Source organism: Acomys russatus, chromosome 7 (genome assembly GCF_903995435.1).
Source record: "Acomys russatus chromosome 7, mAcoRus1.1, whole genome shotgun sequence".
NCBI lineage: Eukaryota > Metazoa > Chordata > Mammalia > Rodentia > Muridae > Acomys > Acomys russatus.
The window spans coordinates 18,335,142-18,407,230 of NC_067143.1; the positions used below are offsets into that span (position 1 = coordinate 18,335,142).

The 72,089-nt window shown below is 39.0% G+C and overlaps 1 pseudogene; it reads left to right on the top strand.

The window, feature by feature from the left end:
- The first annotated feature begins 39,015 nt into the window (after positions 1 to 39,015).
- LOC127192446 (40S ribosomal protein S18-like) lies at positions 39,016 to 51,729 on the top strand (annotated as a pseudogene).
- Positions 51,730 to 72,089: the final 20,360 nt, after the last annotated feature.

Here is a 72,089-nt window from a genome sequence, read left to right on the forward strand (position 1 = left end):
ATGTACAGAAAGGTAAATATATACTCTTTTTCCTCTGTGGAACGTTAACAGTTAGTTTTATAGAAACAAAGAGAACTGTGGTTAGTGTAGACTGAAGAGAGTAGAAGAAAAGGGGAAGGGGGAGCTGGTACTGTGCTACATTCTGATGGCAGCCAGAGGAATCATCATGCTTTCACACGGAGCACTTGTTCTGCAGGGCATAGTAGGCTGGGTGGCTCCCTATGAATGAAATAAAAGAAATATAAAAAGGGGAGAACATGAAGAGTCCTTGGTATGTTGTAGGAGAAAGTTTACTGTGGGTAAAAGGGGCTGCGTAGTTAGAGGCAATGACATCTGGTGTAATGCCCATGTTGTGAAACCCCCAAAGACCACCAGGAATCATCTGGATGTAAATTACACAGGGTCTCGGGGAGGATCCAAGATGGCAGCAAGCACTGTGGACTGTGTTTAGAAGCTCCGGTAAACAATTCAGGGAATTGCACAGAATTCTGAACCAGGAACACCGAGGCCCCCACTCCACTGCAACAGGAGTGCTCCATGGTTTGAAGGGATCAGGGTGCAGAGGACCTGCGTGCCCCTGCACACAGGAGGAGCGCGGATTTTCTCGGACCAGAGCAGCAGTGACGGCAGCAGCACCAGTGGCAGCAGCGGTGGCAGAGGCTGTGGTGGTGGCTGAGGTTTGCAGTTCGGAGCCCTCCGGTGGAGGCAATTGGTATGGTGGCCAGTGGGAGTTTCTGCAGGAAAGGGGACTCTGGGCAGGATTTGGGCTGTGCTGCATGATTTGGGCTCCATGACCCAAGCTCAACTTGACTCATGGCTTGTGACCTGAGACCCAAACGGGACTCAGTGCACAGTTCAGCTACTGTGATCCAAGCTCAGCTCAGGGTGCACTTATGCCATGGAGACGCTAGCTGAGCTCAGTGAACAGTTCCATCAGAGATGCTAGCTCAGCTCAGGGCACAGTTCTGCCAGAGATGCTAGCTCAGCTCAGCGCCCAGTTACGCCAAAGACACAGGCTGAGTTCAGCTTGCAGTTTCAGCCCAGAGTCCCTAGCTGGACTTGGCAGACAGGTTGTGCCCAGAGATTCTAGCTGAACTTTGCACACAATCGCGCCACTAAGACTCTGGCTGGACTCTACGCACAGTTTAGGCCCAGAGTCTCTGGCTGAATTTAGTGCACAGTGTGGGTCTAGAGCCCCTGGCTGAGCTCGGTGCACAATTCTGCCCCTGAGACACCGGCAGAACTCAGCTTGTGGTTTGGGGCCAGAGTCCTTAACTGCACTTGGCGGGCAGGTTGGACCCAGAGACTCTAGCCGAGCTTTTGGAGCAGTCCGGGCTCGGAGACTCTGGTTGGACCCTGTGTTCAGTGTGGGTACAGAATTCATAGCTGAGCTTGGCAAAAGGTTCAGGTCCTGTGACTATAACTGAACAGGGCATGCACTTTGGGCACAAAGACCCTAGCTGAGCTTGGCGTGTCGCCCAACCTGGAAACTCTAGCTGGACTCTGCGTGTATTTTGGACCCAGAGTCCCTAGCTGAGCTCGGCATATGGTTCGGGCCATGACAATCTCGCGGAGCTTGGCACATGTTTCAGGCCCAGTGTCCCTAGCTTGTCTTTGTAGGGGACTCAGAAGGCTGTGAACACGTTGCCCTGGCCCAAAACACATTCAAAGACCCAGAATGATTGCAAAACCCACAGTACAGGTGAGCTGAGGATCACTGGCTGGGGGAGTCCAAAACCAAGGGCTAGCCTCCTGCCATCCACACCAGTGAAGCATCAGAGCTTTCGGCCTAGGGAAATCATGAGAAAACAGGAGAATCTATCATTGGACTGCCCCCATCCAACTCTGGAAGCTACTCAACAAAAACAGAGATGGCAAGATGTCTAAAGGACAGAGTAAATGCATACACACACACAAAAAACAAAAAACAAAATAATATGTCATCTCCAGATCCCAGATATCCCAAAGAAAACATCCCAGAGAACTCAAACACAACAGAAATACAAGAAAATGACCTCAAATCCTTAGTAATGAGTATGATAATGGAGAAAACAAATATAATTCATAATCAAATGCAGGAAGACACAGCCAAACAGGTGAGAGACATAAAAGAAGCCCATAGAGCAGAACTGGAAAAATTTCAGGAAAAAACAAAGAACCAGATGAAAGAAATCAATAAAATGGTTCAAGCTCTGAAGACCTATAAAGAGGCAATGGAAGAAACTCAGGAATATACAAAAAATCAGATGAAAGAAATCAAAAAATCAGTTCAAGATCTGAAAATGAAAATGGATTCAATGATAAACACACAGACAGAAGAAAAACGAGAACGTGAGACCTCAGAGAAGAAGGCGAGCAACACAGAGGTGAGCTTTTCTAACAGAATCCAAGAGATGGAAGAACGAATCTCAGGGCTAGAAGATACAATCACAGATATTGAATCAACCATTAAAGAAAACGCCAAATCTGGAAAACTCCTGACACAAAACATCCAAGAAATTAAGGACACAATGAAAAGAAGAAATCTGAGGATAATAGGCATTGAAGAAAGAGAAGACATCAGACTCCAGGGCCCAGAAACTATTCTCAACAAAATCATAGAAGAAAATTTCCCCAATCTAAAGAAAGAAATGCCTATAAACATACAAAAGGCCTACAGAACAGCAAATAGAATTGACCAGAAAAGAAAAGCTGCCTGCCACATAATAATCAAAACACAAAACATGCAGAACAAAGGAGAAATATTAAAAGCTGCAAGGGAAAAGGGCCAAATAACATTTAATGGTAAACCTATCAGAATTACACCCGACTTCTCAGCAGAGACCATAAAAGCCAGAAGGGCCTGGACAGAGATCCTGCAAACCCTAAGAGACCACAGATGCCAGGCCAGACTACTTTACCCAGCAAAATTATCAATAACCATTGATGGAGAAAACAAAATATTCCATGACAAAAACAAATTCAAACAGTACCTATCCACAAATCCAGCTTTACAGAAGGTACTAGAAGGAAAACTCCATCCCAAAGGGTCAAGCTACAACCAAAACTACCCAGGAAATAGATAACTATCCCATGGCAAAAACACAACTACACAAACGCTCGACTGGAAACAACATCAAAATTAAGACTCTTAAAAGTCACTGGTCATTAATATCTCTCAACATCAATTGTTTCAATTCTCCAATAAAAAGACACAGACTAACTGAATGGGTACATAAACAAGATCCAACATTCTTCTGCATCCAAGAAACACATCTCACCCAAAGTGATAGGAATTACCTCAGGGTAAAAGGTTGGAAAAAAAATTCCAAGCAAATGGTCACAAGAAGCAAGCAGGCGTAGCCATTTTAGTATCGAACAAAATAGACTTTCAACCAAAATTAATCAAAAGGGATGAGGAAGGACATTTCATACTCATCAAAGGTAAAGTCAACCAAGATGACATCACAATTCTGAACATCTATGCTCCCAATACAAGGGCACCCACATTTGTAAAAGATCTGCTAATGAAGCTTAAACCACACATTGATCCCCACACAATACTAGTGGGAGACTTCAACACCCTACTCTCACTGAAGGATAGGTCATTGAAGCAGAAACAAAGCCAAGAAATAACATCATTAACCAATGCCATGAATCAAATGGATCTAACAGATATCTATAGAACCTTTCACCCAAACAAGAAAGAATACACCTTCTTCTCTGCACCCCACGGAACCTTCTCCAAAATTGATCACATCGTAGGTCACAAAGCAAGCCTCAACAGATACAAGGGGATTGAAATACTACCTTGTATCCTATCAGATCACCATGGTCCTGGGCTGCAATTCAACAACAACAGAAACAACAAAAAGCCTACACATACATGGAAACTAAACAACTTCCCTGGATCAGGGAAAAAATAAAGAAAGAAATCAAGGAGTTCCTGAAATTCAATGAAACTGAAGAAACAACATACCCAAATTTGTGGGATACATTGAAAGCAGTGCTAAGAGGAAAATTCATAGCACTAAGTACCTTTAAAAGAAATTGGAAATATCACACATAAGCATCTTAATGACACTAGAAACAAAAGAAGCTGAAACACCCAAAAGGAGTAGACATCTGGAAATAATCAAACTCAGGGCTGAAATTAATAAATTAGAAACTAAGAAAACAGTCCAAAGAATCAATAAAACCAAGAGCTGGTTCTATGAGAAAATCAACAAGATAGACAAACCATTAGCCAAACTAACTAAAAGGCAGAGAGACAGTATCCAAATCAACAAAATCAGAAATGAAAAGGGAGACATAACAAACACTGAAGAAATTCAAAGAATCATAAGATCCTACTTTGAAGGCATATATGCCACAAAATTTGAAAATCTAAGGGAAATGGACGATTTTCTTGATCAATTTCACTTGCCAAAGTTGAGAACAGATAAACAAGCTAAATAGTCCCATTTCCCCTACAGAAATAGAAGCAATCATTGACAGTCTCCCCCCCCCCCCAACAAAAAGCCCTGGGCCAGATGGTCTCAGTGCAGAATTCTACCAGACCTTCAAGGGGGCACTAATACCAATACTCTTCAAGCTACTCCATGAGATAGAACTGGATGGAACATTACCAAATTCATTCTATGAGGCCATAGTCATATTGATACCTAAAGCTCAGAAAGACCCAACAAAAAAAGAGAATTTCAGACCAATTTCTCTTATGAACATAGATGCAAAAATACTAAATAAAATACTTGCAAAACGAATACAAGAACACATCAAAGATATCATTCATCATGACCAAGTAGGCTTCATTCCAGGCATGCAGGGATGGTTTAACACATGGAAATCCATCAATGTAATCCACCATATAAACAAACTGAAAATAAAAAAAACCACATGATCATCTCCTTAGAGGCATAGAAAGCATTTGATAAAATCCAACACCCATTCATGTTTAATGTTTTGGAGAGATCGGGGATACAAGGCACTTTCCTCAATATAATAAAGGCTATATACAGCAAGCCAATAGCCAAAATCAAAGTAAATGGAGAGATACTCAAGGAAATTCCTCTAAAATCAGGAACAAGGCAAGGCTGCCCACTTTCTCCATATCTCTTCAATATAGTACTCGAAGTTCTAGCCAGAGCAATAAGACAACAAAAGGAGATCAAGGGTATCCAAATGGGAAAGGAGGAAGTCAAATTATCCCTATTTGCAGATGATATGATAGTGTACATAAGTGACCCTCAAAATTCCACCAGAGAACTCCTACAGCTGATAAACACCTTCAGCAGATTGGCTGGATAAAAAATTAACTCAAAAAAGTCTGTAGCTTTCCTATACACCAATGACAAGCTTGCAGAGGAAGAAATTAGGAAAACCACACCCTTCACATTAGCCACAAGCAATATAAAATATTTAGGAGTTACTCTACCCAAGGAAGTTAAGGACTTGTTTGAAAAATATTTCAAAACTCTAAAGAAAGAGATTGAAGAAGACATGAGAAGATGGAATGATCTTCCTTGCTCATGGATCGAGAGAATTAACATAGTAAAAATGGCCATCTTACCAAAAGCAATCTACAGATTCAATGCAATCCCGATTAAAATACCTACACAATTTTTTAAAGACATTGAAAGTTCAATTCTGAACTTCATATGGAAGTATAAAAAACCCAGAATAGCTAAAACAATCTTGTACAATAAAAGATCCTCTGGAGGAATCTCCATACCTGATCTCAAACTGTACTATAAAGCAATAGTAATTAAAACAGCATGGTACTGGCACAGCAACAGGCTGGTTGATCAGTGGAATCGAATCAAAGACCCAGATATGAATCCACACACATATGGTCACTTGATGTTTGACAAAGAAGCCAAATCCATTCAATGGAAAAAGAATAGCATCTTCAAAAAATGGTGCTGGTCTAACTGGATATCTATGTTTAAAAAAATGCAACTGGACCCATATTTGTCACCTTGCACAAAACTTAAATCCAAGTGGATCAAAGACCTCAACATAAACCTAGATACACTTAGTCAGACAGAAGAAAAAGTGGGAAAGGGCCTGGAACACATTGGCACAGGAGACAACTTCCTGTAAAGAACACCAACAGTCCACGCCTTGAGGTCAACAATTAATAAATGTGACCTCATGAGGCTGAGAAGCTTTTGTAAGGCAGGAGACACTGTCAAGAGAACAAAGCGACAGCCTACAGACTGGGAAAAGATCTTCACCAACCCTATATCTGACAAAGGTCTAATATCTAAAATATATAAAGAACTCAAGAAATTAAGCACCACCAAAACAAATCACCTAATTGAGAAATGGGACTTGGAACTAAACAGAGAATTCTCAACAGAGGAATATCAAATGGCTGAGAAATACTTAAAGAAATGCTCAACCAGAGGATTCTAAGATGGCGCTGACCAGAATGCACCATAGGTGATCTACTCTGAGGAGACCAGGGACATGAATGGAGCCCCAGACTGCTGGATTTTGAGAACTGTGGGTGAGTGGGGCCCCAAACTCTGCAGACCACCAGTGAATCTAACCCCGGGACAAGCAACAGCCTGGAGGTGCTAAACATATTCCCCAAACCTTGAAACAGAATCCACAACCAAGCTGCAGCTCGCCATTTGCGGAGGGGATTTTCCAGAGCCCCCAACCTGAGAAGTCTCAGCAAATAGGGTGAAACTACCATTGAACCTCTCCATCCACACCACGCCAAACTGCAGAGGTCACCTGCCTAGCCTGAATGGAAACACAGGTGGTGGGACTCACCGAAAACAGCTAGAGCTGGCATGTAGCTCACAGTTCACATCCTGGGCCCAATCTGAACCCAGACACAAAGGATTGACCGGGTAAACAGGGGCAGTTAGAAACCAGTGTGGACTGCTCTCACAGCCTAGTGGGATAGCCCACGTATTCAGGAGAAAAGGGTCTTGCTTGCGGCGTCTAACTGCAGACGTAAAGCGAGCTGGGAGCATTCTGGCTTTCACTGGCAGAAAGAGAAGATACAGTGGATTCCCGCCAACAGTATGAATCCTCATTATCGCCAGCCACCCACCTGGGCTGCCGGCACTCCCGAAGCAACAGAACCTAGCTGGGCCCATTCTTGAGGGCGCGACAGGACCTCCCACAATATAGGGAGCCATGGGTAGTGCTTGCAGGGCCCTAACTGCTGACCTACAGCCAGCGGGGAGTATCCTGGCTCTCACTGGCAGGAAGAGAAGATACAGGGGATTCCTGCCAGCGGTCTGAATCCCCATTGTCGGCAGCTGCCCACCCAGGCTGCCGGTAGTGACCCGGCACTCTGCAAACAACAGAACCTAGCTGGGTTTATTCTTGCGGGTGTGACAGGACCTCCCATGATACAGGGAGCTGTAGGTCATGCTTGCAGGGCCTAACTGCTGATCTAAAGCAATCTGGGAGTGTCCTGGCTTACAGGGGCATGGAAATTGCTGCCTCCTTGGATACTGCCAGTGGCCTGAAACCATATTGTCTCAGGCCCACCAGACACTGATCCTGTAATCTCTAACAGGCAGATCCCAGCTGGGTCAGCTCCTGCAGACCCAGCAAGAACTCCCAAATTCATGGGAGAGGCTGCACGCTTCTACAGAGTATAGGGCAGAGCTAAAAGACAGCTGCAGCCCAGAAGATCTGATCCACCTGGGGTCATGGCTACAAAGCAACAGGAAGGACAGGCAGCTGGGATCAACCTACACAACCAGAGAGCTTGTGTGCTGACCTTCTTCTAGAGCCCAAAACTGCTGTTCTGAATTACAGCACTAAGGTTAAAAGGCCCAAACAGAAACCTACTTTGCATGACTCAGCCTGGAGCCTAAGGTGTTGAGAAAAATCTCCAGGAGTAGGACCTGAATCAACTGGCTGGTCCAGGGAAATACTCCCTGATCCCCACAGGCAAGGGCACCCTACCTTTAATCAGGCATCAACTATCCACTCTCAAACAGGGAAGGTCACTACAAACCACCTCCCAACACCAGAGTCATCAAAATGACAAGAGGACAGTGAAAGAATGCTAATTAAAACCAAACAGGTTGGTATCTCAGGATCCCAGCAATCCCAATGAAAACAACCTGGAGAACACAACAATTGATATACAAGAAAATGACTTTAAATCCTTAGTAAGTAAGATGATAAGGGAAGAAACAAATAAAATCTGTAAACAAATGCAGGAGGAGGCAAACAAGAGGGCTGAGGATTTAAAAGAGTCATATAAAGAGGCATTTGAAGAATTTCAGAAAAATACAAATAACCAGATGAAGGACATCATTAAAACAGTTCAGGCCCTGAAGATAAAGATGGAAGCTATCATAAAGGAACACATGGAAGAAAAACATGATCGAGAAGCATCAGAAAAGAAAGCAAGCATCTCAGAGGTGGCCTTAACTAACAGATTGCAAGAAATGGAAGAACGAATATTGGGACTTGAAGATAAAATTGCAGAACTGGAAACAACCACTCAGGGAAATGCTAAATCGGAAAAGTTCCTGACACAAAGCATTCAAGAATTAAAAGACAACATGAAAAGATGAAACTTGAGGATAACAGGGATAGAGGAAAAAGAAGGCAACTGACTCCACAGCCCAGAAAATATCTTTAATTGAATAATAGAAGAAAATTTCCCCAATTTGAAGAAGGAGATGCATACGAGCATACAAGAGGCCTACAGAACACCAAGTAGAATAGACCTGAAAAGAAAATCTTCCTGCCTTGTAATAATAACAACACAAAATATACAGAACAAGGAAAAAATGTTAAAAGCGGCAAGAGAAAAAGGCCGAGTAACATATGAAGGCAAACCTATCAGAATTACTCCTGACTTCTCAGCAGAGACCATGAAAGCCAGAAGGGCCTGGACAGAGGTTCTGCAAACGCTAAGAGAACACAGATACCAGGCAAGACTACTATATCCAGCAAAATTATCAATAATCATTGATGGAGAAGAGAAGATATTCAATGACAAAAACAAATTCAAATAGTACCTAGCCACAAATCCAGATTTACAGAAGTTACTGGAAGAAAAACTCCACCCCAACTGGTCAAACTACAACCAAAACTACGTAGGAAATAGGTAACTATACCATTGCAAAATCAGAACATCACAAAATGGAGACTGTTACAAATACCAAAAATGAATGGACCTACCAATCACTGGTCATTAATATCTCTCAACGTCAATGGTCTCAATTCTCCAATAAAAAGACACAGACTAACGGAGTGGATGCATAAACATGACCCAACATTCTTCTGCATTCAAGAAACACATCTCAACCACAAGGACAGACATTGCCTCAGAGTCAAAGGTTGGGGAAAAATATTCCAAGCAAATGGTCACAAGACACAAGCTGAGGTAGCCATTCTAATACCTAATAAAATAAACTTTCAACCAAAATTAATCAAAAGAGATGAGGATGACACTTCGTACTCGTCAAAGGTAAAGTCAACCAAGAAGAAATCATGATTTTGAACATCTATGCTCTGAATACAAGGGCTCCCACATTGGTAAAAGAGTTATTAACAAAGCTTGCCCCATTCAATGATACCCACACATTATAGTGGGAGACTTCAACACCCCACTTTCACTCAAGGATAGTGCTTTGATTCAAAAACTAAGCCGGGAAATAACCTCATTAACCAATGTCATGAATCAAATGGATCTAACAGATATCTACAGAACTTTCCACCCTAACACTAAGGTGAATATCTTTTTCTCAGCACCACATGGAATGCTCTCTACAATTGATCACATAGTTGGTCACGAAGCAACCTCAACAGATACAAGAAGATTTAAATAATACCATGTATCTTGTCAGATCACCATGGTCTAAGGCTGGACTTCAATAGCAACAGAAGTAACAAAAGGCATACTAACACGTGGAAACTAAACAACTTTCTACTTAATGACATATGGGTCATGGAAGAAATAAGGGAAGAAATGAAAGACTTCCTCAAATTCAATGAAAATGATGGAACAACATACCCAAATTTGTGGGATACATTGAAAGCAGTGCTAAGAGGAAAATCCATAGCACTAAGTGCCTTTAAAAAGAAAATGAAATCATCCCACAAAAACAACCAAACAACACATCTGGAAACTCTAGGAAAAAAAAAAAAAGAAGCAGAAACACCCAAGAGAAGTAGACACCTAGAAATAATCAAACTCAGGACTGAAATCAATAAATTAGAAACAAAGAGAACAATCCAAAGAATCAACAAAACCAAGAGCTGGTTCTTTGAGAAAATTAACAAGATAGACAAACTAAAAGACAGAGAAACACTATCCAAATTAACAAAATCAGAAATGAAAAGGGAGGCATAACAACAGACACCGAAGAAATAAAAAGATTCGTAATAACCTACTTTAAGGGCATTTATGCCACAAAATTCGAAAATTTAAGGGAAATGGACAAATTTCTCAACCGATTCCATTTGCCAAAATTGAACCAAGACCACATAAACAAATTAAATAGCCCTATTTCACCTATAGAAATAGAAGCAACCACTGAAAGACTCCCAACCAAAAAAAGCCCTGGGCCAGATGGTTTCAGCACAGAATTCTACCAGTCCTTCAAAGAGGAGCTAATACCGATACTATTCAAGCTATTCTGAAAGATAGAAATGGACGGAATATTACCAAATTCCTTCTATGAGGCCACAGTCACATTGATACCTAAACCTCACAAAGATGCAACAAAAAAGAATTTCAGACCAATTTCTCTTATGAACATTGATGCAAAAATACTCAACAAAATATTCGCAAAGCGAATACAACAGCATATCAAAGACATCATTCACCCTGACCAGGTAGGATTCATTCCAGGCATGCACGGATGGTTTAACATATGGAAATCCATCATTGTAATCCATCATATAAACAAACTGAAAGAGAAAAAACACATGATCATCTCTTTAGATGCAGAAAAAACATTTGACAAAATCCAACACCCATTTATGTTTAAAGTTCTGGAGAGATCAGGAATGCAAGGCACTTATCTAAACATAATAAAGGCTATATACAGCAAACCAACAGCCAACATTAAATTAAATGGAGAGATACTCAAGGAAATCCTTTTAAAATCGGGAACCAGACAAGGCTGCCCTCTGTCCCCACATCTCTTCAATATAGTACTTGAAGTTCTAGCCAGAGCAATAAGGCATCAAAAGGAGATCAAGGGGATCCAGATGGGAAAGGAAGAAGTCAAATTATTCCTATTTGCAGATGATATGATAGTGTATATAAGTGACCCCCAAAATTCCACCAGAGAACTTCTACAGCTGATAAACACCTTCAGCAAATTGGCAGGATACAAAATTAACTCAAAAAAGTCAGTAGCTTCCCTGTATACAAATGACAAACAGAGGAAGAAATTAGGAAAAATACTCCCTTCACGATAGCCACAAACAGTATAAATTATCTAGGGGTAACTCTAACCAAGCAAGTGAAGGACTTATTTGAAAAAAACTTCAAACCTCTGAAGAAAGAGATTGAAGATGACATCAAAAGATAGAGGGATTTACCTTGTTCGTAGATTGGGAGAATCAACAGAATAAAATTGGCCATCTTACCAAAAGGAATTTACAGATTCAATGCAATCCCTATCAAAATACCTACAAAATATTTTGAAGATATTGAAAGAGCAATTCGCAAATTCATATGAAGAAATAAAAAACCCAGAATAGCAAAAACAATCCTATACAATAAAAGATCCTCTGGAGGAATCTCCATACCTGATCTCAAGCTATACTACAGAGCAACAGTAATTTAAACAGCATGGTACTGGCAAAGCAATAGGCTGGTGGATCAATGGAATCAAATTGAAGTCCCAGAGATGAATCTACACACATTTGCTCACCTGATTTTTGTCAAAGAAGCCAAATCTATTCAATGGAAAAATGATAGCATCTTCAACAAATGGTGCTGGTCTAACTGGATGTCTACATGTAGAAAAATGCAATTAGACCCTTATTTGTCACCATGCACAAAACTCAAGTCCAAGTGGATTAAAGACCTCAACTTAAAACCAGAGACATTAATTCAGTTAGAGGAAAAAGTAGGGAAGAGCCTGAGACACATAGGCACAGGAAACAACTTCCTGAACGGTACACCAAGAGCCCAGGCCTTAATGTCAACAATTAATAAATGGGACCTCATGAGGCTGAGAAGCTTCTGTAAGGCATGAGACACTGTCAGTAGAACAAAGAGACAGCCTACAGACTGGGAAAAGATCTTCACCAACCCTTCATCTGACAAAGGTCTAATATCCAAAATATATAAAGAACTCAAGAAATTAAACACCACAAAACCAAACAACCCAATTGTGAAATGGGGCTTGGAACTTAACAGAGAATTTTCAACAGAGGAATATCAAATGGCCGAGAAACACTTAAAGAAATGCTCATCCTCGTTAGTCATCAGAGAAATGCAAATCAAAATGACACTGAGATTCCATCTTACACCCATCAGAATGGCTAAGATCAAAAACTCAAATGACACCACATGTTGGCGAGGCTGTAGAGAGAGAGGAACACTCCTTCATTGCTGATGGAAATGCAAACTAGTACAACCACTTTGGAAAGCTATCTGGCACTTTCTCAGGAAAATGGGAATAGGGCTTCCGCAAGACCCAGCTATCCCACTCCTTGGAATATACTCAGAAAATGCCCTACCACACAACAGGGACATATGCTTAACCATGTTCTTAGCTGCTTTATACATAATAGCCAGAACATGGAACCAGCCTAAGGGTCCCTCAGTAGAAGAATGGGCTAAGAAACTGTGGTACATTTACACTATGGAATACTACTCAGCTATTAAAAGCAAGGAATTCCCGAAATTTGTGGACAAATGGATTGATCTAGATATTATCATAATGAGTGAGTTCACCCAGAAGCAAAAAGAGACAAATGGTATATACTCACTTATATCAAAACACTAGTCCAAGGGATACGTACCGTGAAAAACTTTACTTACCAAAAAAGTGGGTCAGAAGAGAGGACATCCTATTGAGACTCTAGGCAAGAGTAGCATGGAAGAATGGGGAAATAGTAGGACCCACAGGGTCCTGGAAACCTACAAGAAGAACTTTATAACAGGCAGATCTGTGTCCTGGGGTCCTCCTCAAACTAAGGCACCAGGCAAGGAGAATATAGGCAGTAAGCTTCGAACCCCTACCAGGACCTAGCCGACGAACATGATATTCTCCACCGTTGAGTGGAGGGTGAGATCTGACTCTCACACGAACTCTGGTGCCCCTTTTTTGACCACGTCCCCTGGATGGGGAGGCCTGGCGGCACTCAGAGGAAGGATAGCAAGTTACCAAGAAGAGACTCAATATTCTAAGAGCATATATAGGGGGAGGAGGTCTCCCTCAATCACAGGCATAGGGGAGGGGAGAAGGGGGAAGTGGGAGGGAGGAAAGACTGGGAGGAAACAGGGGAAGGGATAGCAATCGAGATGTAATATGAATAAATTAATAAAATTTAAAAAAACAAAATGCTCAGCCTCCTTTGTCATCAGAGAAATGCAAATCAAAACAACTCTGAGATTCCATCTCACACTCATCAGAATGGCTAAGATCTAAAATTCAATCGACACCACATGCTGGTGAGGATGTGGAGAGAGAGGAACACTCCTTCATTGATGGTGGTAATACAAACTAGTACAGCCACTTTGGAAATCTATCTGGTGCTATCTCAGAAAAATGGGAATAGGGCTTGCGCAAGACCCAGCTATTCCACTCCTTGTAATATACCCGGGAGATGCTCCAGCACACAACAAGAAAATTTGCTCAACCATGTTCATAGCAGCCTTATTCATAATAGCCAGAACATGGAAACAGCCTAAGTGTCCATCAGTAGAAGAATGGATAAAGAAACTGTGGTACATTTACACTATGGAATACTACTCAGCTATTAAAAACAAGGAATTCCCGAAATTTGTGGAAAAATGGATTGAACTAGAAATGATTATAATGGGTGAGTTAACCCAGAAACAGAAAGAGTCAAATGGTATATACTCACTTATATCTGCATAGTAGCCCAAGGGGCATGTCCCATGAAAGTCTTCATTAACCAGGAAACTGGGACAGAGGGGAGGACATCCTATTGGGACTCTAGATGAGAGAAGCATGGGAGAATGGCAAAGTTGAAGGATCCAGAGGATCCTAGAAACCTACAAGAAGAACATTATGATAGGCAGATTTGGGCCCAGGGGTCTGGCTCAAATTATGGCACCAGCCAAGGACAATACAGGCAATAAACTTCAAACCCCTACCCCGATCTAGCCAATGGACAGGACATTCTCCACAGTTGAGTGGAGAGTGGGGTCTGACTTTCACACGTACTCTGGTGCCCTATAGTTGACCAAGTCCCTGAATGGGGAGACCTGGTGGCACTCAGAGGAAGGATAGCAGGCTACTAAGAAGAGACTTGATATCCTATGAGCATATAAAGGGGGAGGAATTCCCCCTCAGTCACAGTCATAGGGGAGGGGAGTAAGGGGAAAATGGGAGGGAGGGAGGAATGGGAGGATACAAGGGATGGGATAACCATTGAGATGTAATATGAATAAATTAATAAAAATAATAAAAAAAACGAATTACACAGGGTCCCATTTATTAGTCAAGCTCAGAGCCTTGGCCACTAGCCCCATGGTGAGGAGGGAAGATGGTTTCCCCTGGTGCTAGAGGAACAGGGCTTTTAAAGGCAAAATCTGTAGGTCAAGATTTCCAAGCCTTGCTAATACATGGTAGATTACAGGGGTACAGGAAAGTTGCCCTTTAAGCTGATTGGCTGGGGGACCAGGGCTAAGCAAGGGGACCAGGGCCAGACTGCAGGAGGGAATTTTTCATTTGTTCTGGTCACTGTGACCTGTAGTTCTGATTGGTTGGTCGCGGGTGCAAGCTCCTAGGAATGGTTGATAGCTGTATGTTTGTGGCTCTTCCTGGAAACTCGGGGGTCAGGGGGTCAAGTTCTCAGATCCTTAACACAAAATGGCACTCGTTTGGTCTCTACACTGGTAGAGTCCAGAATGAACATGACAAGACTGAGCTGTGTCATGTTGGGAGAAAGGGAGAGGAGGGGATGCAGGAGAGCAGGGGACCAAGTGCATCATCCAGGAGGCCCAAATGTACAAAGAGAGTGGATAACCAAAATGGTTGGATTATATATGGAAGAACAGTCAGGCCCCCTGAACTGGAAGGTTTATGGTAGGGGTGGGATGGAGTATGCCAACAAGGAAAGCCCTGTAACAGGTAAGGACTTGGAAAATTCAGGAAGAGCCTAGCCTCCAGATCTTCTGTCATATGTTAAATAGGCTCCTCAGCCATTTGCTGGGTTTGAAACCTAACACTAGATCTAGCCAAGGTCATTCTCTACAGATGAGTGAAGAGTGCAGACAGACTTTCACATGAATTCTGGTGCCCCATATTTGACCACGTCCCCTTGATGGGGAGGCCTGGTGGCACTCAGGGGAAGCATAGCAGGCTACCAAGAAGAGACTTTATACCCTGTGATCATATACAGGGGGAAGAGGTCCCCCTCAGTCACAGTCATAGGGGAGGGGAATAGGGTGAAAGCGGGAGGGAGGGAGGAATGGGAGGATACAAGAGATGGGATAACAATTGAGATGTAATATGAATTAATTAATTAATTAAAATAAAGAAACCTAACACCATAGATGTTTCTGGGTAAGGGAGTGCTCAGCATAATTATCTAAGAAGGATCTGGCTCCCAGATCCATTTAGAGACTGATGGAGTTCAGAAATAAGGAGTGCCTTCATCTCCTGGCCCCCATATGTGTCTGTGCCTTGTTACAAAAGTTCATGCCTGAAAAACTCAGAAGTAGCCTGTGACACAGCTTATCACGCTCTGAGTTTTATTTTTGTTTTTAATTACTCTCCAATGTTTATTATAAATACATAACTAGTGATAAAGCGATCCTTAATTAATAATAGTCATCATTGTGATAAAGAATACTATATAAATTATGGATAAGGTTAATGTATTTTAGTGTATAAAACATAGTCTTCACTGTTCACTGAAATTCCATGTGTTTTTTAAAGTACAGTAATTCTAATTTCAGTTGCTTTTGTCTACCTTTTTCATTTTTGTTGCATTAGTTTTTAATTATTTCTTTTATTTTTCAGATTATAATTTTATTTGCCTCTTCCCTTTCCTCCCTCAAAACCCTTCCATATGCCTGTCCTTGCTCTTTTTTACTATAGCCTCTTTTTCTAATATTTGTTGTGAGATATAGATATGGAGATAGAGATAGATAGATATAGATGCAGAAATACTTGATTCATTTATATAACAGTTAGTTGTATGTGTGGTCTCTGGAGTATTTTTTTTGCATTGAAATTTTTTATTAATTTATTTGTATTACATCTCAATTGTTGTCTCATCCCTTCTATCCTCCAGTTCCTCCCTCCCTCCCACTTTCACCCTATTCCCCTCCCCTATGCCTGTGGCTGAGGGGGACCTCCTCCTCCTCTATATGATCAAGTCTCTTGGTAGGCTGCCATTCTTCCTCTGAGTGCCACTAAGCCTCCCTATCAAGGGGACATGGCCAAATATGGGGTACTAGAATTCGTGTGAAAGTCAATCCCCACTCTCCACTCAACTGTGGAGAATGTCCTGTCCATTGGCTACATCTGGATAGGGGTTGGATGTTTACTGAAGGTATTGTCCCTGCTTGGTTCCATAGTTTGACCAGAACCCCTGGGCCCAGATCTGCCTGTCATAATGTTCTTCTTTTAGGTTTCTAGAACCCTCTGGATCCTTCTATTTCTCCATTCTCCCATACTTCTCTCACTTAGAGTCCCAATAGGATGTCTTCACATCTGTCCCAATGTCCCATGGAAGTCTTCACTTACCAGGTCTCTGGAGTTTTTTGTTTTGTTTTGTTTGTTGTTTGCTTTAAGACAGGGTTTCTCTGTGTAGCCTTAGCTGTCCTGGACTCGCTTTGTTGACCAGGCTGGCCTCGAACTCACAGTCATCCGCCTGCCTCTGCCTCCTGAGTGCTGGGATTAAAGGCGTGCACCACCACGCCCAGCTTTTACTTTTTCTTTCTTTCTTTTTTTTCCTTTTTCTTTTTTCTTTTTTCTTTTTTGTTTCTGGTGGGTTTGTTGTTGTTGTTGTTGTTGTTGTTGTTTGTTCTTTTGTTTGTTTTGTTGTTGTTTTTTCGAGACAGGGTTTCTCTGTGTAGCCTTGACTATCCTGGACTCGCTTTGTAGACCAGGCTGGCGTCGAAGTCACAGCGATCCACCTACCACTGCCTCCCAAGTGCTGGGATTAAAGGCGTGTGCCACCACTGCCAGATCTCTGGAATATTAACACAGTTTTGAACACCTTTAAAGGCAACCTAAAAAAAATCAGTACTGTTGAACTTTGTAAACTTGCAGATGCTGGAGGATCCAAGATGGCGGCGAGCAGTGTGGACCGCGTTTGGAGGCTCCAGTGAACAATTCAGGGAATAGCACAGATTTCTGAGCCAGGAACACCGAGGTCCAAACATCACGGCAGCGGGAGTGCTCCACGGTTCGGAGAGACCAGGGTGTGGAGGACCTGCATGCCCCTGCACACGGGAGGAGCATGGATTTTCTCTGATCGGAGCAGCAGCCACAGAGGCAGCAGCACCAGCGGCACCAGCAACAGTGGCTGAGGTTTGCAGCTCATAGCCTTCTGGTGGAGGCAATTGGTGTGGTGGCTGGTGGGAGTTGCTGCGGGAGAGGGGACTCGGGGCAGGATTTGGGTTGCGTGCAGCCTTCGGACCCAGACTAGACTCGGCGGACAGTTCGGCCCCAGAGTCCCAGGTACTGGCCCAGCCCAGCAAGCCAATACTGCCCGAGGCACTAACTCAGCTTCGGCCACAGCTCCTCTGCTGTGGCGCAGGCTTAGTTGAGTGTGCAGCTCCACACTAGGCACCACCTCAGCTCAGAGGCAGCTCCCCTGCGGTGACACAGTCTGGGCGGAGCACTTGGTTCCACCAATGGCGCTAACACAGAGCAGCCGCAGTTCTCCTGCTATGGTGCTGGCTGGACAGAGTGCTCGGTTCCACCAGCTCTAAGACTCTGGTTGGACACAGTGTGCAGTTTGAATCCAGAATTCCTGGCTGAGATTGGTGGTCAGTTCAGGCCCTGAGTCAATAACTGAACACAGCACGCACTTGGGGGCAAAAGACCCTAGCGGAGCTTGGTGCGTAGCCCCAGCCCAAAAATTCTGGCTGGACCCTGTGTGCATTTTGGGCCCAGAATCCCTAGCTGAGCTTGGCAGATGGTTCAGGCCCTGAGAATCTAGCTGAGTTCAGCCCGTGGTTCAGTCCCAGTGTTCCTGGCTGGACTTGGCAGGGAACACAGAAGCCTGACCCAACGCTCATTGAGAGACCCAGAACAATTGCAGGATCCACAGCACAGGGGGGCTGAAGATCACTGGCTGTGAGAGACCAGAACAACAGGGCTAACCTCCTAACATCCACACCAGTGAAACTTTGAGCTCGCTGCCTAGCGAAATCGTGAGAAAACAAGTGAATCTATCGTCAGACACCCTCCATCCAACTCTGGAAGCTACGCAACAAAAACAAAGACGGAAAGATGTCTAAAGAACAACGAAAAAGCATACGCAAAAAACCCCAAAACAACATGGCGTCTCCAGTTTCCAGCTATCCCAAAGAAAACAACCCAGAGAACTCAAATACAACGGAAATACAAGAAAATGACCTCAAATCCTTAGTAATGAGGATGATAATGGAGGAAACAAATAAAATTTGTAATCAAATGCCGGAAGACGCAGACAAACAGGTGAGAGACATAAAAGAAGCACATAGAGTGGAATTGGAAAAATTGCAGCAAAATGCAAACAACCAGATGAAAGAAATAAATAAGACAGTTCAAGCTCTGAAGACTTATAAAGAGGCAATGAAAGAAACTCAGGAATATACAAAAAATCAGATGAAAGAAATCAAAAAATCAGTTCAAGATCTGAAAATAAAAATGGATTCAATGATAAACACACAGACAGAAGAAAAACGAGAACGTGAGACTCAGAGAAGAAGGCAAGCAACACAGAGGTGAGCTTTTCTAACAGAATCCAAGAGATGGAAGAACGAATCTCAGGGCTAGAAGATACAATCACAAATATTGAATCAACCATTAAAGAAAATGCCAAATCTGAAAAACTCCTGACACAAAACATCCAAGAAATTAAGGACACAATGAAAAGAAGAAATCTGAGGATAATAGGCATTGAAGATAGAGAAGACATCAGACTCCAGGGCCCAGAAAATATTCTCAACAAAATCATAGAAGAAAATTTCCCCAATCTAAAGAAAGAAATGCCTATAAACATACAAGAGGCCTACAGAACACCAAATAGAATTGACAGGAAAGGAAAACTGCCCGCCACATAATAATCAAAACACAAAACATGCAGAACAAAGAAAAAATATTAAAAGCTGCAAGGGAAAAGGGCCAAATAACATTTAATGGTAAACCTATCAGAATTACACCCGACTTCTCAGCAGAGACCATAAAAGCCAGAAGGGCCTGGACAGAGATCCTGCAAACCCTAAGAGACCACAGATGCCAGGCCAGACTACTTTACCCAGCAAAATTATCAATAACCATTGATGAAGAAAACAAAATATTCCATGACAAAAACAAATTCAAACAGTACCTATCCACAAATCCAGCTTTACAGAAGGTACTAGAAGGAAAACTCCATCCCAAAGGGTCAAGCTACAACCAAAACTACCCAGGAAATAGATAACTATCCCATGGCAAAACACAACTACACAAACGTTCGACTGGAAACAACATCAAAATTAAGACTCTTAACAGTCACTGGTCATTAATATCTCTCAACATCAATGGCCTCAATTCTCCAATAAAAAGACACAGACTAACTGAATGGGTAATAAACAAGATCCAACATTCTTCTGCATTCAAGAAACACATCTCACCCATAATGAAAGGCATTACCTCAGGGTAAAAGGTTGGAAAAAAATATTCCAAGCAAATGGTCACAAGAAGCAAGCAGGCGTAGCCATTTTAGTATCGGACAAAATAGACTTTCAACCAAAATTAATCAAAAGGGATGAGGAAGGATACTTCATACTCATCAAATGTAAAGTCAACCAAGATGACATCACAATTCTGAACATCTATGCTCCCAATAAAAGGGCACCCACATTTGTTAAAGATCTCCTAAAAAAGCTTAAACCACAAATCGATCCCCACACAATAATAGTGGGAGACTTCAACACCCCACTCTCACTGAAGGATAAGTCATTGAAACAGAAACTAAGCCGAGAAATAACATCATTAACCAATGCCATGGGTCTAATGGATCTAACAGATATCTATAGAACCTTTCACCCAAACAAGAAAGAATACACCTTCTTCTCTGCACCCCATGGAACCTTCTCCAAAATTGATCACATCGTAGGTCACAAAGCAAGCCTCAATAGATACAAGAGGATTGAAATAATACCTTGTATCCTATCAGATCACCATGCTCTTAGGCTGCAAGTCAACAACAGAAATAACAAAAAGCCTACACGTACATGGAAACTAAACAACTCTCGGCTAAATGTCACCTGGGTCAGGGAAGAAATAAAGAAAGAAATCAAGGAGTTTCTGAAATTCAATGAAAATGAAGAAACAACATACCCAAATTTGTGGGATACATTGAAAGCAGTGCTAAGAGGAAAATTCATAGCACTAAGTGCCTTTAAAAAGAAATTGGAAACATCGCACATAAGCATCTTAACAACACAACTGGAAGCCCTAGAAAAAAAAGAAGCAGACACCCAAGAGGAGTAGACGCCTGGAAATAATCAAACTCAGGGCTGAAATTAACAAAGTAGAAACTAAGAAAACAGTCCAAAGAATCAACAAAACCAAAAGCTGGTTCTTTGAGAAAATCAACAAGATAGACAGACCATTAGCCAAACTAACTAAAAGGCGGAGAGACAGTATTGAAATCAACAAAATCAGAAATGAAAAGGGAGACATAACAATAGACACTGAAGAAATTCAAAGAATCATAAGATCCTACTTTGAAGGCATATACATCACAAAATTTGAAAATCTAAGGGAAATGGACGATTTTCTTGATCAATTTCACTTGCCAAAGTTGAATGAAGAACAGATAAACAAGCTAAATAGTCCCATTTCCCCTACAGAAATAGAAGCAATCATCGATGGTCTCCCAACCAAAAAAAGCCCAGGGCCAGACGGTTTCAGTGCAGAATTCTACCAGACCTTCAAGCGCGAGCTAATACCGATACTCTTCAAGCTACTCCAAAAGATAGAAATGGATGGAAAATTACCAAATTCATTCTATGAGGTCATAGTCTCATTGATACCTAAACCTCACAAAGACTCAACAAAGAAAGAGAATTTCAGACCAATTTCTCTTATGAACATAGATGCAAAAATACTAAATAAAATACTTGCAAAACAAATACAGGAACACATCAAAGATATCATTCACCATGACCAAGTAGGCTTCATTCCAGGCATGCAGGGATGGTTTAATATACGGAAATCCATCAATGTAATCCACCATATAAACAAACTGAAAATAAAAAACCACATGATCATCTCCTTGGATGCAGAGAAAGCATTTGATAAAATTCAACACCCATTCATGTTTAAAGTTTTAGAGAGATCGGGGATACAAGGCACTTTCCTCAACATAATAAAGGCTATCTACAGCAAGCCAATAGCCAAAATCAAAGTAAATGGAGAGATACTCAAGGAAATTCCTCTAAAATCAGGAACAAGGCAAGGCTGCCCACTCTCTCCATATCTCTTCAATATAGTACTCGAAGTTCTAGCCAAAGCAATAAGACAACAAAAGGAGATCAAGGGTATCCAAATGGGAAAGGAGGAAGTCAAATTATCCCTATTTGCAGATGATATGATAGTGTACATAAGCGACCCTCAAAATTCCACCAGAGAACCCCTAAAGCTGATAAACACCTTCAGCAAATTGGCTGCATACAAAATTAACTCAGAAAAGTCTGTAGCCTTCCTATACACAAATGACAAGCTTGCAGAGGAAGAAATTAGGAAAACCACACCCTTCACATTAGCCACAAGCAATATAAAATATCTAGGAGTTACCCTAACTAAGCAAGTGAAGGACTTGCATGAAAAAAATTTCAAAACTCTGAAGAAAGAGATTGAAGATGACCTGAGAAGATGGCATGATCTTCCTTGCTCATGGATCAGGAAAATTAACATAGTAAAAATGGCCATCCTACCAAAAGCAATCTACAGATTCAATGCAATCCCTATCAAAATACCTACACAATTTTTTAAAGACATTGAAAGTTCAATTCTGAACTTCATATGGAAAAACAAAAGACCCAGAATAGCTAAAACAATTTTGTACAATAAAAGGTGCTCCGGAGGAATCTCCATACCTGATCTCAAACTGTACTATAAAGCAATAGTAATTAAAACAGCATGGTACTGGCACAGCAACAGGCTGGTTGATCAGTGGAATCGAATCGAAGACCCAGATATGAATCCACACACATATGGTCACTTGATTTTTGACAAAGAAGCCAAATACATTCAATGGAAAAAGGATAGCATCTTCAACAAATGGTGCTGGTCTAACTGGAGGTCTATGTGTACAAAAATGAAACTGGACCCATATTTGTCACCTTGCACAAAACTTAAATCCAAGTGGATTAAAGACCTCAACATAAAACCAGAGACACTAAGCCACTTAGAGGAAAAAGTGAGAAAGAGCCTGGAACATATTGGCACAGGAGACAACTTCCTGAACAGTACACCAACGGCCCGGGCCTTAATGTCAACCATTAATAAATGGGACCTCATGAGGCTGAGAAGCTTCTGTAAGGCAGGAGACACTGTCAAGAGAACAAAGCGACAGCCTACAGACTGGGAAAAGATCTTCACCAACCCTACATCTGACAAAGGTCTAATATCCAAAATATATAAAGAACTCAAGAAATTAAACACCACCAAACCAAATAACCCAATTGAGAAATGGGGCTTGGAACTAAACAGAGAATTCTCAACAGAGGAGTATCAAATGGCTGAGAAACACTTAAAGAAATGCTCAACCTCCTTAGTCATCAGGGAAATGCAAATCAAAACAACTCTGAGATTCCATCTTACACCCATCAGAATGGCTAAGATGAAAAACTCAAGGGACACCACATGCTGGCGAGGATGTGGGGAGAGAGGAACACTCCTTCATTGCTGGTGGGAATGCAAACTAGTACAGCCACTTTGGAAATCTATCTGGTGCTATCTCAGAAAAGTGGGAATAGGGCTTCCTCAAGACCCAGCTATTCCACTCCTTGGAATATACCCAGAAGATGCTCCAGCACACAACAAGAAAATTTGCTCAACCATGTTCATAGCAGCCTTATTCATAATAGCCAGAACATGGAAACAGCCTAAGTGTCCCTCAGTAGAAGAGTGGATAAAGAAACTGTGGTACATATACACTATGGAATACTACTCAGCTACTAAAAACAAGGAATTCCCGAAATTTGTGGATAAATGGATTGAGCTAGAAATGATCATAATGAGTGAGTTAACCCAGAAGCAGAAAGAATCAAATGGTATATACTCACTTATATCTGCATACTAGTCCAAGGGGCATGTCCCACGAAAGCCTTCACTTATCAGGAAACTGGGACAGAGGGGAAGGCATCCTATTGGGATTCTAAATGAGAGACGCATGGGAGAATAGCAAAATAAAAGGATACAGAGGGTTCTAGAAACCTACAAGTAGAACATTATGATAGGCAGATTCGGGCCCAGGGGTCCCGCTCAAACTAAGGCACCAGCCAAGGACAATACAGGAGGTAAACTTTAAACCCCTACCCAGATCTAGCCAATGGTCAGAACATTCTCCACAGTTGAGTGGAGAGTGGGATATGACTTTCTCACGTACTCTGGTGCCTCATATTTGACCATGTCCCCTGGAGGGGGAGACCTGGTGGCACTCAGAGGAAGGACAGCAGGTTGCCAAGAAGAGACTTGATACCCTATGAGAATATATAGGGGGAGGTAATCCCCCCCAGGAACAGTCATAGGGGAGGGGAATAATGGGAAAATGGGGGGGGGGATGGGAGGATACAAGGGATGGGATAAACATTGAGATGTAACAAGAATAAGTTAATAAAAAAAAAAAGAAAAAAACTTGCAGATGCTACCTCTACCACAGGAGGGCGCCAATGCACCACCTATCCTTGGTTGTTTAAAGAAGCAGCAAGTTATTTGTTATAGATAGCAGCTGGCAAAGGAAAAATCAGTTTTCTCCAATGGAATGTCACTAGGTGAATTAACCACATCCCCAAGGCAAGCCCCATTCCCAGGAATAGTTGTCCAGCACAAAATGAACTTCGTTATTTGTATTTAGGTGGAAGGGGAGATGGGGTTTTGTTTTTAGGTGAAAGGGGAGATGGGATTTTGTTTTGTTTTGTTTGGGCTTTTTATTTTTATTCTTTTGTTTCATTGGTTCTGTTGTTTGTTTCTTTGTGTTTTTGTTTTGAGAGGGAGAGCAAGAGAGAGACAGAGAGATATAAAGAGACAGACAGGCAGAGAGATCTGAAATATACATGGTGAAAACTATACACACATATTCAGCACTCAAAAAAAAAAATTCAGTAAAACTAAATATATATACATATATATATATTCAGCTGGAAAATGACGAGAGAAACAAAGAAATTATAATCGCAAAAATAAGAGAAATAATTGAAAACTTAATGCAACAAAAATGTAAAAAAAATAGACAATAATGACTGTACTTAGAATTACTTTATTTTTAAAACACGTGGAATTTCAATGAACAAACAAAAAGATGAAGTTAGCTTTGTTTTGGCCAACTACTCCTTTGCCAGCTGGTATATATTTGGTAGAAACATAGATAGTTTATATAGATAGATATAGATATAGATACATACATACATACATACATACATACTTAGATACACACACACACACACACACACACATATATATATATTCAAAACACTTAGTAAAGCTAAAACAACTGAAGTAGAGTGAGTTAGTTAAATCATGCATATTAAGTAGTATTGAAACTGATATTCATATTGACGTTTTTCAAGCACTTTTTTTTAAATCAATATACATTGATTAGCTTCTATGTAATCTAAATTAGCAGTAAGGTTCAGGCAGGGTCCACTGGAGTTATTTGTAGCCTTTCAGAGACAGCAAACATCTTGCAACATTTTTTTCTTTTTTCTTTTAATTTTATTAATTTATTCAGATTACAACTCAATTGTTATCCCATCACTTGTATCCTCCCATTCCTCCCTCCCTCCCGCTTTCACCCTATTCCCCTCTCCTAGGTCTAAGACCGAGGGGGACCTCCTCCCCCAGTATATGGTCATAGGAAGTCACTGGTGTTGGTTATCTGGATAAAACAACAATAACCACCTCCACACACACCCCCGATAAACTCATCATTAAATATTATTTTTAAAAGCTGCTTACTTTAAAATTGGAAAACACACAACACAATGAATGCACTCAGAGACATAACCATAGAAGGTGCCAGAGAGACAAGCAGAACTCTGTGTGTGTGTGTGTGTGTGATCTTGAATTTAGTTTGGGGGATATAAATCACAAGAGGTCCCCAGTGCAGATATATCCTAGCAAAGCTGCACAGTTACCCTGGTGATACCTCACCTTACCACCCTAGTGGCAATCTGCAACAGCCTTGAGTTCTGTCCCATAGAAATCAGTAAGTGCAGCTTCCACCCAGGTGAGCACCACTATTTCAGCTCTCTCTCTCTCTCTCTCTCTCTCTCTCTCTCTCTCTCTCTCTCTCTCTCTCTCTCTCTCTCTGAACACTTTCTATGGGGTCTGGTCCTGGCAGTTTGCTAACCAGTCATCTTTCTCAGAGTAAGTGATGACACTGGGTTGGGGGCACTTACCAGGGCATTACCCTGGTTCAGAAAGCCACGTCGCAGAGGGAAATCTCTTCTAGAATTCACCTTCCACAGTTGCAAGAGAATCACACGAACACTAAGGCCCTCAGCATTGAAGGCCCTCAGCATGAGGATACATTGCAGGTGTGTAACTGTGGGTTTCTTGGGGTCTGCTCATCTTCCAATCAACATTTTTTTTTGTATCCAACTTTACAAATAAACTTACTCAAATATATATTTAATTATTAGCTTCATATTGCATATCAAATCTGTATTTGCTACCTAATTCAAAGGTTCACTTATATAAAAATATACCTGTATGAAATTTCTCCCTTGTAGTGTTCTGAAAGTCCTCAAGTCTATCATATCCACAGTCGTATACGGATGCATTTTTATGTGAGAAAAGGATGGGCATATTTTAATATCTATGCGTACATTCAACTTGTTAAATGAATATTTAAAACATCTGTATGCACGTATGCAAAACTCATTCATATCTGTATAAGCTGAATTGGCTTAGAAGTTTTCACATTAAAGATACTTTACATCTCTGTGAACCGCTATCATTGGCAAGCAGCCTGCCTTTGACCTGAAGGCCAGATAGTGGCGTAGCAGGCATTCCTAGGAAAAGGTCAGCCAGACGTCATCTACTTAACATGCAGAGTCACAGGTTTTTCTGCAGACATTACGTACCTAGCCGGGTGGTTAAGCTCAGAGCTTTAGAATCAAACCTCTACACCTTGCACTACTAGGAGCTTACTGGAGGGAAAATAATGTAGAATCAAGCATTTGTCTGGGAGGATGGTCAATAAGTGAAGATGTTCTAAACCCAGTTCTTCCTGGGAGTCTCTTTTCAATGTATTATGGATCCCTAGGTCTAGTCCAGTACTGGCAGAGCCACGTGAGTATAGAAGACCTAAACTTGATTGTTTCAGTCCTGATACCAAACCCACACATGTATCCTTACAGCAGCCAAACCACAGTAAGCTGTACAGAAGCCCACAATGACAAATCTTACCCTCACCACCACCACCAACCCCAATTGGCAACCAGAGCTGTGAACCACTGTGGAACTTTCCATCTGAGAGAAGACTGCAGGCACTATTATCTACCACAGGAGGGCGATATTGCACTTCTACCCTGAGACACAGTTTTAACATCTGAGCCCAGAGAAATAATAAGCATCTCAAGTATAACTGTATGCCGCCTGTGAGTATACACAGAAATATGTCCTACCCAGGACTATGTCTGCTGGGGATTCTATCTAGGCCACAGTTCAGGAGCTTGTTCCTTTGCACGTTCACAGATGACCTCTTCAGCTCCTGTTCATCTACATATGCTATATTTATACGTACATATTTTGTGTAAATATATAAATATTTATCAGGGTGGCTGTTTGTAGTCTACTTGTCTTTGTAAGACTCATCTTAGCATTGATGCTTCAAAAACATCTTTAAATCTTCCAATGTTCCTGACCCCTTGCCTCTTCCTGTCTAGGCCATAGACAAGAGTTATCATAGCCGTGCACACTTTAACACTGCTGGAATCCTCTGCCAGGCCCTGGGTGCCATGAGCTAGCCTCCAGGCATACAGGCATAGTTACACAAAGACCTAATTCCTAGTTAGTTAGTTAGTTAGTTAGTTAGTTAGTTAGTTAGTTAGTTAGTTAGTTAGATTTTCATATTGAAGGTTTGTAGAAACCTTGCTTCAGGCAAGGCTAACAGCATGCGTTTAATTTGTAAATAAGAGTTGCAATTTGGTAATTCTCACAGGATTTCAAATTCCTCTATTAGTGTTGTATCTTTTTGTCAATCAATGAACCAGTGAATAGTTTGATGGTAACTATTGTGACAGTCTTAGTCAGGATTTCATTTCTTTGAAGAGACATCATGACCATGGGAACTCTTATAAAGAAAAACATTTAATTGGGGCTGGTTTTCAGTTTCAGACATTTATCCCATCATCATCATGGTAGTAAGTATAGCAGCATGCACACAGACATAGTGCTGGAAGAGCAGAGACTTCTGCATCTTGATCCACAGGCAGCAAGAAGGAGACTTTGTACAACACTGGGAGCAGCTTGACCATATATAAGACCTTTAAGGCTTGCCTCCACAGTGACACACTTCCTCCACCAAAGCCACAACTACTCCAATAAGGCCATACCTCCCAATAGTGCCATACTTTAGGCCAAGCATTCAAATACATGGGTCTATTAGGCCATACCTATTCAAACCATCACACACTCATACTGTAAATCAATGCATGTTTGCATGTGTTATCTGTTCCACCGTGTGTGTCTGTCTGTCTGTCTGCCTGTCTGCCTGCCTGCCTGTCTGTCTGTCTGTCTGCCTCTCTCTCTCTCTCTCTCTCTGTCTCTCTCTCTCTCTCTCTCTCTGTCTCTCTCTGTCTCTCTCTCTCTCTCTCTGTCTCTCTCTGTCTCTCTCGCTCTGTCTCTCTCTCTGTCTCTCTCTGTCTCTCTCTGTCTCTCTCTCTCTCTCTCTCTCTCTCTCTCACACACACACACACACACACACACACACACACATATCCTTCAAGACACAGAAACACAAAAATATTGATATTAGGTCACTTAATAGCCCCAAAATAGCTTCTAAATGTTCAAATATTAGGAACAGCCAAGTGTTTCAGTTCTAATCAAAAGCCAGAAATGTATAAGAGTATGGTGAGAGAAAATAAGATGGAAACTATACTTCTTGTAGATCCAAAAAAAAATCTGTTAAGGAAATTTAAAATGTTATTCTAGTAATCACATGAGTGATAAGAAAGTAAAGCAACCTTGTTTCTGTTGGTAGTAGGCATAAAGCCAGAAGTTTAAATGCATGGCATCCCCAGACACCCAAGTCCAAGCCAGAGCAAACATCTAATTCCCTGCAGTTCAGGGAAGACAAGGAGAGGCAAAGGAGATGGAGAAGAAAAACCCTGTGTACTCTGAAGAAAGAAGCCCCCTACTGTAAAACCTGAGGCAAAACAGCAGTGCTGAAGCAAAGGCTCCTAGTTACTCAGGGCTTCCCCATGCCTAGCATTCTCTTCTCCACTTGTGCATGTCCTAGGTGGCTTCTTCACCCATTACAAGGCCAGGCCATACACGCTGAAACATGACTTTCTGTGTAATTATCTTCATTATCTGGCTACAGTGGGAACAGTGTAGCTGGCTTCAAAACATCAGAGGATAAGTTCTTGAGTGGGTTCGTACAGTTGGTAAAACAACAATGTTCATATTCTATCAAGGAAAGGACCTCTAGGAATTAGACTACATCTATTCAGATAACAGCACAGCTATTTACAAGATTATTTCATTTAGTGCATAAGCTTACAAACCACAGCTATCATAACCACCAGAACCACATGCCATTGATACTGAAACAAAACACTGTACTAGAAAAAAAGAATTTGTTTATATTCCTTACAAATAAAGTACCTATTTTTGTTTGTTTGTTTTTTTACATCAAGACGGAGTTTTGGTTACTTTTCCTATTGGTTTTGCTCACAGTTCATGATACATTCAGCCATGGAGGGGAAGCCCTGGTGGCAATAGCTTGGAGCAGCTGGGGCTATAGCCTTGACAGTTGGGAAACCTAGAAGGAAGAATAATGGTGCTCAGCTTGTATTGCCATTTTTATATGGCACAAAACCCAATACCAGTTAATGGTACCACTCTGACTTAAAGAGTCTCTTTCCAGCTCAATTAGCCTTATCTATATAGTCCTTCCCAGGTGTACCCAGAGGCCTGTCTTTTAGGTGACTCTAGATCTTGCCACGTTGATAATGAATATTAATCATTGTGGGTGTGTACACTTGCTTTAGATATGATGTTCTTGCAATAGACTATTGTGCAAATATAGCTTTGCTATGACTTGGAAACCAAACAATACAACTAGACTTACTATCATGTTTGTTTTACTCTAAAGGCCACAGTATCATTGACGTATGCCTAGACTGTCTTTTTGAAAGCCAATTTTTTATTTAAATTTTATTAATTTATTCAGATTACAACTCAATTGGTATCCCATCACTTGTATCCTCCCATTCCTCCTTCCCTCCCACTTTCACCCTATTCCCCTCCCCTAGGTCTAAGACCAATGGGGACCTCCTCCCCCACTATATGGTCATAGGCTATGAAGGCAATTTGTGATAGCTAATCTTCTTTGTTAACTAAACTAGACTTAGAAACACTTAAGAGATTGAGGCATACCCCTGGGTGTGTTGAGCAGAGTGTTTGCTGAGATTTACTAGGGAAAGCCACTCTTGAATATGAATGACAGTGTCCCATGGGCTGGACATCCAGATGCAATAAAAGAGGAAAAAGGAATCCAAGGGCCACCATTCTTTAGCTCCTGCTCCATCATGCCCTCCTTATGATGGACTAACCTCGAACCTGTGGGCTAAAGTAAACTTGTCCTCTTTTCAATTGCTTCAATAAGAAATTGTGATCACAGTAATAAAATAAGCATCCAACAGACAACTGTTAGGCTGCTATTTGGAGTCTGAATAAAAGTTAAATGCTTGCCCATGAATACCAAGCTTTTATGCAACTTAGGATTCTTTTTAATGTATTTATTATAATTTATTCATATTATATCCCAATTGTTATCCCCTCACCTATCTTTTCATTCCCACCCTCCCTGTCTTTTCAGCCCTATTCCCCTCCCCTAGACATCTGAGAGAAGGGAGCCTCCTTCCCCACCTTCTGATCATAGCCTGTCAGGTCTCACACTGATAGCCTGCTTCCCTTCTTCTGTGTGCCCACACGGTCTCCTGCTAAGGGGAGGTGATCAAATTGGGAGCACCAGAGTTCATGTCAGAGACAGTCCCCACTTCCCCCACAACCATGGAGAATGAGCTGTTTTCGATTGGCTATATCTGAACAGGGGGTCTAGCTTCTCTGTATGCATTGTCCTTGGTTGGTGCAATAGTTTGTGCAGGCCTCCCTGGGTCTAGATCTGCCAGTCTTGATGGTCTCCTTGTTGGTTTCCTGAACCCTTTGGATTGGTCCTTCCATCTTTCCATTCTTTCATACCACTCTCAGTGTTCCACCAGCAACTCCCAGCATCTGTCCCTATCCCCTGCTGGGTGGAGTCTCTCAGAGCACATCTATGTTGAGCTAATCCACTTATAAGTGAGTATGCACCATACTTGTCTTTCTGGGTCTGGGTTACCTCACTCAAGATGATTGTCTCTAGTTCCATCCATTTGCCTACAAATTTCAAGGTTTTGTTATTTTTAATGGCTGAGTAATATGCCGTTATGTAAATGTACCAGTTTCTTTATCATTCTTCAGTAGATGGACATTTAGATTGTTTCCAGATTCTGTCTATTACTAAATAAAATTGCTATGAACATGGTTGAACAAATATCCTTATTGTATGGTGGGACATCTTTCAGGTATATGCCCAGGAGTGGCATAGCTAGATCTTGAGGTAGCACTATTCCTAATTTTCAGAGAAAGTGCCAGACTGATTTCCAAAGTAGTTGTACAAGTTTGCACTTCTACCAGCAATGGAGGAGTTTTTTCCTTTCTCCACAACTTTGCCAGCATGTGCTATCACTTTAATTATTTTGATCTTAGCTGTCTGGTTTAAGATGGAATCTCAGAGTCATTTTGATTTGCATTTCCCTGATAACTATGGATTTTGAGTATTACTCAATTGTTTCTTGGCCATTGGCTGCAACCTAGAATTCTTACTACAAATTGTTATATACCAACTAAATCATAAAATTGGACATAGAATAAAATGATTACAAAACAATTTCTAAATTATAGAAAGTAGTGAACCAAAGGTTCATTACCTTTACCTTTTTATGCTCCCTTCTGTCTCCCTTTATGTACTTTAACATCAAGAGGGATTTATTACTATGTATTAACAAAAGTCATGGAATTACAAGTAGTTGTACGTGACATAAAGACACCACTTGAAAGCAGAGTGATAGGATGTTCCTCTCTGGGACATCCTAGATGTCAGTAGTGAAGAAATATCATACAGCTTGGTTGTATGGCTTCATTTGGAAGGAGACTTTGCCAGACATATGATTATGTACCAATACCAACTAATCGTGGCTAGGTGGTTGTCAACTTGGAAGGAACACTATTGGAATATTGCTGGCAGACATTTATGGAAGTCGTGTAAGGATACATCTCTCTGAAAGAAACACAAGTATGAAGATATTTGTGCCTCATGTGAGTGTCAGTAGAGAATGATTTTAATAATCCAGTTGAGGGTTGCCATATTTTATGGCTGTCAACCTCGCCCCTAGCTAGCACATCATTGACTAATGGACTCATGAATGAAATGGTTTTGATTGCAGGGCTGGGAGTTATGGATGAGCAGACCATGGCCAGAATGACTATGCCATAATTCACTAATTTGTCAGGTGCAGAACCTGGTGCTGAGGTCTGGGTATAGAACTGATCTCTGAGGTCTTCTACCAGCTGCCAGGATGGCTACACTGAACAGTTTTTGTCAAGGAAGGCAGTGCTTCTTTTTTTGGAATAGATTTTTATTTGGAGTATTAATTTCATTCCCTTCATACAAAGATATGACAAAACGACTATTCACAAGCTTTATAACATGCTGTCCATAGTGACAGCGCTACACACAGCTTTGTTTCTGATTAATGAACTTCTTGCATAACCAAGGTGTGTGGTAATATCTTTAGCAGTAAGAACTGCTAAAGCCCAGTAGTTGTACTATGTTCACTACAGTCCTAAAGAGCCATCTTGATAGGCTCATCAGGTGGCCTTCTGAAAATGAAGTTACAGCACCAGTTGAGTGACAGTACGTTCCAGAACTAGACAGGGTTTACTAGAAGTTGTCATTTCCCCAAAGTCAGAATCTAATATATAGTCTTGTTTTTTCACAGATAAGAATGAGCTCAGAAATTAAATAGCGAAAATGCACGTACCATTCATTCTTATTCCGGTGACCAACTAGCAAAATCACTGATCCCTGTTCCCAGGACTTCAGTTCGTATGAACTAGAGGCAACAATTTCAGAAGAAAAGATGCTTATTTCTAAGAAACACAATGGCTTCAGTTATCTAGAAGATTGCTACCCATTGCATTGAATTCCTCATGCCTCTGAGTGTCCAAGTTAAGAAGAGGATTATGATGTTGGTTTGGGTGACCAACCCCAATTTCTAAAGGGAAATCAAATTTATGCTTCACAGTGGATGAAAAGAAGAGTATGTCTGGAATATTGCAGGCCATTTGAGAAGCCTCTGAGTATTATCATACCCTGTGATTATGATAATGGAAGACCATAATAATTCAAATCTAGGTAGGATTGCAGGTAATCTGTGTCCACAAGGAGTGGGTACTAGGAGGAGGTACATAGTCTATATTTTATAGCAGACATGTTGAGTATATTATAAGTAACTCCTCTTTATTGTACTCTGAATGACTGCATGTATATATGTATATGCTAAAATTTTATTTCCACTGGCATTCCTTTTCTGCCCAGCTTAAGATGTATTATTTATTTTGTATCATTATTTATACCATATAATTTAAGGTATGATATATCAAATGAAACACATTTTGACTTCCCTGTTGGAGAAGGTATTGGTGTGTCTTTGGTACATACAATTATATTACATGTGGAAGAATTAAGTCTTTGTTATTTCATTTTAAGTTTCATTTAAAGATATCTATATAGGTTACATGCTTATAAGTGTTAAAATTGTCATGGTTTACATTGTGCTAACTTGACTACATTAAAGAATGTCTGGATAGTTGGCAAAAACATGCATCTGAGTGTTTCTGTGATAATATTCCTAGAAGAGTTAGATTTTGAAATATTAAACAATAAAAAAAAATCCATCCTCATCAATATGGCTAGGTATCATCCAATGATTAAAGGTTCACATAGAACCAAAAGGCATAATAAAAATCTCCATCCTGTCTCTTTCTTCTGACCCTCTCTTACTCACTAATCTCCTCCCCATAGATGTGATGGTTCACTATGGGACATATCAGTAATCTCCTCCCCATAGATGTGATGGTTCACTATGGGACATATGCCACTTTATTCACCAGTTCCTTGTTTCAATATTTCACACTTACATGAAATCTCAATCCTAGCTTTCCTGGTCACTAGCTCAGAGAAGACACACTGTGCCTTCCATAATCATATGACTTTATTGCCCATAGTAAGTCTGCTATTTTATAATCTACCTACTCATTTGCATATCCACTATACTCTATTGTCTATCAGTTAATCTTTCTGTCTGTCTGAAGCCCCATGAATAGCTAGATTATAAACTCTAGTGCAGAATCTAACAATATTATTTTGCTTAACATATATAGTCATAAACTCCTAAGTTCTTGTCTTTACACCCATGTAGTAGTTCAACTCTCAATCTTAATTATAGAAGCTTTTTTAAAAATGTATAGCATAACACAGAGAAACCTACCAACTAGTTAATGTGCACATAATAAGAGACTATAGTGTTACCTATGGGTATACTATACCACACCACTTTGTCAATACCATCAAGGCTCAGATCATCAGAGAATGGGGCATTGTAAGAGTTAAAGGTAATGGAAACCTGCAGAGAAACAGTAATGGACATAATAAGACCATTGAACATAGGAATTCACAGCAGCTATGGGACCTACTCCAGATCTACAGAAGATCAAGCCAACCAAAATGCCAGCATGGGGGCAGGAAAGACTCATGAAATTCCACCCATGGCTGAGGAGATATTGGCAATTGATAGCTACTGGGGGAGGAGGCCAGTTTTCTAGAGGGATACATGAGCCAGTAGATTGTACCATACTAATGCACATTAATAGGACTTACTGAGCTTTTTAAGAAGAGCACATGAAGTTAAAAAGGAATAGTGGTTGTAGGTATAGAAAAGACATTTGACAGAAAGGACAAGTAGGTTTGATTAAATTGCACCATAGATAAAAATTTGTTACCTGTCTCTCTATCTATGTATCTATCTATGTATCTACCTATCATCTTTCTTTCTTCCTATCTTTCTTTTTCTCAAGACAGGGTTTCTCTGTGTAATAACCTTGGTTGTCCTGGACTTGCTTTGTAGACCAGGCTGACCTCAAACTCACAGCGAGATCTGCCTGCCTCTGCCGCCCTAGTGCTGGACTTAAAGGCAAGTACCACCATGCTCAGTCTCATCTTTTGATCTCAATTATTTATGCTGTTTCACTATACAATGACACTAATTAAAAAGAGAATCTCAAATAGGTGTATTAGCTAATATTTTATATATATATATATATATATATATATATATATATATATATGATTCTAGAGAAATAATTCTGGACAACATATTAGTGGGCATCAGGAATTTAGTGTGAAAATAATGGGAAACAAGTTTGCTTTAGGAAGTTATGGAAATAGATATCCTTTATCTCAGTTACCCAGGAATTATCTAAATTTACACATGCATTAAAACTTATAATTGATAAAATATTATATAGTATAATTATAGTATAGTAATTCACAAAAGTATTTTGGGGACAGGCTTGACATCTTGTCAAGGGGCATCTTCAATGCCTGTGTTAGAACAGCCTACACTCACACTGCTCCAAAGTGGAATGCAGACATGCACCACCACGTTTAACAACAATATTTCTAGAAGGGCACATTTGCACATTTGACAAGCCATGATTCCAAAGCTAAATTGAATGTTGAAATGAAATGTTGATCTAGTAAACACAGATTTACATAAAATGAGCTATGCCTTAATCTTCATAATGTCAGATGGGTTGTGTAGTCACTTCTTAATTGCATTTTTTAAAATACATTTTTCTCTTCAGTTATTTTATGATTGATATATTTAAGATATAACTATTCATGTACTGAGAAGTACCAGATATTCTCTTTTATTTCATAGATGGAGATGAAATTGCAAATGATGAGTGATGTTTTGAATGGACTTTGGTATGTATTCACAGAAGATATTGTATTTCTCCTATGCACAGTGTGCATAGTAGAAATTCCTGAAAGCAATTGTATACATTGAGAAACTGAGTACATTTCTTTGTACCAAGATAAATGTTTATTTTATCTACCCAATGGACAGGACATTCTCCACAGTAATGTGGAGAGCAGGGAGTGACTCTGACATGAACTCTGATGCCCCATATTTGACCACCTCCCCTTGGTGGGGAGGCCTGATGGCACTCAAAGAAAAAATAAGCAGGCTACCAAGATGAGATTTGATAGCTTATGGCCATATAGTGGGGGAGGAGGTCCTCCTCAGTCTTAGACCTAGAGGAGGGGAATAGGGTGAAAGCGGGAGGGAAGGAGGAACGAGAGGATACAAGTGATTGGATAACAACTGAGTTGTAATCTGAATTAATTAATTAAAAAGAAGAAAAAATGTTTATTTTAAATGTGACTCACTCATTTGTAATAGCACGTGCTAGTTGGATATACTGAAAGATGAAGCCCTGCTGATTGGGCTTGCTCAAACTGGGAGGAAATAATGGGCAATAAGGTAAGAACAGATGATGGCTGCTCCAGCCACAACACAGTGGACAGACTGAGGCTATCTATCTATGTGTGCATACAGGCTTGTATCTCTCTATAAACCACACATTTCTCTTCTTTTTCACAGATGAAGGAGTAGCACAATGAATTTTCTCAAATATGTAGATTTAAATAACTCCATATGCTTTATACAAAGTTAACCTATCTAGCTCTACATTTCCTAAAGCTACCTCGTGTCACTTCTCCAGTGCCACACTGTGGATTCTTGACTCCTCCTGATATTTTTTACATCACTGCACTAAAATCTCTATTACTTGGTAAAAGTAATAGTTACAGCATATAACATTAATAGTAAAATATTATTTATTTCTGAATCATTTTGCAAGCTACTTTTAGATTCTCTTTAAAGGAGAAAATATCAAACTTTAAAAAACTAGTAAAATGAAAATTGACATAGTTTCAGGACAGCCAAGGCTACACAGAGAAACCCTGTCTAAAAAAATAAGAAAATTGATATAAAACATCAGGATTAAGAAATATTAAGAACAGAAATTAAAAAGTAGGAAAGGAGATTGAAAAATCTAAATTTCAGTTTTGGCTCTGTGCATTCTTCTTTTAAATTTTTATGTTTATTTATCTTAGTTTATGTGGATGAGTGTGCTGCCTATATGCATGGTTGTATACCACATGTGTGCCTGGTATCCACAAAGGTAAAAAGAGGATTATGGGTACCCTGTTACTGGAGCTACAGATGTTTGTCAGGCACTGTGTGAGTGCTAGAAACAGAACCTAGGTCTTCTGCAAGAGCAACAAGTGCTCTTAATTGCTAAGCCAACTCCTCAGCCCTGGTTCTGAATGTACTAACCAGGAAATTAAGATGAATGTTATCAAAAAAAAAACAGGAAAGTAAAAATTCTTTTGAGCTACATTATGAAGAGAACTGCACATATGTGTGCATCTATATACATACATACATATATGTACACACACATATATAAATAATATATATACTTTTCTAATTGTATTATGTATATAATATACTTACATATATTATCTTTTTGATATAAAAAAATAATTTCTGTCAGTATTCATTACAATGAAATGCCATAAATTTTAAAATGTGCAACTCAGTGGGTTTTTCTTGTTACACAAAGAATTCATGTTTATTAATCTACCTTTTGAGCCCAACATCGGCTAAATACCTACATCACAAAATTAATAGTTGATCATGACTTAAATATTTTCTATATCATAAAATAAGAAAATAAATAAAAACCTTGATTAAAGGCATTGAATTGCTAAATACTAGAATCTTTTTTAGATACTCTTGTCAAACAAGTTGTATCTTATTGAAATGGTCCCAGTTTTTTTTTTTAATTTGTTCACTTTACATCCTGATTTTAGCCCCCCCCCCCATTGCTTCCTGGCCCTACCTTTCCTCCCCTTTACCCCCTCCTTCCCTCCTTCCCTCCTTCCCCCCCTCCCCTAGTCCTCCGAAAGGGGGAGCCCTCCTCCCCTAACATCTTGCCTCAGCCCATCAGGTCTCATCTGGACTGGACTGGTTCTAATTTTATCTTTATAGATTATTTTTTTGAGATAGGGCAGGTGATTCAAGAGGACCCTAAGGTGGATTCCGGAAGAATAAGGAATTTATTAAAAGAGTTATTATATCCATGAACAGAGAGAGGGGCAGCAGCATGGTATGGGCTTCAGGGATAATGTAGGCTCCAGAGACAGACAGGTGGACAGATGGAAGAGACAGTAGCGTCTTATTATACCTTTTGTGTATGAAAGGAGGTTCACAGCAAGAGCTTGAAATGCTGCAGTATCTCCCTCCGCTTAACTTTCTGGAGATGCTCCAGAGTGCTCCCATGTCCTACCACTACCCTCCAGCTGCTTCTCTCTTTCTCTCTCTCCATGTTCCAGGTCCATAACATTAATAATTCTCCTAATAAACCTCTTACCTCAGTAATCTATTCCACTCACTTCCCAAGTGAGACATAGCACCAGCAATTCAGCTAGCATACTATTCACAGTGGGGGCCTGTCAGTATCTGTGAGAGGAAGCCTGAACAATCTTATAATCATAAGCCTGTTTTGCAAAAGTGAAATTTTCTGTGCATGTGATTGCACTCAATGTTTTCTATATGTACAAATATATGTACATATACTCATGTATACGGAAATATTATTTTAGTGTGACAGAAAATAAATCATAGGAGGAAAAGGAATAGTTAATACTGTCTTTTAAGGGAGCTGCTTTCTAAAGTCGAGTCTTTGAATAACATACAACACATGGAATAGTTTACTAGGAAGTTTGTTCAATTTTTGCAAAATGGATAGGCCTTGAGCAGCCACTCAAAGATGAGGCAGCTCATCTCCAAGCTTTTCTCTAAAACCCCTTCTTATATAAAGGGCTAAATATCTATTAAGTGTCAGGGCTACACTAGGGGCTGATACAGGGAGAGATAGGGATTTCATTTCAGTGCAGCCAGTGTAGGCCTGGAGAGGTGTGGGAAAGATTGGTTTTCTTTTTGAGAGCCCATGGGATTCTCTTTCCAGAAGGAGAGAAGGGATTATGGAGCGAGTGGGTGAAGGATTAAATGGCCCATATCCCTCCCCTACTTCTTCAGCCTTCCTTGTTCCAAAGGTAATTTAGATTAGAAAAATAGGAAAGGAACTTCTGAGCTTCCTAGTTTTTCCTGAGATGACAAGATGCTTCCAAGGACAATGCATGCAGTAAACCTAGATCCCCCTGTTCAGATGTAGCCAATGAACAGCTAATTCTCTACTGTTGCAGGGAGAGGGGAGACTTCCTCTGACATGAAATCTGGTGTCCCTTCCCCCGATTTGGTCACTTCCCATTGGTAGGGTGGGGGCCTGTGGGCACACAGAGGAGAGGGAAGCAGGCTATCCAGATGAGACCTGATGGGCTGTGGTCAAAAGGTGGAGGAGGAGGTTCCTTTCTGTCAGAGGTCTGGGGGTGAGTGGAGCAGGGAATGGGGAGGAAGGAGGGAGAGTGGTAACAGGAAGATATAAGAGAGAGGATAACAATTGAGATGCAATCTTAAATTGTAATGAATTAAAATTTTAGGCATTGTGGCGCACGCCTTTAATCCCAGCACTCGAGAGGCAGAGCAGGCAGATCTCTGTGAGTTCAAGGCCAGCCTGGTCTACAAAGTGAGTTAAGGACAGCCAAGCTACACAGAGAAACCCTGTCTTGAAATTCCAAATTAATTAATTAATTAATTAATTAAAAAGAATAATGCTTTACAGAGACTACAATTGTTGGTGCACCCTCTACTGACTCTTCAGTTCTGACTCAGAACCATGATCGAACTGTTTTTAGTCAAGGAATCTACAGAAGTAGTAAGAACTTGAAGGATTCCCAGGAGGATGTTCTCACATCTATCTCAATCCCCTGATAAGTGAAAGATTTTGGGGGACATGCCTTTTGGGCTAGTGCCCAATTATAAGTGAGTCTATACCATGTGAGTCTTTCTGCTTTTGGTTTAACTCACTCAGCATTATCATTTCTAGTTCCATCCATTTGTCCACAAATTTCAGGATTTCCTTGTTTTTAATAGCTGAGTAGTATTCCATAGTGTAAATGTACCACAGTTTCTTTATCTATTCTTCAACTGAGGGACATTTGGAAATAGAAGGATGCAGAGGGTCCTAGAAACCTACAAGAAGAACATCGTGAAGGGTGGATCAGGCCCCAGGGGGATCTGCTCAAACTATTTCACTAACCAAGGACAATACAAGTAGCAAACATCTAACCTCTACTCTGATCTACCCAAAGGACAGGACATTCTCCACAGTTATGAGGAGAGTGGGGACTGACTCTGATATGAGCTCCGATGCCCCATATGTGACCACCTCCCCTTGGTGGGGAGGCCTGATGGCACTCAAAAAAAGAATAAGCAGGCTACCAAGATGAGAACTGATAGCCTATGACCATATAGTGGGGGAGGAGGTCCCCCTCAGTCATAGACTTAGGGGAGGTGAATAGAGTGAAAGCGGAAGGGAAGGAGGAATGGGAGGATACAAGTGATGGATAACAACTGAGTTGTAATCTGAATAAATTAATTATAAATGCATAGTAAAAAAAAAGTTGAAGGAAAATGCAAATTAGAATGAATTAACTCACTGTTCTACAAATTTATTCCTCTTATTAAATATATACTTTATACATTACTCTACAGTTTATCTTGATGTTTTCAGTTCCAATAAATAAATATATAAGATCCCTCATTGTTATCACTTGTTTGGAGTAGATAATTGAACACTGACCAATCTTGAAGCATTCTTGTCCCCCATGACATTTTAAACACAGATAAAATGGTGAAGTTTTTAATCTCATTTATGTTATAGTGACATTTCTGGAAGCTATAGGCATTCAATGAAGGAAGAAGAAAATCCTTACCCTTTCCCATCTTTCCATGCTGTAGTCTTTGAGAGGAAGCCATTTGTGAAGGACAAATTTAAATTAGAGAGTATGACATTCCCTTGAAGTAAGAATATACACCAGTATTTTGATTTTTTTTCTACTCAGAGAACACATCTTTTCCAATTATTTTGTGTTCATTTCTCCTGTCTCTCTGCCTCTCTCTCTCTCTCTCTCTTCTCTCTCTATATCTATATCTGTATCTGTATCTCTATCTCTATCTGTAACTATATCTATACCTATTCATCTTATATGTTGGATTATAGCTTAGTATTCTGTTATTTATTCTTTGGCTTTAGCCCATGCTAGTTTTCACCAGCAAGTACTCTTCTGGTTGCTGTGACACACTGCTATGATTTTTTTTTCCTTAATGGCTTTCTAACAATGCAAAGTGTTCCAGGCTCATCTTGTACATCCATTCTACCAAATCCCTGACTGATCCATTTCTCCAACATCCTTTATTTTGTTGGGGGATGGTATACCTGGTATCATTTAGTAGCCTTTATTTTCTGAGACGTGGGTACATAACACAAATCAGGAAGTCCTTTCATGTCCCTCATATACAAAATACACTTAGTCCTGTTCCAAGAATCCACAAAGCTGTGGCTGTTCCCAGTATTATGCAAAATGTAAATCTAAACTCTAGAGACCTCAAAGAAAACCACAAATGTTCAAGATGAAACTGCATAGGTACATTTACCGTTCTCAGTAATCTTTCGGAAGTGGCCTGTGTGGCTAGTGTCTTGGGCTAACTTTGCTGCAGCAGTGCTGCCCACAGCTTCCCGCAGCGCCCCTTTCACATTCCTGACTTTTCTACCTTTATTGTCACGGCTTTCTACTTTGCCCCGTCAAGGTCTCTGACCCTGCCAACCAGTTTGGCCTCACAGGCTCTCCTTTGAAATTTTACTTAAAGTCTCCATCATTTTTGTATTCTGTATATCTGCAAATTCAGCATGCACAGTACTGAGTGTAGAAGAGGAAACTGATTGAGTCACAGTTGCAACAGCCACTGGGTCCAAGAGTTAAACATAGGAAAAATGTCCCCAAATAGCCCATCTTGATCATGGTACTCTAGGCCTCTCTTTTGGAATCAAAATCACAAAATTTTATTTTTTTATGTCTCTGAGCCAGGGAGGGTAAAGTCTTACTAACTGTTGTGATTTGTTTTTGTTTTTTAGGGTTTTTTTGTGTGGGGGTGGGTTGTTGTTGTTTTGTTTGTTGTTTTTTGTTTGTTTGTTTTGAGACAAGGTTTCTCTATGTAGCCTAGGCTGTCCTGCACTTGCTTTACAGACCAAGCTGGCCTCTCACAGAGGTCCACCTGCCTCTACCTCCCCAAGTGCTGGGATTACACATGTGTGCCACCATGTCCAGCCTCTTGTGATCTTTAAAGCATCTTTCTCCTTATTCTAGCATAAAACACTTGGCTTCTATTTTGTTATGTCTTTCTTTACCAGACACTTAATTCAAATATCATTTTCACATGAATTATTTCAAAATGTCTTCTAACGACCACCTGAACTCTGTTCATTATGTAATATGGAAGCCTCACAGGATAAGCTTTCTTCTTCTATTCATTTATAATTTGCTGCATGAATTTCATTATATTCATTAATTATTCACTATCTACAGCATTCAGAGTCATTCACTTCAGCACTCAGAACAATACTCATGAGACATTTAATAACTGTTTGTTGAATAAATGAAATTTCCCCAAAACCAATATCAACCTCTAGCAAACAGGATAGGACCTTATTCTTTTTTTTTTTTCCATTGTTCCTCTTCTTTATTTTTTCTTTTTTTACATTTTTTATTAATTTATTCATATTACATCTTGATTGTTAGCCCTTCCCCTGTTTCCTCCCATTCTTCCCTCCCTCCCACTTCCCCCCTTCTCCCCTCCCCTATGTCTGATTGAGGGAGACCTCCTCCCCCTATATATGCTCTATGGAATACTACTCAGCTATTAAAAACAAGGAATTCCCGAAATTTGTGGACAAATGGACTGATCTAGAAATTATCATAATGAGTGAGTTCACCCAGAAGCAAAAAGAGACAAATGGTATGTACTCACTTATATCAAAACACTAGTCAAAGGGATACATACCATGAAAAACTTTACTTACCAAGAAAGTGGGTCAGAGGAGAGGACATCCTATTGAGACTTTAGGCGAGAGTAGCATGGAAGAATGGGGAAATAGTAGGACCCACAGGGTCCTGGAAACCTACAAGAAGAACTTTATGACAAGCAGATCTGGGTCCTGGGGTACTCCTCAAACTAAGGCACCAGCCAAGGAGAATATAGGCAGTAAGCTTCGAACCCCTACGAAGACCTAGCCGACGAACATGATATTCTCCACCGTTGAGTAGAGAGTGAGATCTGACTCTCACATGAACTCTGGTGCCCCTTTTCTGACCACGTCCCCTGCATGGAGAGGCCTGGCAGCACTCAGAGGAAGGATAGCAAGTTACCAAGAAGAGACTCAATATTCTAAGATAGGACCTTATTCTGCTATGAAATAGACATCCTCACCATGGCTGTGCCCTGATTCTCCTATGAAGGTCTTTCCACTCCTCTTGGTGCTTCACATTACAAAGTCTCCAGAGATTGTAGCATAGATATATTGTTGAGAATGACAACTGTTTCCCCTTTCTTTCAATCCATCTGATCTACCACTGAAGGGACATAATTGTTCTGAAACTCAGAGGTACAGAAAAGATCATATTACTTTCGATAATAAAATCAATACACACTAAAAAATATGTTTCTTTCTGCATAGAATGATCTACCAATGATATCTATAAAAATTCTGGGATATTTGCTTAAAATGAGGGATCATTGCTGTCTATTGCAATTTATGAAATGAGAAAACACACAGCTCTTCATGGGATGGACAGGGTCTTATTATCCACCCTAGTTTATTTATCTGCTGGGATTATTCTGGAGATGATAGGTTTAATGGACTCCCTGAATACTGGATTTATAGACCACATGGTCCTGAGTTTATTTATGCTGGTGAAGCTTGCTTACCAACATGCCAGGGTACCAATGGATCTGGCTTTCAAAATTATAGTTCTTTAGAAACACAGATTCTCCAATTTCATGCAGAACGTGCTAGGTATTTTCCTGAAATCCCAGAGAAGTTTATTAGTTTCAAGTTGGTTGTGACCTTGAGGAGGAATGAAGCCTGTTAAAGGGAAATATCTCCCAATTCTGGTGTTATCAAAATCTGAGCCATTCCATAAAGGGCTTTGAAGCTCAAGAAGATACTTGCTGAAAGCATTCTCCTAGCTCACTTAATAGCTTATACCCATTCTGCAGCAAGACCTTCCTGAATTCAAGGGAGCTTCTGCTAACATCGAGTCAGTGATGATTCCAGAATCACTGAAAGTATCTCACTCTGGGACATTTGTCAAAGTAGTCTTTTTGTAACGCTCATGAAACAAAGTGTTCCTACACAGTAGGTAATTATGACCCATTCCTTTCCTCCATTGTCACATGCTGGTTTAGGTTAACATCACTTCTTAACATAGACACTTTGCAAAGATTTCTAACAAATCTTGTCTCTTCAAACCTCGCATAGTACCGATCCTTGCGAAACTCTCAGAACCACCTGGCTTTGTTTTTCTGTTTTAGAATGGCTTTCTATTTTATAATATCCTAAAATCTGTGAAAACCTCTGGCTTTATAAGTTTTCTGTCCTGTATCTTCCAAAGTAAACTTGTAGCACAGAGGTAGGTTTAGTATGAGCATGTATATATAATGTCGTCTTTTTCTCCCTCTATCTCCAATTTTCTGACAGTCCCATGGAGTTCTCACTTCATAGTGTTCTCAGGAGATTTTAGCAAAGTATTTCCAAATTAATGAAAAAGTAAAAGTATTACTACAGTCTTAATTTCTTGTGGACAGCTACCGCTTAACTAAAATTGTGTAACTGAACTCCATTCAACTGCTGTTAAAATATGTGCGATGAGATGAAATCTCTGAGCATCATGGTCTTTGCCAAAATGGTCCTTTTACCATTTTGAATACAAGTCACTGCAGAGGATATTCAAAATGGCAAATAGGATATATGTCTTCTGGAATAAGCCATCATTCTTTAGGAAGATGCTGGGAGCTTTGGTTGAATAACCATGATGGATAATGTTTTTTCTATCATCCTTCTCTTCTGGAATAAGCCATGATTTTGGGGTAAGATATTGTGATTTGTGATTGAATAACCATGAGGGATAATTCATTTACCACCTTCTTTCAATACAAAAGAAATGTCATACCACATTCCAGAATCATTACAGAGAAGAAAGCATTCCCAACGATCACTAAGCAAGACAAATATTCAAATTATCAGTTCTGACACCAAGCAGGAACATGACCTTCTTGAAATAGAAAATATAAATAATGTTAATCTAAAACATCCAACCCGTATATTTGGCATTGGTTAATAAACATAAAATGTCTCTTTCATTTGAAGAGTTTGACAGCCAGTTTTGGCCATATGAAAGTCTATATATCTTGTAAATTGCTTCATGTTATTGTAAGCCAATGCTCAGACACATTAGGAGTAGAAGAACATAACATTAAAACTAAAAACAGTATTATATTTAGGAAAAAGGGTAGATATATGTACAAATGAATACATTTAATAATGATGTAGATAAATCAAACAATGTAAATTATTTTTCCCATTATGGAAAAAAATCAACTTTGGAAATAGTTGACAGTGGATGAATAAATTTCTTAGTTTTTTTATGTGATTACATTGATATTAATCATCTTAGTCTTGTGGCACTTAAACTGACATCTAATGCTTATGATGTATATGGTCAAGAGAAAGTTACCCTTTTTTCTGTATAATTTGAAAATATTATACTATCTATTCAAAGGGAGTACAAGGAGGAAAAATGAAAATCACTTTTTAAAAAAGCATTCCCAAACTGAAAAGCATAACACTATAGCAAACCTCTAAAGGACCTTGACATGAGATGCTGAGGCTTCAGAGAAATGTAAACATTGTTCCTTCCCACGTTTATAATGATAGACTGAATACACCACCTGTAAATAAGTCAGCATTTATGACCAAAAGAAAAAATGTGGACTTGGACTTTTGTTTTTATATGAAAAGTTATAAAGTCTTGGCCCAATAAGTCTGCTCCCAAAGAAAAATCAAATTTACTTTATCCTTTATAGACAGCTATGTGAAAGTGGTGTCTGTTGGCTCACAAAGTCTGACAATAAAAGCTATTAGCTTTGTAAAAAGTCACCTGGGTGAAATTAAACATGCAACAAATGACACTTTTACAGGGACACTTTTCAATAAATAGTACTTTTTTCAAAGTTGCCAATTCACATGCTGAGATTATAAAGGTATAATCTCAATGGATATATAAGAAAGCTATAAATTACATATAAAGTGATTTGTGAGATTTATAAATTGAGTCTGATGTAAAGTGGGTATTAACACTGAGTGTTTTCTACCCAAGTTGGAAGAGCACATTTACCTTGTTATAACACAGACATGTCAAAAAAAAAAGTAAAACAAACAAAACTCAACCTTTTTCATATGAACTGCGTTCTATATAGCATGTAGCAATCCAGATTCAAAACCTTTGATAATAGGTAACAGTAAATTAAAATAATAAGTAGAATATACCAAATTGAGGAAGAAAATGTGGCAGATTCAGGTTTTAGTTCTGTTCTTATCACGCATGAAACATGTCTGCTGACTATTTTGTTGAGTTAAGGGCAGTTAGTACATGTTGGATGGACCAATAGAAGAAACACTTCCCTAACTGTGGAGCCCTGTCCAATAATGTCGGTTTTCCTGATGGTGTTTATATTGAGCTAATGCTATAACTTGCAAATGACTGCAGATTTAAACGTAGTGTTTTTGTCATGACTTGCACAACCACAGTTTTTGGAATGTTAGCTTTTCTATCAAAATATTTTTCTTTATTATAAAGAATGCCACATGCATGTCACATGTATTTGTTTTTTAACTTATTTCATCAGTTTACAGCCTGATGCCAGTCCCCTCCTTACTCTCCTTCTAGCCCCACCCTCATACACCCCTCCCCTACTCCCTTTCCTACTTCTCAGAGAAAGGGGAAGCCCCCTAAAAGTACTAACCCACCCTAGCACCTCAAGTCACAATAAGACTATGTGTACCCTGTTCCGTTGAGGGGAAAGAGACCCAGACGTAGGCAACAGAATCAGAGACAGCTCCTACTTTCATATGTTGAACAAGCTGCACATCTGCTGCACATGTGTACAGGGCCTAAGTACAGCCCGTGCATGCTCTTTGGCTGGTGATTCAGTCTCTGTGAGCTCCAGAGGCCCAGGTTAGTTTACTCTGTAGGTATTCTTGTGGAGTATTTGACCCCTGTGGATCCCTCTATCATTCCTCACACTCTCCCACAAATCCCCTGTGCTTGGCCTATTGCTTGGTTGTGGGTCTCTGCATCTGTTTCCATCAGCTGTTGGATAAAGCTTCTCAAAAGAAAGTTATGGTAAGCTCCTGTCTGCAAGCATAGCAAAATATTATCAATAGTGTATTGGTTTGGCTTTCTCCCATGGGGAGGGTCTCAAGTTGGGGTAGTCATTGATTTGCCAATCCCTCAATCTCTATTCCACTTTAATCACTACACTTCTTGTAGGTAAGATACATTTTGGGTAGAATGTTTTCAGGTTGGGTTGGTGTCCCTGTCCATCCACTAAAAGTTCCACATGGCTACAGGAAGTTGTCACTTCAGGCTCTATTAACACCTCCCCCCCCCCACTCCTAGGAGTCTCACTTAGGGTAAACAAAACAGATTCCAGGGAGCTTCCCCTATGCCAGAGATGGACCCCATGGTTTCCATTCTCTGTCTGATCCACCCACCAATATACACCTGATCCCAATCCCAGTTATCTTCCCCACCCCCTTTTTCATGTAGTTCCCTACTGCAATCTACCTCAGGTGTATACATTATTTCCTCTTCTGACTGAGATTCAAGCATCTTCCCTTGGGCCCTCCTTTGCTTCTTTAGGTCTATGGATTGTATCATGGTTATACTGTACTTTATGTCTAATATCCACTTATAAGTGAGTACATACCATGTGTGTCTTTCTGAGTCTGGGTTACCTCACTCAGGATGATATTTTCCAGATCCATCCCTTTGCATGCAAATTTCATGGTGTCTTTGTTTTTTAATAGCTGAGTAATATTTCATTGTGTAAATGTACCACAGTTTCTTTATCAATTTTTTTAGTTGAGGGACAACTAGGTTGTGTCCAGATTCTGCTGTTATGAATAAAGCTGCTATGAACATAGTTGAGTAAGTGTCCTTGCCATATGTTGGAACATTTTTTTTTTTTTTTTTTTTTTGCGCATTCACCCAGGAGTGGTATAGCTGGAGGTCTTGAGTTAGAAATATTCCCAATTTTTTGAGAAAGCACCAGATTGATTTTCAAAGTGGTTGTACAAGTTTGCACTTGTACCAGCAAAGGAGAAGTGTTTGTTTCCTTTGCTCTACATCCTCGCCAGCATGTGTTGTCATTTAAGTTTTTTTTATCTTAGCCATTTTGACAGGTGTGAGATGGAATCTCAGAGTTGTTTTGATTTGCATTTGCTGATGAATAAGGATGTTGAACATTTCTTTAAGTGCTTCTCAGCCATTAGAGATTACTCTGTCAAGAACTCTTTGTTTAGTTCTGTACCCCATTTTTAAAACTTGGTTATTTGGTTTGTTGGTGTTTAATTTCTTGAGTTCTTTATATATTTTTGGATATTAGCCCTCTGTCATACATAGGGTTAGTAAAGATCTTTTCCCATTTTGTAGGCTTCTGTTTTGTTCTATTGACAATGTCCTTTGCCTTGCAGAAGCTTTTTAGCTTCATGAAGTCCCATTTATTATTGTTAATCTTAGTACCTGAACTATTGGTGTTCTGTTTAGAAAGTTGTCTCCTATACTAACGAATTCAAAGCCATTTCTCATTTCTCACTTTCTCTTCTACTTTATTTATTGTACCTGGTTTTATGTTTAGGTCTTTGATTTATATAGACTTGGCAGGGTGATAAATATGGATCTATTTGCATTCTTCTACATGCAGACATGAAGCTAGAACAGTACCATTTGTTGAAGATGTTTTCTTTTTTCCATTGTATAGTTTTGGTTTTTGGTCAAAATTCAAGTATCTATAGGCATGTGGGTTTACTTCTGTGTCTTCTATTAGACTCCAATGATCAACCTGTCTGTTTTTATGCCAATACCATGTGGTTTTTATTACTATTTCTCTGTAGTACAACTTAAAATCAGAGATGGTGATACCTCCATAAATTGTTTTATTGTACAAGATTGCTTTAGCTATTCTGGGTTTTTTGTTTTTCCTTATGAAATTGAGAATTACTCTGTGAAGGCATATAAAGAATTATGTTGGAATTTTTATGGGAATTGTGATGATCCTGTAAATCATTTTTGGTAAGATAGCCATTTTTACTATGTTAATTCTACCAATCCATGAGCATGGGAGATGTTTCCATCTCTTGGTATCTTCTTCACTTTTTTCTGCAAAGACTTGAAGTTCTTGCTATACAGGTATTTAACTTGCTTGGTTAGCATTACCTCCAGATATTTTATATTATTTGTGGCCATTGTAAAGGGTGTTGATTCACCAATTTCTTTCTCAGCCTGTTTATTACTTATATAAGGAAGGCTACTGGTATTTTGAGTTAATTTTTTTTATCCAGCCACTGGCTGAAGGTATTTATCAGCTGTAGGGGTTCTCTGGCAGAATTTTGGAAGTCACTTATGTATTCCAGTATATAATCTGGGAATAGCAATACTTTGAATTCTTTCTTTCCACTTTGTATTCCTTGATCTCTTTTAGTTGTCTTATTGCCCTGGCTAGAACTGCAAGTACTATATTGAATAGATATGGAGAAAGTGGACAGCCTTGATCTCAGTGGAATTGCTTTACATTTCTTTCCGTTTAATTTGATGTGTGTTGCCTTTATTGTGTTTAGGTATGTACCTTGTATGCCTGATCTCTCCAAAACTTTTAACATAAAGGGTTGTTGGATTTTTTGTGAAAGGCTGATTCTGCATCTAAGGAGATGATCATTTTTTTCTTTGAGTTTGTTTATATGGTGGATTGCATTGATGCGAGCCTGGCATGAAACCTTCCTGACTTTAGTGGATGATGTTTTTGAATTAGTTTTAGAATTTGTTTATGAATACTTTATTGAGTATTTTTGCATCAATGTTCATTAAGGAGATTGGTCTGAAATCTTTTTTCTTTGTTAAGTCTTTGTGTGGTTTAACTATCAGAGTGACTATGGTGTCATAGGATGATTTTGGCAATGCTCTTTCTGTTTTTATTTTGTGGAATAGTTTGAGGAGTATTGGCAGTAGCTCTTCTTTGAAAGTCTGGTAGAGTTCCATGCTATAACTATCTGGTCCAGGGCTTTTTTCTTTTTTCTTTGGTTTGGAGACTCTTAATGACTGCTTCCATTTTCATAGAGGTAATTGTAACATGTATTTGTACTTAAGCAGAACAAACCTTAGTTCAGTTTAATATGTATATTTCATATATTTAACATTAAATGACTACTACATGTTGAAATTATACCAATAAAATAGTTAGTATCAGTTAAACAGGTTTTCCTGGCCAATTGATAAGATTTACAATATTATTTATGCCCACAGCCTATTGTATAAATGCTGTAAGGTTTAAATTCTTGCCTATAAAGTATCATCCAATATAATCATATTTTGATGTATTTCCATCATTATAAAAATAATTTTGTTACTGAAATCAATGTTTATGCATATTTAAATGTTTAATAGCAAAAAAAATGTTTACTAGCAAATTGTCTCATCATGTAATGAGAATGTTCAATCCCTGTGTTAAATAATAAAACTTAATGGTAGGAAAACACATTTCTCTGAAGGCAATGCTGTGAAATATGTATTTTAAAGTGTTATTTCTAGAGTTTTATTTTTAGCCTGGTCTATTTAAATAGGCTGGTCTGGCAACCACTGACACTTTTTAAGAGTTAATTTTGTAAAATGATTAACTGTGAGAGAAAAAAAGTATGTGGTTCACACTATCTCTGTAATGAATGTTACTTTTAAAATATATTTTTCAGTAAAGTGTAATTTGTTTTTAGGTGTCAAATTCTCATCTTGTACTATAAAGTTAGAATTTCAAAGGATAGCTAAAGAAGAGCTATAAACTGTGTATGAAAAGATTTTTATATTTATTTTCACCTTTGTCAAAAGTATTGTTCCATCAATCCCATTGCCAGCGATATGTGTGTATGCATGTGTATGGGCAAGAGGCGGGGATACAGAAAGAAATAAACCGCTCTTCAACAGGAGGCCTACACGCCCCCGCTTGTGATGCCGCCATGCCTCTAGTGATCCCGAGAAGTTCCAGCACATTCTGCAAGTATTCAACACCAACATCGATGGGTGGCTGAAATTGGCTTTGCCGTCACTGCCATTAAGGGTGTGGGGCGGAGATATGCTCATGTGGTGTTGAGGAAAGCATACATTGACCTCACCAAGAGGGTTGGAGAACTCACGGAGGATGAGGTGGAACGAGTGATCACCATCATGCAAAATCCACGACAGTACAAGATCCCAGACTGGTTCCTGAGCAGACAGAAGGACATGAAGGATGGACAGTACAGCCAGGTTCTGGCCAATGGTCTAGACAACAAGCTTCGTGAGGACCTGGAGCAACTGAAGAAGATCAGAGCCCACAGGGGTCTGCGCCACTTTTGGGGCCTTCGTGTCCGCGGTCAGCACACCAAGACCACTGGCCACCGCGGCTGCACTGTGGGTGTGTTCAAGAAGAAATAAATCTCTAGGCCTTCGCTGTTAATAAATAGTTTATATACCTGAAAAGAAAGAAATAAACCTAATGAGCTGCAAGCAGACAGGCTTCACTGACAGTCAACGGGGACATTTTTTTTGTGCAAAATAACCAATTTGCTCTTTCGTTAAGAAAATTAACAGAGATATAAAATAAATGTGGCTCATCGTCTCCTCCCCACCTTCTCACTCTTATTTCTCCATCTTTGATGATGCCAGCAAAGCTGACATAGCTGACAAAGATTGCATGTGTTTTAAATATATTATAATAATTGGGCATATGACCTGAAAATGATTACCACAATAAAGTTAATCTGCATATATGTCAACTGTGTTTGGTAAGAAGACTCAAGAACCTCTTGGTGAGCAATACGAAATATATAATACCCTATTACTGGGTATTGCTATCATGCTGTGTATTAGGTCTTCAGAATTTGGTGACCATATAACTGAAACTCCCTAAAACTTGACAAGCATATGTTTATGTTCCCTAGTCCCACCAATTTTTGTTCATGATACTTTTTCTGTTTCTTCAATGTTAATTTTTTTAGATGATATGTACAAGACCATGTAGCATTTGTCTCTGAGCCTGGATTACTTGACAAACCATAATATACTAAACTTTACTTGTACTATACCAACTGCAGGACATTTATGGTTTTTCTGGCTGCTAATTGCACAATTTTATATGAATGCTATATTCAGGTATACTGTACTTTCTAAACATTTTTTCTCTTTTTTATTTAAATAATTTAGTCAGATAACATCCCAATTATTATCCTCTCACTTGTATCTTCCCGTTCCCCCTCCCACCCTCTTTCAACCTATTCCCCTCCTCTAGGCATATGGGGGGACTCCTGCCCCATCATATGATCACAGTCTATCAGGTCTCATCTTGACAGCCTGCTTCCCCTACCTCAGTGTGACACCAGGCCTCCCCACCAAGGGAAAGTGGTCAAGTAGGGGGCACCAGAGTTCATGTCAGAGTCAGTTCCCATTCTCTACACAACTGTGGAGAATGTACTGTTCATTGGCTAGATCTGGATAGGGGTTGTAGGTTTACTTCATGCATTGTCCTTGGTTGGTAAAGTAGTTTGTGCAGGCCCACCTATGTCCAGATCCACCAGCCTTGACAATATTCTTATAGGGTTCCTGGAGCCTCTGGGTCCTTCTATTTCCCCATTCTCCTATACTTCTTTCACCTAGAATCATAATAACAAGTCCCAGCATCTGTCTCAATCCCCCGCTGAGTAAATACTCTCAGAGAACATCCATGTTGGGCTCGTACCCAATTATAAGAGAGTATGTACCATGTGTATGTTTCTGGGTCTGGTTTAACTCACTCACGATGATCATTTCTAGTTCCATCTGTTTGTCTGCAAACTTCAAGATTTACTTGTTTTTAATAGCTGAGTTGTATTCCATAGTGTAAATGTACAACAGTTCCTTTATCCATTCTTTGACTGAAGGACATCTAGGTAGTTTCCAGCTTCCAGTTATTACAAATAAGGCTGCTATGAACATAGTTGAACAAATGTCTTTGTGTGGTGGAGCATCTTTCAGGGTATATTCCAAGCATTGGAATAGCTGGGTCTTGAGGGAACTCTATTCTCAATTTTCTGAGAAAGAGTCAGAATTCTTTCCAAAGTGGTTGTACAAGTTTGCACTCCCACCAGCAATGGAGGAGTGTTCCTCTTTCTCCTCATCCTCATCAGTATGTGTATTTGGTCTTGTGGTGTTTAATTTCTTGAGTTCTTTGCATATTTTGGATATTAGCGCTTTGTCAGATACAGGGTTGGTAAAGATCTTTTCCCAGTCTGTAGGCTGTCGCTTTGTTCTCTTGACAGTGTTTCCTGCCTTACAGAAGTTTCTCAGCCTCATGAGGTCCTATTTAGTAATTGTTGACCTTAGAGCCTTGACTGTTGGTGTTCTATTCAGGAAGTTGTCTCCTGTGCCAATGTGTTCCAGGCTCTTCCACACTTTTCCTTCTAACTGATTTAGTGTCTCTGGTTTTGTGTTGAGGTCTTTAATCCACTTGGATTTGAGTTTTGTGCATGGTGATAAATATGGATCTACTCGCATTTTTCTACGTGTCAACATCCAATTAGATGAACACCATTTGTTGAAGACGCTATTCTTTTGCCATTTGTACAGATTTGGCTTCTTTGTCAAAAAGCAAGTGTCCATAAGTGTATGGATTTATTTCTACATCTTTGATTCAGTTCTATTGATCAACCAGCCTATTTCTATGCCAGTACCACGATGTTTTAATTACTATTACTCTATAGTACAGCTTGAGATCAGGTATGGAGATTCCTCCAGAGGATCTTTTAGTGTACAGGATTGTGTTAGCTATTCTGTTTCTTTTTTTTATATGAAGTTAAGAATTGATCTTTCGATGTCTTAAAAAGTTGTGTATGTATTTTGATAGGGATTGCATTGAATCTGTAAATTGCTTTTGGTAAGATGGCCATTTTTACTATGTTAATTCTCCCAATCTATGAACATGGGATATCTTTTCATCTTCTGGTATCATCTTAAATATTCTTCCTTTGCTGCTTTTAATATTTTTTTATTGTTCTGTACATTTTCTGTTTTGATTATTATGTGGCAAGAGGATTTTCTTTTCGAGCCTATTCTATTTGGTGTTCTGTAGGCCTCTTGTATATTTATATGCATCGCTTTCCTTAAATTGAAAATTTTTTCCTCTATGATTCTGTTGAAAATATTTTCTGGGCCTTGGAGCTTGGCATCTTTCTCATTCCTCAATTCTTTTTTTTTTTTTTTTTTTTTTAATGTGTTAACAGGCTAATTTATTTATTTATTTTCCTACTTATTTTTTTAATTAATTTATTCTTGTTACATCTCAATGATTATCCCATCCCTTGTACCCTCCCATTCTTCCCTCCCTCCCATTTTTCCCTTATTCCCCTCCCCTATGACTATTCCTGAGGGGGATTACCTCCCCCTGTATATGCTCATAGGGTATCAAGTCTCTTCTTGGTAACCTGCTGTTCTTCCTCTGAGTACCACCAGGTCTCCCCCTCCAGGGGACATGGTCAAATGTGAGGCACGATGCCTATAAACATACAAGAGGCCTACATTCCTCAATTCTTATTAGCCTTAGGCTTTGTCTTTTCATGATATCCTTGGTTTCTTGGATGTTTTGTGTCAGGAAATTTTCAGACTTAACATTTTTTTTTTTTGATGGTTGCATCAAATTCTTCTATTGTATTTTTAAACCCAAGATCCTTTCCTCCTTCTTTTTAATTCTGTTAATGGAGCTTACCTTTGCATTTCCTGTTTTCTTCTCTAAGTTCTCTCATTCCAGGATTTCCTCTGTCTGTGCTTTTATCATTGTTTCTATTTTCAACTTCAGATCTTGAACCATTTTATTGATTTCCTTCATCTGAATGTTTGCATTTTCCTGAAATTTTCCAGTGATTTCTTCATTTCCTTTCTATAGCTTTCTGTCATGGCCCCTCTAAGGTCCTTAATCTGTTTGGCTGCATCTTTCTGTATTTATTTATTGATTTTATTTGTTTCCTCCATTATCATCTTCATTACTAAGGATCTGAGGTCATTTTCTTGTGATTCAATTGTGTTTGAGTTCCCAGGGTTGAATTCTTTGGGATAACTGGGTTCTAGAGATGCCGTACTATTTTGGCTTTTGTTGTTTGTGGTTTTTATGCTGGCCTTTAGCAATCTGGCTGTTTCTGTCATTGGGAGGTAGTTTCTGGTGTCCTTCACCGGTGGTTGAGAGCAGTTGGTGAATATCTCTAGGTCAAGATCCCTCACCTGTAAGGATCAGGGAACCCTTTGCTAGATGAAGCAGGTGACCTGGTTTCAGCTCCAGGTGACTTTGCTCCACACCCTGGGCTCCCCACTAGGCCAGCAAAGGCTGGTGCTGGTCCTCGGTAGCTCAAGGTTCGATCCCAGATAGTGTAAGTATTATCTGCCCTTGGCTGGTCTTTGGAAACACTGCCCTCAGCCACTGGGGCTCTGGGGCCTTGGTCCAGTCTGCCAGAAAGTGGCAATACCACCTGATGGCTTATGGCAGTTGGCTAGGCTTCTGCCAGTTCCCACTGAGGCTGTGGGGCCTTGGGTCAGTCCTCGAGAGAGTGCAGAAACCACCAGCTGGCTTTTCAGTTGATGGATACAGGGGTTTTTTCTATCCTGTAGCTATTTAATAGTTTAATGAACATGGGTATGATAATAGGTCTTTATGAAAATTATTTCAATTTTCTTAAAATACACTCCCTAAAAATGAACATTAAGTTTGCATGCCAATTCTATTTAGCTTTTTGTAATTAAATGTAAAATAATATAATCATAGTTAAAAATGTAAATTTTTGAAAATTATTTCTATTTTTTTCTGTACCTTTTTAAAAGTTGGATCATATAAAATATATTTTTATACTTTTTAGTAGTTTGGTGATACTTACTTGCAAACCTAATCAAGAACACATAAAAAAACATACACTGGCCAAGTTGGCTTTGTTCCAAGAGAAGTAAGCTGGTTTTCCATACAAAACCATTCATATAAACACCACATTTTTTAAAAATTACAAAGAAAAAAATTGCATGACCAGCTCAAGGGATACAGAACAAAACTTTTGGTAAAATCTGACATCTTTTTATGATAAAAGTTCTAAAGAAACTAGGAATATAAAAAATAGTCACACAATGAAGACTTATAACCAATTTTCTACCAAGAATTTTCATTATAATCAGAATCAAGCTAAGGGTATCCATTTTATTTGTTCTTACTCAATATAGTACCTAAAGTCTTATGAATAGCTGTAACAAAAAGATTATGTTGATAAAACAGATACAAATAGGAAGTAAAGAAATAAAAGTATCTTTACTTGAATATATTTTCTGTATGAAGTTTTAAAAACTACCAGAGACTTTGATAAACATTTTCAGTGACATGATAGCATATAAAATTAATAGCTTCTAATAAACAAGTAACATTGGCTAGATCTGGGAAGGGGTTTAAAGTTTACCTCCTGTATTGTCCTTGGCTGGTGCCTTAGTTTGAGCGGGACCCCTGGGCCCAAATCTGCCTATCATATTGTTCTACTTGTAGATTTCTAGGACCCTCTGTATCCTTTTATTTTGCTATTCTCCCATGTGTCTCTCATTTAGAGTCCCAATAGGATGCCCTCCCCTCTGTCCCAGTTTCCTGGTAAGTGAAGGCTTTCGTGGGACATGCCCCTTGGGCTAGTATGCAGATATAAGTGAGTATATACCATTTGATTCTTTCTGCTTCTGGGTTAACTCACTCATTATGATCATTTCTAGCTCAATCCATTTATCCACAAATTTCAGGAATTCCTTGTTTTTAATAGCTGAGTAATATTCCATAGTGTATATGTACCACAGTTTCTTTATCCACTCTCAGAATATTCTCCACAGTTGAGTGGAGAGTGGGATATGACTTTCTCACGTACTCTGGTGCCTCACATTTGACCATGTCCCCTGGAGGGGGAGAGCTGGTGGCACTCAGAGGAAGGACAGCAGGTAGCCAAGAAGAGACTTGATACCCTATGAGAATATACAGGGGGAGGTAATCCCCCTCAGGAACAGTCATGGGGGAGGGGAATAATGGGAAAATGGGGTGGGGGGAGGAATGGGAGGATACAAGGGATGGGATAAACATTGAGATGTAACAAGAATAAATTAATTAAAAAAAAAACAAGTAACAAATACATTGTGAAATAAGTTAGGAATATTGTATAATTTAAAACCCATTCCTTCAAAATACCTTGGAGTATATCTAACTAAGGAACAGAAACGTCTCTGAAATGAAAACTAAAACACAGAAGAATGAAATTTAACAAAAACATTAGATGATTATATAACATCCCATGCTCAGAGACGGGAGAACCAATATTAGAAAATGGTTATATCATCAAAAGAAATCTAGAAATTCATCCAAAATCAGCCATTAACATTTCAATGTCGTTCTTCTCTGACATTGAAAAAGTACCTTTAAAATTCATGTTAAGTACTGAAATTCATAGCTATCCAAAGCAATCTTGAACATAAGAATGACACTAAAGTGATTTCCGTATTTGATTTTAAGTTATACTTCAAAACCTGAATGAGTAGGATATCAAGAGGCTGTTATTAAACAGACATGTAAGTCAATGCAAAAGAATAGAGGACCCATGTATAAATCACACAGGACCCATGTATAAATCACACATGTACACTCAACTGATTTTGGCAAATATACTCAAAAACTCTTTCTAGAGTGAGGGAAACGTTTCAACAGACCTAGGAAATTTGGACATCCACATGTAGACGAATAAAACCAGATTCATCTCTAATCCTTTACAAAACCTACTTCAAAATAGCAACCTTAACCTGACATCTGAAATTGTTAAGAGAAAAATGTTACTGCCTGGTGGCTGCTCTGAAAAAAAATCGAAAGTAGGGTCTCTGAGGCTGAATGCAGACTCCCTTCCAATTTGCTTAATCTCTTGGATCACCAGAGCTGATGGCTCAGGCAACTGATCAGGGTTGAAATGAGAAAGAGGAAAGAGAGCCCAGGGCTCCTTCTCTAGAGACTGGCTGTACTGCAGCCAAGGAGGAGAACTTAAACTGATCATAATTTTCCTGTTGCTGAGGCTGTAAAAGCAGCTTCTAGCTAGAAACTGCAAGGGAGTTATAAAAGGGGGCTCTATGATCTGTAGATAGGCTTCTTTGCGGAGATCTCCAGTAAGCTGATGTAAACTTAGGCCTGCTAGCCCTAGAAGGCTGATGGTAAAGCCCAGAGTGTTCTAGCTTATTTGCGAATCTACAGGGAAATAAAAAATAAGAGAGAGATAGAAAATAAACCACTCTCAGACACACACATCCAAGAGAAAAAATGGATAAAGTTAGGCATCTTAACTTCAGCTAAAGCTAAGCTTCCTAGTTTCAATGCCATTTATTGTTGGTCACTGTACTTATACTTCTGAGAAAGAGGAATTACCTCGTAGTCAAAAAAGAGCAATTAATAAAAAAAAAAACCAGATGAATTCTTAAATACAACAGGTTACATATTCTAAAGCTAAATATTTCTTATCTACGTATCCACTACATAAGTTCATAGTGAGTTCAGAGTGACAAAGGTTGACAAGACCTGAAGGTTAATAGGGTCTAAAACTTACAAGAATATATGACTTTTCAATTAGGACTGATCTAACTATATATTTTCCAGCTATTTCTTAGTTCATAATGAGTTCAAGACAATAATTTTATCTGTCTTTCATTCTAAGAAACACAGTAAATTTAAAATGACAGCATATGATGCCACAAAGTGACATGGTATAAGGAATTATAACAGTTTGTATATTTAGACATTTCTCCATAGGCCCATTATATATTGGGGTTTATGGGGAGTTTAAACCAACTTGCCTATATTTATGGTGAATACCAGGCTCATGGTGCCATCTGGAGTAAAGGCTTATCTGAGACCACAAATCCACTTCAAGGCTATCCCCTAGCAAGGCATCTGGAGATCCACAAAGGTATTTATTGCAGCCATAAACTTTCTAAAATTGTTTTAGAAGACCTAAAAATTTTAGCTTTTTAAAATATTTTAATCAAATCAGGAATTCCATGATCAGGGATTAACTCATCTGAACAACAATACACTCTCAACAGGACCCTGTAGGAAGTTTGCTCAATCAGAGCTGGTCAATACCCAAAAAGTGACAGTTCACATCAATGCCAGATATTTTTTCTTTTTGTTTTTTTGAGACAAGGTTTCTCTGGTAACCTTGGCTGTCATGTAATCTACTCTGTAGATCAGGCTGGCCTTGAATGTAGCCTTGGCTGTCCTGAACTTGATTTGTAGGTCAAGTTGGCCTTAGACTCACAGTAATCCACCTGCCTCTGCCTCCCTGAGTGCTGGTATTAAAGGCATGCACCACCATGCCTGACTCTAATGCCAGATTTTAGAGAAATGCAGCAATTCAGAGTTGTCAGAGGTTGGAATCAATTCTGGGGTGCATCAAAATACAGACCTTGCAAAATACCAGATCCCTTCCAGAGATCTCTCCTGCTTATTGAACTTCTGCAAATCAATGGCTCTTGACATCATGTCAGAGACTGGAAGCAATTCTGGGGGTGTATCATGGTACAGACCTTGCAAAATACTGGATCACTTTCTAGAAAGCCCACATGCCTACTGAGCTCCTTTAAGAGGATAGCTCTTGTCAGAAAAAAATATATAAGACCTTCAAAATGTCATCATAGACAAAGCTTTCTGAAAAATAAACTTCAGTCACTCAGGAAATAATGCCAACAATTACTGAAGTTTTACCACCCCAGACCTCAAACTATACGACAGAGCCATAGAATTCTTTTTAAAAAGCATGGTATTGGCACAAGAACAGACATGTTGATCAATGGAATCTAACTGAAGACCTAAATATAAGTCTTCACAGCTATGTATATCTAACTTTTGACAAAGAAGCCAAAATACACACCAGAGAAAAGATACTATCTCAAATGCTGCTGGTCAAGCTAGATAGCTGCATGTAAAATAATGCAAACAGGTACGTATATGTTACCCTGCATAAAACTCAACTCCAAATATATTAAGGACCTCAACATGAAACAAGATACTTTGAAATTGATAGAAGAAAGTATGGAACAAGCTTGAACTCATTGACTCAGGGAAATATTTTCTGAACAGAACAGACACTAAGATCAACAACCAATAACTGGTACTTCATGAAAATAAAAAGCTTCTGTATGGAAAATAATACCATTATTAAGGCAAAACAACAGACTATGGAATGGGAAACTACCTTACCAACTATACATATGATCAAGAGTTTAGCTAAACTACATAAAGAACTAAAAATACTAAGCATCAAGAAATGCAATAACCCAATTTAAAAATAGAGTACAGAACTAAGCAGGAGGGTTTCAAAAGATAAATGGCTGCGAAACATTTAAATATATGTTCAACATTATTAACCATCAAAGAAACTCGAATACAAACTACTTTAAGATTCTATCTTATACCAATCAAAATGGTCAAGATCACTAAACAAATGACAACATGTTTGTGAAGATGTAGGAAAATAATATTTGTTGCTGATAAGAGTACAAACTTGTACAGCCGCTATAGAAATAAATATGGCAGTTCATCAAGAAGCTGTGAATCAGTTGTAGCATTCTTGGTAGTATACACAAAGGACTCTACATCCAACTACAGAGGCACTTGTTCGTCCTTTTTTATCTCTGCTCAATTAATGATAAACAGAAATTTCAAAAAGCCCAGATGTCCATCAACTGCTGAATGGATAATAAAAAGGTGTCACATGTATGAAATGGAATATTACTTAGGTATTAAAATGAAATTGGTAGGTAAATGCATAGAAATAGAAAAATCATTCTGAGTGAGGGAACACATATCCCCAAGGACAGTATTATATATTTCCCCTTATATATGTATGCTGGCGTTTAAAACTTTGGTCTGTATGTATGCTATAACTTTACAATCCTTTGTAAGAGAATGGGTGATAATGGAATTTCCAAAGAAATGGAAAATAGAATACAGTGTTATGGAGTGACAAAAGAGAAACTAGAATAGCAGGATTAAAGGGGGAAGAAGCTGGGATAGAGACTAGAGGAGTTATTACTGGAAGAGACAACACTAAAGGTCATTTGAGAAAGCATGTAGATTGTCTGTAAAAAAATTCCTAAAATATATACATATATGAAAGTAATATAAATAGCATCACTAAATAATAGAGGAGAGAATGTCCTTAGATATCTTATGCCACCAAGTAAAGCCTCCAGTGGCAGGAATGTGTTATATCTTATTGAGTCTTTAGCCAAAGAGGCCCCATGGAAATCCCCAAACATCAAGGGCTATTTCTAAGGTTATTTGTTAGTCTCCTCAACCTAATATTAAGATTCTGTTGCCAAAGACTACACTTATATATGTCATCAAATACAGAGAAATTAGGCTGGGGCTTCAATAGAACTTTTAACCCTACTGGTTAGTGTTCATGGTACTGAAAGATACTCTACATGGTACTGGAAGAAAAACATAATCATCAATGTCTCCAAGCTATGAATTCTGTGATCTACAACAGTGGCTCACCTACAAGATGTACTGGTGCAATAGTGGCACAAATGTGGTAGTGACTAATCATGTTCTTATTGGATTTGAAGGCTCACTCAGTGCAAGTGAATACATATCTGTTGCTGCTCAAGTGGACGATAATATGAGACTTGAACAGCCACGGATGTAAGGTTAACTTAATGCTATTATTTTGCTAAAGAAATATAGTAATAAAATGACTCCTATATACCCATAAATCAATGCTTCATTCAGCTCTGATCAGAGAAACTTCTTCTTGTATAGATAAAAATTATCATACATAAATACAAATAGACAATGTCCAGAAAGTGAGTGGCTTTTGAGCAGTCAGTTATAAATAAGATTTTTTTTTTATCAAATCCCTTTTCTTAAGGCTCTGGAACCAATATGGAAGAGGAAGTACATAGACAATAAAAGCCAGAGGTGATGGTTGACTATATATAATGTCTTCCTTACACAACAGGACTGATGCACATGTAAATTTAAAGATATTGTGGCAGTATGCACAAGGCATGAAATCCTATATTTTGCAGCAAAGATGCATAACGGGAAGACATTTTGTTAAGTGCAATAAACCACACATAGAAAAGCAAATATTAAGTGATATTTTTCATATTGGAAATGAAAATAAATGGATCATGAGGAACTGGGAATTATGGCAGAGATGTAGAGGAAGGGAGCAAGGAGAACAATTGGAAAGACTAATGCAAAGTGCAGAAAATAGGAAAATGTCATAACAAATCACATTAATTTATGTAAATAACACATGTTAAAAATAGCCAGAAATGACTCACACCTATAATCCCTGAGCTCATCATAAGATAGGCAGACCATGAGTTCAGACTGTCTGGCAATATAGTAAGACTCTGTCAAAAAAGAAAGAACATAGAGAAAGGGGTAAGAAAAGAGAAAATATCTGAGTCAAGATCAACTTGGAAGAGCTTAATCTGACACTAAGAGGGATTCTTCCTGTAGTCTTTGGGCTGTACATACAAGATTTCCACAATCAAATTAATCTTTCCTTAATTTGGAAATGTGGAGTATAAATAAGGTCCCTACCTTCCTATGTCGTCACAGGGCCTGAAATCAGATTGGAGTTCTACAGCCATCTACACCTTAAAAAAAAAAAAAAAAAAAAAAAAAAGACACACAAGACTAATGTAAATGGACAAAGGGAGAGGAGCCTTCCAGCTGGGGAAAAGGGACAAATCACTCTTGTAGAGCATTGTAATTGGACAGTGGATTGTGAGGGTGCTATGGATAATAAGGATGGGTAAAGATGGTGAGGGCAGGAGTAGCTGATGAGCTTGAGTATGTGTGATGATAGCAGGTGTAGATTGTGAGGGTGGGTGTTGGTGAAAAATCACTGGGGTACTGAGGAATAAGCAGAGAGAGCCATTTTATGGCTAGGGATTACATAACATGTACAAGACATGTACATTTCATCACACTGATTATCTCTCAAAGCCAACAAATAAATATAGATTATGTAACTTACAAAGGGTGATTAAGGTCACAGATTAGAAAGTAAAGCATTAAGTTTACAAAGTCTCATACACACTAATTTTTAAAACAAAAGATATTTTGATTTTAGTGAAAATAAAGTAAAAAGTTGTCTTAGCTCAATAATATGGAAAATGTGTTTCAGAGAGGACTAGAGCTCTCTCTTCCTGCTCTCCCTCCACCCTTCCTCTTTTTCTCTGCCTGTCTCCATCTCTCTCCCCCTTTTCCTTCTCTCCCCATGCTCATTTAATAAACTTCTCCATGTAAAAATAATAAGAAAGCAATACACTGGTAGTAATAATACACCTCCTGGTTCCAGACACTGCAGGGACTAAACACAATTTAAATCCAGATTATCCTGGTAGTTATGGTTAAAGGAAACTTTTCCACAATTCCAAAGCTTCCTAAGTCCCACAGATGTATAGCTGCTAACTGAGATTTGATGATCCTCTTCCAATAAAGAAGCTATAGTGTGAACAGACGATTTGAAGAAGCTATAGTGTGAACAGACGATTTGAAGAAGCTATAGTGTGAACAGATGATTTGAAGAAGCTATAGTGTGAACAGACGATTTGAAGAAGCTATAGTGTGAACAGACGATTTGAAGAAGCTATAGTGTGAACAGACGATTTGAAGAAGCTATAGTGTGAACAGACGATTTGAAGAAGCTATAGTGTGAACAGACGATTTGAAGAAGCTATAGTGTGAACAGATGATTTGAAACATGGCTGACTAAGGTTGTGTTCACCTTCATCTTCTCGTTTAGTGCAGTGTGGGAAAACATCACAAGACTCTACGGGTGAATAATGTGGTTGGAATTCTTCATGGCACACCTATCTCCAACAGTCTCTGCAGCTCATCGGGACCAGAGGCCTGCAGTACATGGGTGGGCAGATCTGGGTTTATCCCCAAAGGCTGTACTGAAGAGTTGTCCAGTTCCTTACTGCCTTGCTCCCTGCTTCCCCTGGGGGTTTCATGAATCTCAAGGCACCATGCTGGGCCACCCAATCTACAGACATTCAGAGAACAGCCAGAAAGTCTGCACATAAATTTCCCCTTTATTCTCAGCAGGATTAAACCCTCTCTTTGAATTTCCATCTCCTCAGACCCTGTCAAAATTATAATTGATCTTGGAAAAGCTTGAAATACTTCAATCTCCGTTTCAAATCCCAATATAACCTGAGTAGTAGAATCAGGCATTTGAAAGATCAAATAACTTACTGATGGTTCAGGATTGTCTCTTGCTGGCTTCCCTTGCTCTTCCTTAGGCTGAGGGAGTCACAGTCATTAAATTCTGTGGAGTTTTTTCCCATCAACTCAAAGAAGACCAGTGTGGGAAATCTAAGATGTTAGGACAGCTTTGGGGAGCAGAGTGACTAATGCTACTCCGATTTGAAAAGTGTAGATTATAGGGAAGACGGTGATTTAAGTTATATTTAAGGAAAATACGGCATTACAATGTATTAGTGGGATAGGTTCCCTCAGTTGAAGCTGTTATAGTGACCTCTCAAGTATTCATTTTCATCCTTTTTTTATCCCATTCTGTACTATGCGGCATTTTTCCTGATTCTTGGCCCAGTTCCACTCTTCTCACAACCCTACTAAAACATTGTAATGTCTTATTTTAGGCCATAGTTACTCCCACCTTTCACTTTAAGACGTACATCAACATCAAAAGTTATGTATAATTTATATGACAAGCTACTGGAGCCGGCCATTCTCCAAATATTGTTTAAGCCAATAAACTAGCCATAGATGTAGATCCTCTTGGAGTAGTTCTAGAAATAAGCAGTATTCATCATAATAAAAGTGTTCATATGTGAATCAATCCTATAGACATATACAATTCTATAGATCTTTGTAAGAGTATCACTTATAGGGTGACCTAACCACAGGATACATTAGAATTAACCATATAGGTAAATCATAGATGACTTTAGAAGTAATAATAGTATTTGCCAATGTAATAGTTTATGCAATTCCTCTGTGAGTTCTGCTTCAGATTAAAAGAAATATTTCTCAGAAAAAAAATAATAACAGATCACAACATTGGAAGCATATTGACAATTAGCATGAAGCACATTTTCATCTTATAAAAACTAAGAAAATTTAACATGGGACAAGTGAAGTTTGTCATGACTAGAAAACAAGGCAAGGACCATATGTGAGATTGGATGGGTGGTGAGATATGGACAGAGAACACTGTAGAAAACAGGGGCCTTGTTTTAAGGAAATTATATCTTCTCTCCACTATACCAAACCCATTATTTCCCATTTATTGTAGAATCTACACTCATATTAAGGAGTTTCTTTTTAATGACCATTAAAGCTTTTTCTAGCCTAAGAGCTGTACCTTTTGCCCTGCCAATCTTCTACACTGATGGACAGGCAGAAAGAACTCTGAACCATACTTTAAAGGAAAGCAGAAGCGACTTTTTCTAATATGAGTCCTTTACCCTACTGTGAGCCCATTTAATTCTGGGTTAAGCATTTGCATGCACTTCATTATAATTCTATAAGGCAATACAGTTTTTGAGAACAAAATAAAATTCTTCAGTGCAAAGAGACTCTTCAGCTGGCAGAGAAAGGCATGCATTGTTCAGTGCTTTAATTAAAGAGATATTACTTCCAAGTCTTTTTAAAGCTGAAGAAAAGTGATTTGGGGCCAGTTTCAAAGTTATTCATTTATTACAAGCCAAAAGTTCATTATTTGTGGGAAATGTTCTGGAAAATTTCTGACTAAGATGAGAACGGCCACTTCTCTGCTGTTCCAAGTGTCAAACAAAAAGAGGTCTTTATCATTAAAGCTTTTGTCTGCAAAGATTAAAATTCCTCACTGCTGGCTGTGATGGCATTACTCTTCTATAATGTGGAAAAACAGGTCGCCTGTGCAATTTTATCTCAATGAACTTAGCAATGTCTATGTCCTCTTTATGCTTTGGGAGACTGGGAAAGATAGAATGAGGAAAATAGATTGCTAAATGTAGCCATAAAAATATAGAGGATGAGTCCCCATGGTTTTCCAGCCCTAAACAAAATCTAGAGCTACAGAGATAAGAAAATGATACAGGTGTGCAATTTAATGGGGTTTAGTCAAATGAACCCATAAACCTGATTTCTCCCTACAGATAATGTGTTTAGACAAGTAGATCCGCTAAAAATAGGCATTGTTGTGTGCTCTGTTTTGGTTAGAGTCAAAGAACACTTATTCATGTCAGATAGAGAGGGCACTGACAGACCAATAGAAGGCAAATCATGAGTTCATTGGGGGTTACTTTCTGTGGTATGGTGACTAGAAGGAAGCTACATCATCAAGAAGTTTGATTTATAATCTTTGATTTATAATGTACATGCACCACCAAAGAGTCAGCCTCCTACTGCCTCCCTGTAGTATTAAAAGCTTCACCACTGAAGAGTCCCACCTTCCTTTCCACTGTTAGTATCTTATATAATATCAGGGACAGGAAGAGCTCCATGGGGATCTTATGAAGGCTTCTTGAGGAAATGCTAACATGTCAGGTCTCTTATGGGTGATCATTGATCATAGCTGCTCTTCAAAAGGCAATGGTGCCATCAAAGATGTCTGTGCTTGCAAACATTTCCATGAAAAAGAGCCTGAGATTCTGTGCCTTCTGGGTTTAGAAATTTCATTGCACAAGTTCACAAAGGGATAGATCTCTAGAAAAATAGCTCTTGGAAATTGAAGAGATGTGAAACCAAGCTTGGAGTAAATGCTTGCCTCATTTATAAGGAGATATTCATTTCCAGCATGAGGGTTGGCCACGTCATCTAAGATTCCCTATAAGAGAGACTTCATAAATGTCAGGTGCTATAGCAAAAATATTTTTAGATAGGTAGCTAAACTTCCAATTAAGTCAGAAAATTCCCAAGATGACCATTTTGCGGGGGGGGGGGGGGAATGTAAATTGGAAGTACAACACATGAGTGGTGTCTGATGGCTTTTTCACCTTATAGCCGGAGGGAAGGCTTTGTATCTGTCTCCAGAAATTATACATGAGTCCATATGAAGCTTGCTGTGTAGTCATGTGACACCTTCCTTGCAAAGAAATGTTGAAAGTGGAGGGCAAAGATTCTCTGAATTTATGCTTTCCTATAGCTTGAGGTCCAGAAGCTAAGACATTGACAGAATTCATTTACTGGTTGGTTACAGTACTGGGATCCTGCCATGCAAAACAGGCTGTAGGACAGAGATTAACATTCATGGAGATATTAAAGAATGTTCTTGGACTCTGTGCCCACAAGAGAGTAGGAAAAGGCAAGACATGATGGAAGGAAGCATCATGATCTGAGGGTCTTTCGAGGTTGAATGCTCTGGAAGAAGGTAATGACTTTGGGTATGGGATAACAGCAGAAAGGACCTGGCAGAAAACTGTCTCCCTATAGCACTGCCAACCTTGGTACAAGTGGGTTTTATCTTAAAATCATGAAAGATAATACTGTATCCTCCACAAGGGTGTTGTAGTTGTGAAAGGCAGAGCCTCCACTCATGGTCCCAATATTAGTAGGACAAAGATATGAAAGGGCAATACAGTAGCAGAGAGGATTGATTTGGGGATATATAATCATAACAGCAATGTAGGAAAGCAGGTGCTGGTAAGTAAATTCTCTTTACCCTGACCCCACCCCTGGCTACTTGAATGTGCTAAGTTTGAGGCGGACTTAGAAATTCATATCAAAATTGGACAACGCTGAAGTGGGAAAAGAGTATTCAGAGTAAAGAAACTTTGTAAGCAAAAACTAACCAAGGGACCTACCATAACTACACCAGAAACAAGTCATGTAGGTGTTATGTATCATTGATATCACATGATATGGAAGGAAATTTACCTTGGGGAACTAATTTCCAGAACTCAGAACTCCAGCCTAATTACATACAAATAAATCACAGAACCACAAATTGGATGTTCCTGGACATCTAGAAAGTATTGGTATTCCTCAAAATGGCCAAAGTTGCAATAAGAAATGCCTGCAAATGCCATGCAATAGAGTAAACATTAGAGTTAAATGCAATACGGAACAGAAAAAGGATACTGATGTACAACACCTAATGATGAGCTGGAGAGATGGCTCAGTACTTAAGAGCACTTGTTTTTCTTGCAAAAGACCTGGTGCAAACACACACACACAGTGATTCACAACTGTCTGTAACCCTAGTCCCAGAGGATATAATATCCTCTTCTGGCCTCCATGGACATGCACACAATACATAGACATACATGCAAATAAATCAAAGTATACACATAAAAAATAAATATAAAAGACAAAAATATCTGTCCTTGCAAAGATGCTTTTTTTTTTGACAGTATTATATTAGGTTTTTAGTTTTTACTTAAAAGATGCTATATGTAAAATCTCAGTATTATATTTGCAACTTTTCTATGAATCAAAAATTACTCTAAATATTAATATTCATAGGTAAATAAAAAGACTCTTATTTTTAAACTTACATGTAAAATAACATGGCCATGATTAAACAAGTCATCTTTGGTTTTGTTAGTTTATATTTTACTTGAAAAATTGTATATGTTTATGGTACACTTAATGCTGAATTATACATTTATTATGAAGTTACTCAACCAAGCTGAAAAACATATGATAGTGTTAATAAGCATGTCTTCCATAGGCTCAAATATGTAAATACTTGGTCGGTCCCCACTTGATGAGGCCCTGTTGGAGGAAATATGTAACTCCAGGAAGGCTTTGAGAGTTTAAAGACCCATGCCATTTCAAGCTTCTTGTCTCTGTTTTGTATTTGTCATGTGTAGATGCAATACCTCAGCTTCCTGTTCCAGTCACCAAAGTAGTATGTTTCCACATAGAATTCCAAGATGCCTTCATGATTGTTGTCACACATACTTCAGTCATAGAACATGGAGAAATCAAACTATTATTGTCTTAGAATCCCTGCTGGATAGCTTTCATACTGTGGGAAGGTATGAGGCATTATTTATGTATGGAAAAGTAGTTATCAATTGCACCCAACTGTCTACCTTGTAGGTTACAACAATATTTGACCTGGAAAGATATGTCCACCAGTGATATTAACCAACCACCTTCTGGTTGGCTTTAAAGCTCACTCCAGAAGTTTAAACTCATATCTGGAGCCCATGCCTAAGAAACTAACTTATCTACCAAGACATAGATCTAATTGTCAAATACTTGTGCAAAGACAAGATATACAAAACATTGTGGTCTAAAGGACAGTAGCAATCTTTCCTATTTGTCTTGACTTATTCCTAGTGAATCTGAATCGATACAGTTGATATAAAGGAAATTCCCAACAAAGTCTAGCTAAAGGATTCTTGTTAGTTCATATTAATTTACACACATGATCACAATGCAATCAAATAGATAGGTTAAACTTATAAATATGTATTGCCTAAAACAGGAAGACATATTATTTTTTATATTTATTTTAAATAGAAATTGTGTTTATTTATTTGTGAACACATATACCATGTAGAAGGAACTAATTAATCTGGGAAGTGCCCTGATTTAGTGGGAAGTGCCCTAAGGGAAATATTAGAGCATCTGACCCTTCTTTTTTCTCTGTTCCATAACTGCTATCAAGTGGAACACCAGTCTTTACAAACATTCTCTCCATAATATTCTCTCACACTGTAGTTTGAAAAACTACAAATTTCACCAGCTGCAAAATAGAGTCTTTGAAACCATGAGCCAAGCTAAATCTTTCATTTTTAAAAGATGACCATGTCAGCAACAAAACAGATTGTACCTCAGAGTAAAGGGTTTTAAAAAGGTTTTCCAAGAAGCAAGATGGAGTATCCATTCTAATATCTAATACAATAGACCTTCAATCAAAATGAATCAAAAGAATTTTGGAAGGACAGTTCATGCTCATCAAAGGAACAATCCACCAATCAGGGGCAGGACAAGGCTGCCCACTCTCTCCCTATCTATTCAATATAGTACTTGATGTTCTAGCTAAAACAGTAAGACAACTAAAGGAGATCAAGAGGAAATTGGAAAGGAAGAAGTATCAATATTCATAGATAATATGATAGTATAAATAAGAGTTTTACCAGAGAACTACTACAGCTGATAAACACCTTAAGCTAAGTAGCTGGATATAAAATTAACTCAAAAAAAAAAAAAAAAAACCACACCCACCAAACAGTAGGTCTCTTTTGTACAAGCGATAAATAGGTTGAGAAATAAATTAAGGAAACAACGCCATTCACAACAGCCACATATAATATAAAATATCTTGAGGTAACAAAGCAAGTGAAAGACCTGTATAATAAGAACTTCAAGTATTTACAAAAAAAAAAAAAATGAAGAAGATGGAAAGGTCTCTCATGATCATGGATCAGTAGGTTTAACATAGTAAAAATGGCCATCTTACAAAAGCAATTTAAAGATTCAACACAATTACCATAAAGATACCAACACAATTTGTTAAATACCTTCAAAGAAGAATTCTCAACTCATATAAAAATTTTAAAAGTATAGCTAAAGCAATCCTGTAAAATAAAAGAACTTGTAGAGGTATCACCATCCCTAATTTTAAGCAGTGATACATAGCAATAGTAACTTAAAAACCAGATGGTATTGGCATAAATATAGACAGGTTGATCAGTGGAATACAAGAGAAGACCCAGAAATAAACCTGCATGCCTATAGACACTTGATTTTTGACAAAGAAGACAAAACTATACAATGGAAAAAAAGAAACCATCTTCAAAACATGGCGCTGGTCTAACTGGATGACTGCATACAGAAGAATACAAATAGATGCATATTTATCACCCTGAACAAAAATCAAGCCCAAGTGGACCAAAGACCTCAACATAAAACTAGATGCACTAAATCTGATAGAAGAGAAAGTGGGTAATAGCCTTGTATACATAGGCACAGGAGACAACTTCTTGAAGAATACAATAACAGTTCAGGTATTAAGATCAATAGTTAATAAATGGAACCTCATGAAACTAAAAAGCTTCTGCCATGCAAAGGACATCATCAATATGACAAAATGGCAGCCAACAGAATGGGAAAAGATTTTCAGCAACCCTACATCTGAAATAGGGTTGATATCTAAAATATATAAGAACTTAAGAAATTAGACAACAACAAACCAAATAATCTAATTAAAAATAGAGTAAAGAGCTAAGCAAAATTCTTGAAAAAGGAATCTCTAATGGCTGAGAAGTACTTAAGGAAATGTCCAGCATCCTTATTCCTCAGGGAAATACAAATGAAAAGGACGCTGAGATTCCATCTTATACCCTTCAGAATGGCTAAGATGAAAAACTCAAAGACAGCCCTTGCTGGCGGGGATTTGGAGTAAGGGGAACACTCCTCCAGTGCTGATGGGAGTACAAAATTGTACAACCATTTTGGAAATCAGCTGGGCAGTTTCTCAGAATACTGATAACACATCAGCTTCAAGGTCAAGCTGTACCACTCCTAGGCACACAATGAAAAGATGCCCCACTATAACACAAGCACTCTTGCTCAACTATGCTTATAACAACTTTATTCATAATAGCCAGAAACTGGAAACAACCTATATGTCCCTCAACCAAAGAATGGATCTTTTAAAATGTGGTACATTTATGAAATGGAGTACTAGTCAGCTATTAAAAACAAGCACTTCATGCAATTTGCAAGCAAATGGATGGAACTATAAAATATCATCCTGAGTGAGGTAACTAAGATCTAGAAAGACAAACATGGTATGTAC